General features: G+C 38.0%; 4 protein-coding genes across 17 annotated transcripts; 1 reads left to right on the top strand and 3 right to left on the bottom strand.

Annotated features, from left to right (window-relative positions):
- Positions 1-980: 980 nt before the first annotated feature.
- Positions 981-4,381, bottom strand: LOC140879464 (L-ascorbate oxidase homolog). The gene is made up of 8 exons (XM_073283557.1): positions 4,089-4,381; positions 3,613-3,722; positions 2,826-3,096; positions 2,619-2,721; positions 2,194-2,539; positions 1,722-2,087; positions 1,535-1,613; positions 981-1,428 (listed from the first exon to the last, which is right to left on the bottom strand). The coding sequence occupies exons 1-8, from the start codon at positions 4,233-4,235 to the stop codon at positions 1,216-1,218; spliced, it is 1,635 nt and encodes a 544-aa protein (XP_073139658.1). The 5' UTR covers positions 4,236-4,381; the 3' UTR covers positions 981-1,215.
- Positions 4,382-9,257: 4,876 nt separating this feature from the next.
- Positions 9,258-11,326, bottom strand: LOC140883647 (5'-adenylylsulfate reductase 3, chloroplastic-like). Its single transcript, XM_073290204.1, has 4 exons — positions 11,178-11,326; positions 10,906-11,061; positions 10,674-10,800; positions 9,258-10,475 (listed from the first exon to the last, which is right to left on the bottom strand). The coding sequence occupies exons 1-4, from the start codon at positions 11,245-11,247 to the stop codon at positions 9,452-9,454; spliced, it is 1,377 nt and encodes a 458-aa protein (XP_073146305.1). The 5' UTR covers positions 11,248-11,326; the 3' UTR covers positions 9,258-9,451.
- A 38,600-nt stretch (positions 11,327-49,926) lies between these two features.
- Positions 49,927-52,079, top strand: LOC140874287 (uncharacterized). The gene is made up of 2 exons (XM_073277561.1): positions 49,927-51,388; positions 51,621-52,079. The coding sequence occupies exons 1-2, from the start codon at positions 49,997-49,999 to the stop codon at positions 51,939-51,941; spliced, it is 1,713 nt and encodes a 570-aa protein (XP_073133662.1). The 5' UTR covers positions 49,927-49,996; the 3' UTR covers positions 51,942-52,079.
- Positions 52,080-52,215: 136 nt separating this feature from the next.
- Positions 52,216-57,720, bottom strand: LOC140874291 (uncharacterized). Of its 14 annotated transcripts, none has more exons than XM_073277565.1 (6): positions 57,585-57,717; positions 55,024-57,008; positions 54,287-54,353; positions 53,319-53,807; positions 52,908-53,144; positions 52,216-52,399 (listed from the first exon to the last, which is right to left on the bottom strand). In XM_073277565.1, the coding sequence occupies exon 2, from the start codon at positions 56,980-56,982 to the stop codon at positions 55,468-55,470; it is 1,515 nt and encodes a 504-aa protein (XP_073133666.1). In that variant the 5' UTR covers positions 56,983-57,008; positions 57,585-57,717; the 3' UTR covers positions 52,216-52,399; positions 52,908-53,144; positions 53,319-53,807; positions 54,287-54,353; positions 55,024-55,467. The 14 variants fall into 14 exon arrangements, with proteins under 14 accessions (XP_073133666.1, XP_073133675.1, XP_073133705.1 ...); XM_073277612.1 differs by lacking the exon at positions 52,216-52,399 and having other exon boundaries at positions 52,413-53,144; positions 55,024-56,835; positions 56,913-57,008; XM_073277586.1 differs by lacking the exon at positions 52,216-52,399 and having other exon boundaries at positions 52,414-53,144; positions 53,319-53,433; positions 53,526-53,807.
- Positions 57,721-72,089: the final 14,369 nt, after the last annotated feature.

Raw genomic sequence — 72,089 nt, 5'->3', positions numbered from 1 at the left:
ACCTTGGTTTAAAGGGTATCTTTGGGCGTCAGCTGAGCCGATAACCAACCGATAGTTTTAAATTTTTTTTAAAAAAAAATTTAAGATGTTCTCGTTAATGCTGATAGGATCATATATAAATGTAATATTCCACAAGATTTTTGTGCCAACAAATTTTTATTTTTTTTAAAAAAAAAAAAGAATAAACAAACTGCAAGGTGTGTAGGGTATCCAAACCTTATATATTTTACTTAGAGATATAATTTATTGAACCAATAAATTAATATATCTAATTTCATATTTTTCCTGTTGGTGTGGGGAGCCATAAGCAGATTCCCATTAATTTGAATAGAGAGGATATAAAGTAAACAGAATGTAAGAGAGAAAAGGGCCAAATTAGCTGAGGGCTCAACAAAGAATTTAAGGAAATGCATGCATGCATTTCAAGGAAGCATACGAAATTCCTAGAATTCAACACTGACACCTAAATATAGAATTTTTGTCGGAATTAAGGGACCGGACTTGTAGTGATTTTAAATAGGGAAGAAAAAAAAAGGATATATTTAAACGAATTTTTATACGTGCAGTACTTTGTTATTCATTTTTATTTTGGAAATGAATTTATATAACCAATATATCGTACAATGATATTTATCACAATTATGTCGTGATATTTTATTATTATCTCGTGAAATTCTGATATTATATCGTGAGATTTGATAAATTAAATTTTGTATTGAATTTTATATGATGTAAAAATTATTGTTCAAATTTCGTTTTAAATCTAGCATTAAATATTAGAAAATAGAAATTATTTATAAGATAAATCCATTTTAAATTGCAGCTGGCCTTTAACCGACTGCTGAAATTCAGGGAGCATATTTCAATGGGCCGATGATTAATTGCCGAAACCAAATTGAATGTCGGGATGTGGGCGCTGCTGACGTATTAAAACATGACTTCAAATTATATAGGACAAATTGATATATGAATCGAACCGATTGAGCCAAGTTGAAGCAAATTAAGCAAAAGATATCGAATCCAAGAATTAAACCTAAGTGTAGAAAATAGCAATTCCTTTTTTTTTTTAATGAAAACCAAGAATGAGAAAAATACAATATCAGAACTTATAAGCTCGCTCGAAAAACATAGCTTCATCTTTGCCGTCCTAGTTTAAGCTATGTATCAACACTCCAGTCACCCTCTCGTGACGAGGTTTGATCATGTTTTCCCCGCTCAAAAGGGTCGAGTGCGACGCCCACTTGCTCGGCCACATAGAAGAGCGTTTCTTGGAACCGGATACTCGTCTCTCAGTGATGTCGAACTGGTGTAGACTCTTAAATAAAATTGCTGTCCTAAATACTGCCTGGCCCAATTCTCAGACCTTATGTTCCACATCCCTACGTTGTCCAAAGCTAGATACACCGCCGTCCAAGATTTCGGGTACACCTGCATTGTTTTACACAGTTTAATTTATATACTCATATTGGTAGAGAAGCTTGGATGCTGTTTAGAAAAAAAGCCGTGATCTTAATGAATTTTCTGTAACTTAAACCTGAGTAGTGCTTCGAAACACTGCATCTCTCAAATTGTAGCCTGCTCTACTTGCTGGAGTCCACTGTCCACCATCCATTCTGTTTGATTTGCATCGTTAATTAGTTATAAATACTACGACGAAATCAAGATAGCATACTTCTTGCATGGGATTTAAGTGATATGTACATATGGTTATCCAAACTCACCCAACAACAAAGAAAGCGTTTCCATTCATGTGCCAAGATTGGACAGTATCCTCCCAATTTTGGAACACGATCTCTACAAAAGCTCGGTAATCAGAATTCATAACGGAGGTTGCTAGATAGGCATTTCCGTAGGTGGGTTTGTCAGGCATACTGCCAACGGTGAAAACACCTCCAATCTTAAAGTAGTCAGCCAGTTTCAAAGGTGTGTCAGGGGAAACATAGGATACACTATTCACTGCATATCGCTGTTTGCCGTCTATATATGGAGCGGAGTTGGCAAGGATAATGGTCCTAGATAGCTTGATCAATCCATAGTGATATGAGCCTTGAGGATTCGGTCTAGGCGCACTTGCTGTCAGATTGCGGCTGATTAAAGAATCACCGGAGTAAGAAATTTCAAATTGAGTGCTAGTTGATGAGTTCATATATATGAAAAGCCAAACTAGAATTTAGTCCAGAACAGGATATATACCGTATTGATCTAGCCTGATTCAGAGACCAATCGATCTGAACGGTAGGTCCACCAGGGAGAGATCCCGAAACTTTAGTGAATGAGTTGCTATAATGGAGAATGGCAGTGCTGGTAAGCACAGTAGAAGTAAAACGCGAAGATATTACGATATAATAGTCCTTTGGTGGCTGATCGGTTTTAACCAAAACCGAGTACGACTGCCCTAAATGGATATCGATAGATGAGTACGTGTTCTGGATCGTGTGTGATCCTTCTACCTCCACGAGTGTCATCATGTGGCCCTGGATTCTGAAATTAATCGAAGTACTGAGCCCAACATTCGATATCCTAAACCTGTATGTTTTGCCTGAAGCACAAAATTCAGCATCGGTCCATTCACAAGGATGGAAAACGACTGCAATTTTTTAAAATAATAATTCAGCTACCTGAGTCAACATTGAATGTAAATCCGTTCCATCCACGACCATTGATGAGAAGTCCATCTGGAAATGGAAGATTATGACCACTGTCCAGAATATACCTCAGTTGCTTCAAGAACAGAAAACAAAACAGAGATTAAGTACATTGGAAAAGATAACTAATGCTCCATTGAAAAACATAAATTATGTTCGTTGGCGGGGAAATGAACTTACTTTGTGGCTACTCTTGAACCAATCCCCAACAAGAATGGAGTGATCTCCAGCAGGAGGGGGGAACGGTACCGGAATTTGTGGACGGCTATACACTTTTATGCTCCCAAACCCACCGGCGGCCTTGTGGAGTCCCAGTGATGGAAAGTAGTAGTAGCTACCAATTTGATCCTTTACTTGAAGAATGTAAGTAAAGTTTTTTCCAGGTGGAATTGGGCACGTCGTGCCAGATACTCCATCCTGCCACGAGTTCTTCCTTTGCTGGATCCCATTCCTGAGAAATTGAAGTGTCAAAACTTCAATAGCAATAACATGTTCAAGCACATAAAAAAAAAATCAGGTTCAGCTTTAAAAAGAAAAGTATCAGATTCTGCTTTTTTACTCAAATCTGGCCATACATAAACATGGGACATTAACCTCTGTTTCAATGTATTGTTTTGAACATATCCTCATTGAAAAATGCGAAAATTAGATGTCACTAGTGAAATTGTTGTACAACCCCATCATATATTAAATGTGAAAAAACAACTTCAACATATTCTAACGCAATACCAACACAATGGACTGGAGGAGAGCCACACTTTCCATTAAAAAGTTTCTATTTTAGTATTCTAATCTAATGTTAGATAAAAGACGGATTCCTTGCAACAACATGACGAGAACTAAGCCAGACTACTCTAACTTTATCACAACTTACGTGGTTCATTTCATATGGAATAAATACCAAAGAAAATGTAAAGATCTGCTACAATCTTTTAAAATACTAGCATGGTATAAATACGCTGCTCACCAAGAAATGAGAAAGGGTTCGTCCAAGTAGTTGAAAACACTGATAATCAAGTTATCATTAGTCACACAGTCGATTTGAGGCCCTGGAAACTGCCCATTAATCAGAATTCCCTGCACCAAAATCACCATTTACTTCACATTCAAAATATCATTCGTTCAAGAAATCCAAGAAACTACACCAGAAGACAGATCCAGCAGTATAAGTGGGTACTATCTTCCTCAAATGAAAAAGAAACAAAAAATTCAAATTTTATAGCGCTGAATAATGATAATTTCAGCTTTAAACTGCATTAAACAGCTTCCCTCGAGAAAATTCCGCTCCTATTTTGACAGAACACACCCACGCAGACACGGGCAAAGAGCACAGAAACAACTCGACAAGCATCACTATTCCTTCCCGTCAACGACTTTTGATCCAAGAAAATCCAAGAAACTACACCACACACACACACCCAAAAAAAAAAAGGAAAAAGGTACCTGTTGCTTAACACCAAGGGGATAGATATCGCCATATGTGACCTTCCAAGTGTAAAATCTATAAGGGTTGTCGCCATTTGCGACATAGAATAGGAGCAGCAATGCAAAAATGTTGATGAAACAGGACACTATGGAACACCCTCTCATTAAGCCCTCTACTTCTTGTTTCTTGCTTGCTAGCCTTTTAGGAAATTACTTCTCTTTTCAGGCCTCTCTCTATATATATCGAAAGGGGAAGGGGAGATCTTGGTCGTGGCAAATATTAATTAAAACGAAATGGGAGACAGAATATGAATGGATTTTGCGAGTGAGTTGCCAATTAATGGAGTGATTTATGGCACCGCGTACTTTTACTGTGAAGTGTGAACTCTCTTAATAAATTAATTACATTATGATCTTATTCAGTTTTCATTCTCCAACTTCCAACACTTCTTCAAAGTGAATATATTTACTGAGAGACAATTTCATATATTTTTTTATAAAAATAATATTTTTTTTTATATAAGGGATCATCTGAGTTTTTGTGCAATCATTTTTATAGAAAAAAATTGAAGATATTTTTACGTATGGATCTCAAACAAAGCCGTTAATAAATTATATAAAGATAATTTAAAAAATGTCGTAATTTAATTCGAGCATAAGCTTTTTAATCATTTTCAAGGTGAAGCGATTGAATGTAATTAAATACTTAAATTTACTCTGATTACTTGAAATTGAAATTACCGACGCTGTTCATAGACATGTTGAGTTTATGTTATAGGTATATATATGTAGTATAATTATTGAATTTTTCATGATATTTATAATGTGCTAGACCCTGAACATTTTAAACAAATCGATTGTTTTTCTCCGATTTTTTTTTTTTGACACGTAAATTTTTCTCATAAATTATAATCGGTGGTTCTGTTTATAATAATAAATGAATATTATTGCGCATATTTTTACCCTTTTTTAAAAAAAAATCCAATTTAACAAGATGGAATTTTTTATTGATGGTGTGCACATGCATAATGTCAAGCCCGCGCGGTATCTGATAGCCTGTGATTATTATTTTATTATTTTAAAACTCACAGATCTGAAGAATATGTCCAAAATTAATGAGTATCGTCGGTGGAAATTCAATTGGTTTGATTTTTTTATTAAATTAATCATGTGATAGTAATTAATGATTATGTAAAAAAAATCACAAATTACATCCATACCAATGAGGGTTCAGTCTATACTGGCAGAGAAGATAAATATAAGATATTATATATAATTTATTCATTTACATTGAATTCCTACCTTCCACCATTTATACATGCTATGAATACATATAACAAATTGCGCTGCAATGGTACAAAGTAAATTAATTATGAAATTCAATGGCAATCTTCAAATTTTTGAAAAGTGTTTGGCTCGGTTTTACTAAACCGGTTCAATAGTAGAGTACTGCTTATTGTGGATATCCGGTCTGGAATAGTAGCTAATAAAATATTAATCATCTAAGGCTCCCTTTGGTACATGTGAAGGAATTTTTAAAATATTCGAAGAGCTATGTGGCAATATTTATAATTTGCATATCTTCAAATTAATTTACCTAGGAATGTGGCTAATTATATAGATGGGTTCGCTTCAAAGAAAGTTAGGCCATCCACATCATATCCAAAATTTAAAATTTAGGATAAAAAAACTATTTTATTAAATTTGGATATCCACTTTTTACTACGTAATATATCAGTTTCCTATAATTTAACATATCTTTATTTTTAATTGTTTTTCTCTCTCCTCCATATTTGGATCGAGTTTTATTAATTGAGTTGATTCTGGGTGTACGCAGTGTTTTGTACAAAGGATTAGGTAGATTTGTGTGTGATTTTTTATTTAATCTATTGTTTGGTAGGATTTTTATTAAACAAGCTAATCTAACCTAGAAAGGATAAAGTTGTTTTATAGTAGGTTAACTAAACTCTCCCTTCACCCTAGTATTACTCATCCTTGTTTTTATCTTACACATAAATTTCATAATTACTCTTTCCCACCAACCTAAAAATCACTCATCCAATAAAATATAAATGGTATTTTTGGCAAAAAAAATCTAAACAATTATTTAATCTTATTCCTAAAAATCAAACCAAACACAATATTATTTTCAACACAAATTACCAATCATTATTTATCATGTCTTTTATCATTCATTTAATAATCATTCAATAATCATATCAATTGAATCAAACATAATTGAAATTTATTATATGTGAATCCTACTACACTTAGTAGCATGTGTTTTTCGAGTTTGAGTTGAGTTTTTATATTGGATAATACCATGTGTACATAGAGTTTTACATAAAAGCTTACACATTCTATTAAATTAGGAAAGTATATATTTCAAAAAAATTTTAATTTTTTTTCAACCTACAATTCTTTGTCTTGCTCAAAAAAATTTAAAAGAAAGTATAATTATTTTTATCACTTACTTATAAAATTAGTTTTACTGAGTTCAACAAAAATAATTATTTTATAAAATTTTAAAATATAATTATTTACTGAATTAAAAATAATAATAATTGTTTATTTTTATACTAAATATATTTTAAAATTTTTAAAAATTAAAATTTCAGATTTAAATTATATATAAACGAATTTTTATTATTATATATTTAAATTAAAATATATTTAATATTATTATGTGTAGTAATTAATTATTTTGTTAAAAAATACAAAATAAAAAATCAAATCATGTAAATTTAGGTTGATCGGGTTAGTCGAGTTCGAGTCGGTCGCTATTGATTTATTGGATTTGTTTGAGAAATTTTTTAATACTTTTGTACTTGTTTATAGAATTAAAAAATATTTACTATATTTTTATATATTGTATATTTTAGAACAAATTATTGTTTATTGTATCATAGATTTTCAACATGTAATATTTTTTTTTTTAAAACATTGATTTTTCAAAATATTTTTATTTTGTGTAGTAAATATATTTTAAATTTTGTGCACTTAAACTTTCAAATTTAAATTATATAGAACTATATAAGTAAGATTTTGTTATTATGTATTTAAATCAAATATATTAATTATTATGTTTAATTATTTTGTTAAAACTTTTTTAAAAAATCAAATATTTCGGGTTGAACCTGAACCCCAAAACCTCAACTTTAATCCGATAATTATTTGATCAACTCGGGTCGGGTTCAATTTTGATACCCTTAAAATTGCACGATAAATAATAAAATAAAAAATAATAATATTTTCGTTAAAAAATTTTTTTGAACAAGACAAACAATTGTAGGTTGAAAATAAAGATTTTTTTGATATACTTTCATAATTTAATAAGACGTGTAACCCTCTATGTAAGACTCAATGTACACATAGCATTATATTTTTATATTTGAGAGTTTTATTAATTGAGTTCTGGGTGGAGTTAATTGAAATTTATTATATGCATGTGTTTTTCGAGTTTGAGTTGAATTTTTATATTTGAGTCTAGTTTTATTAATTGAGTTGAGTTGTGGGTGGAGTTTAATTGAAAGGGAAGAGGAAGAGGGAAAAAAAAGAAGAAGTGATCAATGAGATGGAGGAGAGAAAAATAATATTTTAATGTTTATGGAATGAATTTGACTTCCTAAATTTAAAGAAGCACTGTTCATGATATCTAAATTTAGGGAATGAGTAAGGTAGCTAATGCATAGGTTTTTTCGACGTAAAATGTAAAATTTGAGGTAAAATCTTGTTTTAGGGAATTTGATGTAAATGCTCTTATGATTAAAGAATTAGAGGATCCATGTATGTGTCTAGCATGCAATCATAAAGCCACGTTTGGATTTAGCTTTTAAAACAATAGCAAAATATAATAAAACTTGTTGAAATCTGGTATGAAATAAAGCAAAATGATAGGAATCAGACTAAAAAGACTTGGATTGAGATTAAAGATATTGGAATTTTGCATAGTGTGTGAGTTTTTAAGAGTGTCGAGTTGTGTTCTGCACTTCTGCTGATTATTTGTTCTCCTGTTGTCTGATTTCTGACTCTTAATCCTTATCTCAAGTTCTCAACTACTTCCACTTTCAAGTAATTAGATGGGCTTATTTACTGGGTTGCTATTGGACCTGGGCCTAAAATTATTTTTAGCTCAAACGCCAGAAATGCGACAACCTTTAGAACTGCTATTGAGCTTATGGACAAGCAAGAGACACCCCCCATGAACTGAAATATACAGGTGCGAGATGAACTGACTCATAATTTGCCGCAATCCACCATTATGTGAGGTAGGGCGAATTGGTAGGCTGAGAAAATACCAACCCAATCACCTGTTATCCACCATTATGTGAGGTAGGGCGAATTGGTAGGCAGAAAAAACACCAACCCAATCACCTGTTCAACGGGCGGGAGAATCCACGGATTGAGTTTGATTAGCTTGCTAAGCGAGACAAATTGTTTATCCTTCCTGCTTACCATAATTAGATATAGAAGATATACATCTTGAGTATTGTATCAAGAAATTGATCTGACATACATAATTACATGTAATCAATAACTCAACATTTCAGTCATAGAAAAGTAATTGAGCATGTTAGAAAAAAAAAATTTGAAACTAACGCAGGTGTTGGAAGTGTCGAATACTGTTAATATTGTGCAATTTTTATTTTTAAGAAATTGGGCAATTATGACAATTTTATTTGTATAAAAGTCCTAAAAATGAAGTTAATAGTTAATACTACCAAACCTTTTGTCTTTAAGGGCAGGCAAGCGGCAAGCCCTTGAAATTTTCCATCACAGCCAGCGTGTAAGATTCGATCTAGGCCGATCCATGGGGCTGGATGGGGCTCAAAGATTCGATCCATCACAAAGTATTCAAAATCAAGGTGAAAGTACTTGGACTTGGAATCCAATTCGATTTAATTTAAATCCTTGAAAATTATGGCATTTCCTTTTTGAGTTACCTGGCTCGACTCTTGAGAAAATTTACTAGACAATTTGCTTGCTCACACATGAACTTTTGAAATGACAACCGATTTTATCCCCATTTATCATTGTATGTACATCACCAATCATTGCTCTGATTGATGAACTACAGTTTAGTTCGCTGGTCCCATATGAAGAATGGAGCTTTCTGAGATGTTACCAGAGATGATTCCTAGGGACAAGGATTCTTTAAATAGCAGCAACACAAGGATTGTCACATAATTTGGCTAACGTTGATTGGCCTCAGATCAATTCTATCATACAAGGGTATTACACTCGTACCAAACAAGAGAAAGGGGAAGAGAGAAGGCACAAGAAGAAAATACAAATATTATACAAGCAAGGAAAGAAGGCAGCGAGACTTGGTCCAAACACTGATAAAACCGAGCTCCAAGTCTCCCCTTCAGCACTTCGAATCATCGGAGGGCATTGACGAAAGCTGTCAGAGATGCAACATCTCTATTTTCCGATGGATACTTTATGGGTCGTGAAGAATTCTTGGGGAAGAAAAGTATGGTAGGGAAGCTCCCCAACTGCAATTCTTGCTGTGCAAATGGCTTCTCCTCTCCATCTGCCCTGAACTTTGCGATCTTAACACCGGATCCTGTCAGTTTCTCTGCCAATTCAACGTAGGATTGCTCCATCCCCTGGCAAAATTGGCACCAAGGAGCGTAAAGAACAACTAGCCAAGGCTCATTCTTGCTTTTCAGTTTCAACAAGTTCTCAATTCCGGGCCTGTTCAAATTCACAACACAGTTGGTGTTGAAAAGGTCTGTTTCTTGGACTGTCCCATTGGCTTGAACTGCCTCGTGCGAGTTTGTCTCCTTAATATTTCCTTTGTGCAGCCCACACTCCTTGGCCTTCGCATCCTCCCACCACCATCGTCCTTCTCTCTCGTGTTGACCTGGTAGCACAGCTCTTGTGCAAGGTTCGCATCCAATCGATGTATACCCTTTGGCGTGCAAAGAGTTCACTGGGACATTCATGGCTCGAAGAAAACTCCAAACATCATTTCCTTTTACATTTGCAACGGGATTCCACTTCACCAAACTGCCAATCCCGCCATCCAAACCTTCGAAAACAGGGTCAACCTGAACAACTGGGACTTCAGATCGGGTACCAGGGGATTGATCCTTTCTTTGCCCGGTTATCCAGGCTCGCAGCCCTTTAAGGGCTTTCCTCAAAGGCTTCACTTTTCTCACACGGCAACATTCCTGGTGACCGTCTTCGTAAAAAGAGAAGAGCCCTTTGTTTCTTACCAAATCCTCGACTTCGGAAGCATCGGGGAACATGTATTCAATGCGAACGTTGTATCGTTTCTCAACTTCATCAAAGAATTTGTATGTCTCAGGATTCAATCTACCAGTGTCCAAGCTGAAAACCCTGAACGGTCGTCCGGTTAAGCTGGCGTATTCGATCAAAGCAACATCCTCTGCTCCACTGCAAATAATAAAAATTTAGTAAGTAAATAAAGTTTTAAAATAAATTTCAAAATTTCTTCTTTTCAAAAGCAGATTGCTGGTATGCTTCAAACTACAAAATTAACCATTGATTGTCACCTACATCTGTTAATTTCATTCAAAAGATACAATCTGGTATAAAAAAAAACAAGGAACGGTAAATTACTGCAGAATTTACCTGAAGGCAATAGCAATATCGTTTCCAAATTTCTCAAGGGCCTTATCCATAATCTCTAGCGGGGAAGCATTTTCAAGCTCCTTAGACAAGATTTCATAATCTTCCACCTCTATTTTCTCAACCAACTCTGCGAAAACGGAAGAAAATTATATCACAATAACGCTCGCGATCTGAACAGACCAAAAAACCAAATATCACGCATGTATCAAGATTGACCCAAATTTCCACATACCAGGAGCAAGGAAGGTTGTTGCGGAGGGGACAATTGAATCGTTCCTCTTTGGCTCAGCATTTAAAGGCTTCACGGCGCAACGCCGTCGTGAAAAATTAACGGCAGCCGGCGGGAGATGATGTCTATCAGAGGGCTGAAATGCACCCACCTGGGCAGCTGAAAAAAAAAATCAAAGACCACCCCGAGATTAGCACAACACATTTACATGCAACAACAACAACAACAACAAAAACCCAGAAACATAAGCAATAAAAACGTAAAAAAAATAGTACCTTTAGGCTGCTCGAGAGGAGAAGATAAAGAGCTACGAATAGCAGACGACGAAGTAACAGCAAAAGCCATTAATAACCCACAAAAAAAAAACCTAATGCAATATGCGAAGAAACTGTTTGATAATCAAGCTACAAGTTCCGTGCAAGAACTCTCTGTGAAAATACCTGGTTCCAGGAAGCGGTTTTAAAGGGAGGGTGGAGAGCAGCCTATCAAGGTTCATTGAACCTGGACGTGTTTTGGGATCGCGACGATATCTGACGTGGCGAGTGATGATTGGAGGAGCGCTATCTGTGGTTCGTGTCATGGCTTCCGTCATGTGGCGCACGGTAGAGCAAGTAGAGAGTCGTGGTGGGAAGGGCGTGCGACATCTAATTTTTCAATTGTCGCTATTTCATGCTAAATTTTTCTTGGATTTTATTATATTTCTATATAACATAAGTTTCGTCCCATTTTCTTTCCAAAAAAAAAAGAAAGAAGAGGACCACAATTTTTTTTTTAATATGAGTTGAAACTGACCACAATTATTTGGGAATAAAATCATTTCTTCCACCGTGGAATATGTTTTCTACTACATAAATTTGCACCCTATAAATTAAGGGGTAATTATTTTAAAATTCCTAAACCTAAACATAAATTTCTCCTAACTCCCTACATTCAAATTTTTTAGTTTGCACTCCCTAGTGGACCCCAATTTTGATTAAACAAGTATTTAACTAATCTTTTGTACTTTGACATTGTTTTACCTATCGAACCAGTTCATGTCGTGAAGAACTATTGGTTGCGCAAGGTTTCCAGCCTATATAGTTTAGATTAGGGTCCAACATGCTTCCGTAAAGTAAATCAAATTTAAATACCTCTTTGACCATAATGTCGTCGGGTCATACCTGCCGAGTTTTACGAAGTGCTCCTCACACTTCAACCACGCAGTCGCAACAGATGGTTTCTGCACAAGCTCCTTCAACGACACCCAACACATCCTTAATTCGTTTTCTACCTTAAGGCGTATGGTATATAAATTTAATTATAAAATATGAACATGAAAGAACAAGAGACTTTAGAAAAATTATTCAGACATAATATTATTACATAAATCAACTCATTTGAAGAGGAGAAGACAACTTGTTTAGCTACTCATAGTAGCCTCGTTCTTGAAATACATAAACGAAAACTTATTACAATAGAAAGAGAAATATTACAACAATTTTATTCGTAAGAAAACTGAAGGGAATGATCGATGTCTTCAGCTTTCTCAAATGCCTGTATTTATAGCTGTAGTTCCACTCGTTTCACCGAGAAACTTCAGGAAATCTTACAGCTGTCTTGTATTTCTTTATGCCATTATTGATGGCATCTTTTACTAGTGGAGGAGGCAGCTGTCTTGAATTTTTTATGCCATTATTGATGGCATCTTATACTTAGTGGAGGAATCACATGTCTGCCACTTTTTTTTGGCTTTATTCTCCTCATATGCCTGCTTTATTGTTGTCGGGGCATCTTTTGCTTTTGAAGTAGACCCCTGTGAAAACGCATCTTTGGTGGTCCTTGTCCACCTTTGCTTGTCTCGGAAAAATCCTTTCGATCCGTTCGGGGTCTAAAGGTTTTTCCAAATTCTGGCTCCTTCTGATTTGGGCATTCTGGGCAGATATTCTCTGACCATCGTCCAATATGAGCCATGTTACAAAATTTTCGGCGAGTTTATTTACTCCCCGGCAGCTTGTTGTTCCACAAAAGATTTCTCTTCTTTTCGAAGAGTTCTTCCGCAAATGCTGTAGTTTTTCCTGTCATTGTGTTCAACAGGAACGATCCGTTCACAGAATTCTGATAAAATTTGAATGGAAACTTGACTTTGTCCATCTCAGTAAGACAGACCCAAATACCCCATGTCCTTCTGGTTGAGATCTCATTTTCCCCGAAAGTGGACACCAAGGGTATTTCTTCAGTTTTAGGATCCTTGATAAATTTATGACTGTTTATATCAGGTCTCCTCAGCTTGATAAAATGAAAGGGTTCGTGTGATCCTTTCACTATTGGTTCTGGAGCTGCACTGAAAAAATATAACTCAAGCACATCTCCTCTGGTCAAATGATCATTATTTGCCCATGTTTCTTGGACTGCTTCCTGAATCCATTTTGGTAACTGTGATATCTCCAGAAAGCTTGGTGATGTTGTATAAACTGAGGCCAAGGCCCCAAATTCATACCAGAGTTTTACATCTTTAGGATTGACATTGTTTTTTAGCCAAACCCTTGGATATATTCTTGCCACATCAACCCTGCAAGTGTTCGGGTTGATTTCATTCCTTGTATTCAATTTCTCTCACTTCTGTTGATAAACCTGGAATGGAGAAATAATAGATGGATTAGTATCAATCTTAGATTTGCCCTTGTCAGTGTTGGGCCTAAGATTGATCTCTTCCTCTTTTACCCCAGAGGCGGAGGGTTGACTTGATGAGTTATCCTCATCAATTGTTGCTTCATCCAGATCATCAAAGGCTGATGATAGATTAGCTCTTGTTTCTTGAGTTTTAGATTCCTCAACATCTTGTTTCACAACCGGTGGTTGTATTTCTTGTTCTTGTAAAACCAATGGTTTTAGTATATCTTGTTTATGAGAAACCAATGGTTTCTCTATAGCCTTCACAATTGGCCCTTGAATAGCAGCCCATAGTTGTGTTTGAGCTTGCATACATCCTGTAATTCGATTAGATACTTTGATCCGATCAGCTTGTTGTAACCTGCCGGCCATTTCAGCATTAATGGCTAACTGGTTAAACTCGTTTTGAAGCAACCCAAGGTGTTCCCTGAGATGCCTCTGCATTTTTAGGATGGAATCCACGTCACTGCCTTCCATCTCTTGTTAAAAAATCTGCAAGAATATTTTCATGAGATTTAATAATAACAATATCAAAAATATAATTTTGACATAATGCTTGCCATCTTAATAACCTAGCTTTCTCAGGTTTAGATTCAATCTTATTCTTTAGGAAAGCTTTTACCTGGGTGTTATCAACCTTCAGAGTGAATTTTTTAGCAAGTAAAAATAATGGCCATTTTTCAAAAGCCCTTTTAACCGCATAAAATTCCTTCTCGTTGATATGCCATCTAATGGCCTCAGATTCTGAAAAAAGACCGCTACAGTATCTGCATGGTATTTCCCTATCTGGAGTGATTTTGGTAAGGACTGCCGCCCACCAATCGTCACTGGCATCCGTAAATAATACCAGATCATCTTCATCTACGGGTATAGCCATTTTTGGGAGATTCTTACATATCTCTTTTAATTGGTTTACCCCTTTAGTATGGTCATCGGTCCATATAAACCTAACATCCTTTTTTAACAGAGGACTGAACACCTTTTTGTACATTGCTAGATTGTTAATGAACATCCCTGCAAAATTAACTACTCCAAGAAAACTCTGGAGTTGTTTTACATCTTTGAGTTTATCTGGAAAATTCTTTACCTTTTTCACAATATGGGGTTGTAGAATTATTCCAGTTTCATCAATCTCAATACCGAGGAATTCAATTTTCCTTGTTGCTATGACTGCTTTCTTTTCAGATAACACCAGTCCTTCTTGTTTAAAAATTTTAGAGAAAATCTCTAAGTATTTAACGTGTTCGTCTATATTTTTTAATGCTATAAGAATATCATCAATATAAACAAACATAAAGTTGAAATAATCTTTAAAAAGGTTATCCATCTTTCTTTGAAATATCTGGGGTGCATTAGCCAATCCCATAGGCATAACTTCCCAAATATAGTGTCCTTGTGGAGTAGAGAAGGCTGTGAATTTCTTACTGCCTTCTTCCATTCTTATTTGGTAGAATCCAGACTTACAATCAAATTTTGAGAACACTCTAACATTTCGTACACAGCTAATTAGATGTTCTCTACTAGGTATGAAGTACCCATCAAACTCCAGGATTTTATTAATACCTTGGTAGTTAATAACTAACCTGGGTTTCCCTCTTTTTATTTCACCATGATTTCTGACCAGAAAACCTGGGCTACTATATGGTGAAACTCCTTTTTTGATTAGACCAAGGTCCAAATGTTCCTTGATAATCATTCTCATATCCCTTTGATCTATTATGTTCATCGGGATAGGCTTATATCTGACGAATTCATACTCTTTGTCTTCCTTTAGAGTAAGACTGACTTTGAGTTGATTTCTATCCCACCATGCCAAAGGATGCTCATTATAACTTTCTTTGAGCCTCTTTTTGACATCTTCAAGGGATATCTTATTTACTAACTCTATATCTCTATGATTTAGAGTTACCTTGAGAAGCTCCATATCCTCTGTTTGGAGTTCTTGTTATGTTGTTATTTTCAACATAGTTTCTCCAAACCTTCTTGGATCTTTCATTTTTGGGTGAAAAAGTTGTCCCTTATCATAACGCTGGCTGCGAAATATTATCAGCAATTGTCGATAAAAAGCAACTTTGAGACTTTGAACGATAATTTTATGATCACAAATTGTAGTGAACATAAGTCTTCTTGACTCATTGTCTTGTGTGTACTTCTTAAACATTTGTAAGAAGTTATTTCCTAACAGGATATCAGCTCCTGTATCATGGAAATAGATTGGTGGTGTCTTTACCTTGTACCAAGGTGTCTGACCTGCTCCTCCTATAAGGATCTTTGCTTGTTTTATTCCTTTGCAAAGAATTAAAATTCTGAGAGAGAAATCTCGTCCAGCAATTTTTGGCAAATCTTCTTCACATTTTTTAGGAAAGACTCCTCTTTTTGTTGTACAAATTTCTGCTCCCGAATCAATATAAGCTGCAAAGTATTCAGCCTTATATTGTTCATACAACATCCCTATCGGAATGTATATGGAGAAAGGACTTGTTGTCATTTTTTAAAGGGATTACTAAATGGCCCTGCCATTTTTAACAGACTGTGTTGTAACTCAGTAATCCGATTAAGACTATTCACCTTTAGTCTTCCTAAGGCTTCAGAAGGTAGAGTATGGTTACTCCTTTCTACCTCTTCAATGCGATCTAGTAAATCATGTTCATGACTTACTAATTTCAACAGCTGCTTCTTCCTCTGTTTGTAAACAGAGTTCTCGAATCTTATTAAGGGATTGTCCCTTATCCATTTCTCTTGGTTTTCCATCTCGTAGAATTCTTATTGAATCCTCCAAGTCTTTTCTTCTGTCATGAACTCTATTCCTTTTTCAAGGCGTTTCCATGGTTTATGGTCTTCCAGAAACTCTAGGCCAAGAATGAGCTGATCCACTTCTTTTCCTGGAATTCCACATATTTGAACTTCCAATTCTCCAATATTTATCAATCCTTGGTAAGTTCCTTTTTCATGTTGTTCCAAATAGTAAATCGAGTTACAAGGGAACTGGTTCCGATGACTTGTAATATCGAATATTATTTTCACTTCTTTCCATCCTTCTGGAGATCTAAGTTTTTCTATTATAGAAAACTCTTTTTCTTCTGGTGGAATATCTTGAATAGGAGATTTGTCCCATCTCCTACTTGTCATTCGGTTTTCTTGAAAAGATAACCTTCGAGGTTCTATTTTAAGGTCTCTGTATAGAACCGGTCTGTCTTGAATTTGAATGTCTGTTTCCTGAATTAAAGGAAACTCGATTCTTTCTGGGTATATTGCATGAGCAACTTTCCCAAAGATCTCTGGAATTTCAATGAACTCATTTCTAATAAATAATTCAGAATGATGAGTATTAAAAAGAGCATATGAAATTTGATATGTAATAGAATATGGTCTATTACCTTCCTTCATTAGTCTCTTTTCCTTGAAGTTTTGATGCAACGTCAAGGCTCGACTAAAGTCCCTGTCAGCTAAATTGTAGGCTATTCTTGGATAGATAACTCCTACAATTTTTCCTGCACAAAGATTTCCTGAGATAGTACCCAGGACAGCATCTTGAATATTCCCCATTCTTTTATCGCATACTACGATATCTATGGGTGAATCTATTCCTTCTTTAAAAGTTGCCTTGATCATTATTTGGATTGCTCCAATATGAATCCAAGACATCGTCCTTGCTACCTCACCTTTCAACTTTTGCAATTCCTCTCTTATTTCTTCAAAAGGAATTAACTGCATCTCTATTTGATTACTTGTTAACTCCATGGGGATTTCCATTTCCCTTCTGGATACTTTGTAAATCAAATTATGTCTTCTTTGTCTAAGCCCTAGGTTGCCTAAGACTCTTTCTACTTGTCCTGCCGAAAATCCCTGGTACTTTTGTAACGTTGGATTTTCTCTCATAATCCTTTGGACCATATTATGAGATATCGTGGTTTGGCTAAAGAATCCAGCCAAACTTTCATGTGTTTCATGCCGAAACACTTCTTCTTTATTCTGATTCTGATTCAGATCCATCCTCAGAATCTTCTTGACTAAACAATATCTCTTCTTCGTATATGCTTTCATCTGAGGGGATATCCTCAAATTGATATACTTGGACTAGATCTTGAAAGAAGACCGCATCATCCATATCTGGTGTTGCTTCAAAGAGTTTAACTCCTTTTTTCTCGTTTTCTGGACAATTTGTAGATATATGTCCTTTTGCTCTACATGTCTAGAAGTTGCAATTCTTGAAACTTTCACTTGCTCTTGTATGAGTTCTTCTGAAAGTTCTTCTTGATGGTGTTCTTTCCCTGCTTTGTGATGAGCTTGTTACTGGGGATGTTCTTGTAGGTCCACTTCTTTTTTCTGACCTATAAGATCTGGCCTTTTGTTTGGACCAAAATGTTCTTGGTTTCCAAGAACTTCTCATTCTTTTATTGTAGGGATTACTTCTGAATTTTTTTCTTTTAAATCCCTGTGATCTGTTTTCAATGATCGTTGGAAGATCATTATCTTTACAACATAAAGGTGTATGTTTATTTATACCCCTTATTTTCTTGTAGTTCTTCTGTAATGCTGCCATATGGCACCATTCTGCCAATTTTCCTTTCAAAAAGGACGCGCGTCTTGCCAAAGTGTCAAGATGACCTGGAACGTATTCTTTAATCAGCATTTCTCTCCAGGGACTTGGCATTTTTGCGAAAAATAGCTGAATAGCTACATTTTCCTCGACTCCTGAATTCCATCTGTATTTAGTGAATAACATAATGTATTCATCAACTAAACAGATATCATGTAACTCGAGGCTATACAGAGCTTGAGTATATCTTCTTTTTTTCTCTGTATCTTGATTGTTGAAATAGTCTACCCCTATGAATTGTGCTTTAAATAGGGTGGCCATTCTTTCTCCAATTTCGCTGAGGGATTCTCCTGCTAAGATTGATTTCTTCGTATCTGGCATAGTCATCTCCCAAGCAATCTTGACAGATCCCATTAGACTCATTTCTAGAAGTTTAATGAATCCTTCTTTATTGAGATCTAATGTCCCAGCTGCAATTCTCATAGCTGACGTCCAATCATCTATAAGATCTTCTCTGTTTTTGAAGTCCAAAACATCAAGGTTTAACATAACCCCATAAGGATGTATTGGATCTAAAACAGTTTTTCCGTAAGGAGTTTGATGGAGTGGGATTTTACTCCTTCTTGATCTGGTTCCTGCTGGATGTGAATTTTCTCCAACCTGAAACTCACTATGTGGTTCTTCTGTTTTAACCGCATATCTTGGGGGATTTCCTATGGGTTGTTCACCCTCAGGGGAGTTCATTTTTTAAAAATTCGATCAACGAGAATCTCATTATTGATCGAATCGGGGCGGATCCAATTCATTGGCAAATGAGAAATCTATCGTATTAACACTGAATGGAACCTAAGTACTGAACCGAACTACCGAACAAGGGCGGTGAAAGAGACCTCCCTCTCCTTTGTTCTCAGTTACTCATCAAATGGCACTCAGTTCATATCTTTAAGTTTTTTATAGGTTCTACGGACCGATGCCTGCTGCTTCATTTGGGAGAAAAGAATCATAGATATGCCGGTCATTAGAAGGAAGACCAGCCAAATCTATGAGCTGTAGTCGTATCATGCATCATGAAACTGGCATAGCGGACTTTACTTCATCTCTACTACTTTGAGATTCGCAAAAGAATCCGCGAGATCTTGTAGATCCTCGAGATTTAATCTCTCTAAAGTAGTCATCAGATAGTGTTTTTCTCTGATACTGCTTTTATAAGATTAATCATCCTTTCATCATCAGTTAAAGATTTTTGAACCATTTTGGTTTTACCTTTCTGATGTAACAACGGTTCGGTACCAAATGAGAGTGGTAACCTTCCTCCTGTATTTCCTTTTCTAGAACCTGAAGTTTGTTCTAGATTTGTGATTTTAGTTTGAAGTTTCTTTAGGGTTACAAGAATTTCTTCTTGTTTCTTAAGGATTCCTTCAATCTGCCGAGGTATTTCATACAGCTGATTGCTGTAATATTGTACCGTCTTTTGAATTTCTCTAAGATCTCCGGAGAGTTTAGAGGAATCTGGGGTAATTTCTAAAAATTGAGAGTTAGAAATCATCTTTCTGTCGTAAGTAATCTATTGTGAACAGATTAACTTGTTTATAGGATTTCATATAAATAAAATCCTCTTGATTCAAACCTTCGTTTGAAGTCATTTTTGTAAAAAATCTTCTCCTCAACAAAGAAAAGTATGAGTTAACGAATAATATTAAGTCTGAATATTTAACCTAAAGCTCTGATACCATTTTTTGCACATAATTCTTTGTTCCAAAATAAGCATTAAAACATGAGATATAAGCACAGAGATCTTTAGATATAAGTATAAAACCTTCAGATCTAAGCACAAAATAACTCATATTGAGTACAAGAATTAAATATTAAAATAATCAAGTTTTGTGGTCCTTAGGGAGTGCAAAGAAAGAATCTTTAAGGGAGGGAGTTGGGAGAAAGAAAGGTTTGGGTTTGGGGATTTATTCATAATTGACTCATAAATTAATCCTACCTTATATTATTATTATACATGTCATTTTTTTAATTAAAATTATTTATATCATATATGTTTGTACAGTAATTACAAATAAAGTAAATATTTCTTTCCCGATTATTTGGTCAATTCCTGTTTGTAAGTATGTGGATGATCTTGTGGCCTTGATACATTTTTTTTCCTGTAAACCACACTATATTTAGATAATTGTACGGAAGTGTAAATAGGTAGAATATACCCCTGATTAGAGGTTAATTAAGTATTCATCTACCTTACCATCGTTTACTTGACCACACGTACATATAGTAAATATAGATATACTTTTCTAAAGTCAAAATTTTCGAAATTTAACATTTGCTGTGTCTTCTACATTATTAAAAATCGTTTTAAAATGTATTCCCTATCATTTATTATATTTTTCAAACTCAATAAGTCAGTTAATTAATAGACATTGAATGAGAACGAGAATTCAAATTGTGGAATATACTCTTATCTGAATCACAAAATTCTAATTTTATAGACAAGAATTATACATATGTGAACACAATATTTTTTTTAAAAAAAAAAAAAAAGGAAGAAGAAGAAGAAAGAAATCACGCAAGTAAGGAAGTTAAGCCATCAAAATAAATGGGAGATTCTGTACATGTCCAAATACATTGAAAGGTGTAACTATCTTGATTTCTCCGAAAATGTACAAATTACAATAGCCCGACTATTTACGTAATTCCAAAATCATAAAGACATTTTGGGTTTAACATAGAAGACTCCTTTTTCATATCATTATTACAATTAGACTCCCTTTTGCAGGTAATAATAAGTAAATATTATGAATAATTGCGATCAGGATATCATTACCATGATTAATCACATGTAACCCCCTGACAATTGCAATAATTCCAATAACATCAAATTTTGCATTTTCATTGATGCATGTCCGTACCAATCTAACAGTATAACCTTTTAATTTTAAAAATTATATATACCTTTTGAATATGACGTTTATAATATATGTTGTAGTATGCTTCTATTAGATTGAATGAGAATAGAGAAGAGATCGGATCGAATAGTACAGATCAAATGAGCTCGGTGTTCAGATGAGTTCATGGTCCAGATCGAATACTGGGATCAGATCGATGTGATGGTCAGATGAGTCTTCGGATGAGTTCATGCAGATAGATTGCTCGAGTATTGTGACTTGGTTAGAAGTCAGATGAAGTTTCCGTAAAGCTGGAAGCTTGAAGGTAGATCGATGCAGATCGAAGTGCGAGAGCAGATCAGACTGATGAATGAAGGATTATCGGGTTGGACCATGTTGACTTTATAATTGGGCCGTAAGTTACTGTTGACCTAAAGCCCAAAATGAAAGTCGGTTTAATTCTCTATATAAGCAGATGAAAGATGGCCGCAACGAACATAACAGAAAATCAAATTCTTCAGAATATATTAAGAGAGAAGAATGAGAGATTTCGGAGAAGAAAACTTGGGCGGAGATTGTGACGGGAAGATTCAAGTATCAATAGCTTGAATCGTGTCTGTATCTAGCATTAAGATTTTTCTAGTCTATTTCTGTAATAAGCTTTGTTCTTGAGCTTGAATTGTTCTGTTGGTGATTAATAAAGTGGTTGTGTTGCTCTCCCGTGGACGTAGGCAAATTCATTGTCGAACCCGTAAATACTTGCGTTGTTTATTGCTTTCGCGTGAGTGTTTGAGTTTGATCTGTGTGCGTTGGTTTTGTCTGTGTTTCTGGGATTATTGTTCTTGTTTCCTTGCGTGGTGAATTCTCGGAATACCAAATTTTGGATTGATTCCTAACAAGTGACGCCGTCCATGGGAAAACTAAGCAAAGATGATGGGATTAATGAAATTTGATATTGAGAAGTTTACGGGCAAGAACGATTTCTCGCTCTGGAGAATTAATGTGCGGGCAATCCTGATACAACAAGGATTGGTGGAAGCTCATAAGAAGAAGGAGGAGATGTCTGATGATATAAAGAACAAGGATGAATTACTCGAAAAAGCACACGGTGCAATTATTCTCTATCTGGGTGATAAACCTCTTCGGGAGGTGGCCAGAGAAGAATCTACAGCGGGTGTGTGGCTTAAACTTGAGAATCTATACATGACGAAATCTCTGGCTAACCGTCTGTACATGAAACAGAGGTTGTACTCTTTTGTGATTAAGGATGAGAAGCACCTTGAAGACCAGATCGAAGAATTCACAAAAATATTGGATGACTTGAAGAATATTGAAGTAAAGCTTGAGTGAAGATAGGGCTTTGATACTTCTGAATGCTCTTCCAAAAGCATATGAAAATTTCAGAGATGCTTTGCTATATGAAAGAGAACAAACAATAACATTGAAGAAATTATGTCTGCTATTCAATCCAAGGAACTTCAAACACTGAATCATATGGAGAAGGTCTTACGGCGAGAGGCAGAAGTGATAAGAGGACATCCAGTGGGAAATACAGGCCAAAATCCAGATCGAAAAGTCAAGGAAAATACCAGAAAAAAAACTTGGGTAATATGAAGTGCTATGCTTGTCAGAAGGTTGGACATCTGCGAAGAGATTGTCCGAAAAAAAAAAGGGAAGCAACAGGAAAAACCCAAGGATGATGGTACTCTGGCCGTAGCTACAGATGGATATGACTCAGCAGAAGTATTAGTGGTTTCTAAAGGTGATCAAAACCACGAGTGGATACTGGATTCAGGATGCTCCTTTCACATGTGTCCTATAAGATCTTGGTTTGAAAAGCTGGAAGAAGCTGATCAGGGCATGGTACTGTTGGGGAATAATCAGTCATGCAGAATAAAAGGCTTTGGAAATATCAGAATAAGGATGCATGATGGGATCGACAGAGTACTCACCAAGGTGAGGTATGTGCCTGAGTTGAAGAGAAACTTGATATCATTGAGAACGCTTGATGCTCAGGGATATTCATTCAAATCAGGAGCAGGAAGTATCTCAGTGTCAAAAGGATCTCTGGTTGTTATGAAGGCTGTCAAAAGAAACCTCTTATATGTACTACAAGGTGAAACGATTATTGAAAGTACAGCAAGTATTCAGGAACAGCAAGACAGAACCAAGCTATGGCATCTGAGGCTTGGACATGTAAGTGAGAAGGGATTACATGAGCTATCTAAATAGGGTCTGTTAGGTGGAGATAAGATCGAATCACTGGAGTTATGTGATAGTTGTGCTCTTGGGATATCAAAAAGAGTATCGTTTGGTCAAGGAAGTCACACAACTGAGCAACCATTGGTCTACATTCATTCAGATCTATGGGGTCCTTCTCGGACAGAAACTCATGGTGGAGGCAGATACTTCATGTCTTTGATAGATGATTACTCAAGGAGAGTATGGATATTCATCTTAAAGACTAAGGATAAAGCTTATGACAAGTTCAGAGAATGGCTGTTGGCAGTTGAGAACAAGAGTGATCGAAGAGTTAAACACCTGAGAACAGATAATGGGCTGGAATACTTATCAGATAAGTTTGTCAAGCTATGTAAGGAGAAAGGCATTACCAGACACAGAACAGTGGCAGGAACGCCACAGCAAAATGGCCTGGCAGAGAGAATGAACAGAACTCTTCTGAAAAGGGTCAGATGTATGTTGATCAATGCTTCTCTACCTAAGTCCTTCTGGGGAGAAGCATTATCGACTGCATGCTATTTGGCCAACAGGTGTCCATCCAGCGCGATTGGTTGCAGACTACTCAAACTTGAGGGTATTCGGATGTCTAGCATATGCTCATCTGAAACAGGACAAGTTGGAAGCAAGGGCAATCAGAAGTATATTCATTGGGTATCCGGATGGTGTGAAGGGTTATAAGTTTGGAACCTGGAGTCAAGAGGTCCAAAGTGCTTCAACACCAGGGATGTGAAGTTTGATGAATCCAAACTTCGGTATAAAATGAATACAGATAGAAAGGAAAATCAGATCAGTGTGAATGACAAACTACCGATTGAGGTGGAGTCTTCTGTGCCAGATGAAGAGTCAGATGAGATACAAGATGATGATATGACAACGAGTGATCCAAAAGAGGACTTAAGCACTTATAATCTTGCAAGGGACAGAACCAGAAGGGAGATCAGAGCTCCTAAGAGGTTTGGTGAAGCTGATCTGGCTTGGTATGCGCTGACAGTAGCTGAGGAGGTGGAGTATTCATAGCCGAATACATATGATGAAGCTATGTCGAGTAAATAGAAAAACAAGTGGATTGAAGCTATGAATGAAGAGATGAACTCACTTGAGAAGAATCAAACCTGGAAGCTAGTAGACAGACCAAAGCATCAAAAGACATTGGGATGCAAGTGGATCTATAAACAGAAGGAAGGAACTTCTCGTACAGATCAGATCAAGTATAAAGCAAGATTGGTTGCACAGGGTTTTGTTCAAGTAGAAGGGATAGATTTTAATGAGGTCTATTCTCCAGTGGTCAAACATTGTTCCATCCGGATTATGTTAGCACTGGTGAACCAACTCAACTTGGAGCTTGAGCAGATGGATGTGAAAACTGCGTTTCTACAGGGTGACTTGGAAGAAACCATTTATATGGAACAACCAAAGAGCTTCATATATCAGAAAACCCAGAACAAAGTCTGCTTACTGATAAAATCATTGTATGGGCTAAAGCAGAGTCCGAGGCAGTGGAACAAGAGGTTTGATGAGTTCATGATTGATATTGGTTTTGTGAGAAGCCAATATGACAGATGTGTCTATCTGAAGAAGGATTGTAGTAGCCCGTAACCAAAATCAATAATTAAGGAATTAATTATAATTACTTGGATAGATTTCGGAAGCTCCGAAGCTAAGTTCGAAAGTTCCGAACAGGATCGAAAGCTCCGATGCAGGATCGAAAGCTCCGATGGTATTACGTCAGGCATGACGTGTGGCAAGATCGGAAGCTCCGATCAGGATCGGAAGCTCCGATCACCCCTATCCGAATTCAACCAGTGATATTTTGACACGTGAAAGATGAGGATCTTCGAAAGCTCCGATGGCAGGATCGGACGTTCCGATTGAGGATCGAAAGTTCCGATCGAAGATCGGAGGTTCCGATCGTTGTCTATAAATAGAAGGTCGAGGCTTCACTTTCATTTGCCAATTCCGAGAATCCCTCTCTATTCCAGGCATATTTGAGTAGTTCTAGTCTTCCTAGGCTTGACCCGGGGGTTGGCGAGGCGTTTGATAGTCGTAGCGGAGTTGTGCTCAAGTTTTGGAGGCATCGACATCAAAGGGCTAACGACGGACGAAGGTATAGCTTTTGCTTCCTATAAATATTTAGGAGTATGCTTTAGCTTAGTTAAGGCTTTTAGAGCGCTATAATGATAGTAGTATCATTTGGCAGTGTAGAGCAGACTATAGGCGTGGACCTAGAGTTGGTAGAGCTTGCACTGATTTGAGGTACGAAAGTACTGTTCGAGATATACTGACTGAGTATGCATGTATTATGTGACTGCATGGTTTATATGTCATTGATTTATGCTGCATTCATTTGCATACTGAGCTATCTTCTTCGAGATATCTGTTAGTAGGGTTGTACCCTATCCTGTTAGTGGATGGACTTCCATGGCTTTGGGTCCGGTAAATCCACTGGTATTATGGTATGGGAGCCACCTCCTGAAGCGACGGCACAGCGTGCTACATACCAGGGTCCGGTCTGTCTTTGTATCTGATCCTTGACCTCGAGTTCTAGGGAGTTCACTTTGCATGAATGTATACTCATACTCTCGTGCTGAGCGTTTTATGCTCACGTCTCATACTCTGTGTTTCTGGACACCCTATTCCATGGGGCAGGTTTGCGATTGGATGAGGCGGGTGGATCCAAGAGGGGCTAGGCAGTGGTTGGCCAGCTGAAGCTTCGCCTAGGTTTTATTCTGTTGTTATTGGATTGGTACAACTATTAGATTTGGTTGTATTATATTTGGGTATTTATAGATTTCTTTACTTGGGATTGTATAATGTCTATGGTTTCAGTTTTATTTTGATATTCGTTTAATTAAGTTAATTGCATGCCTAAGTTCTGTTAATAGGTGATCTGGGTAAGGATCACTACATTTATGGTATCAGAGCATGCAAAGTATTCTTGGGATTTAGTTTCTACATAAGATAACCGTTAGGTTAATTTTGTAGATGGCAGATCGTGATGACCAGAGTTCTCATGGCAGTATTGGTGGGCGTTGGGGTGATGCCGATCGGGAGCCTCGTCGGGAACGCCGCCATCGTCATCGAGATGAGGACCGTTTCAGTGTACGTCAATTCTTGCAGACAGGGCCTAAGCCCTTGGTTGGAGGTGAGTCTACGGAGGATGCGAAGAACTGGTTAGACCGCATGGAGATGACTTTTCAGACTTTCCAATGCACCGAGGAGCAGAAGATGGAGACCCTAGGTTATCTTCTGGATGGACGTGCGCGCAGGTGGTGGAGGTTTACTTCTGAACCTTTTGTTGCGGCGAGAGGAGTGGCCACCTGGGCCGAGTTCCGCACAGCTTTTCAGAAGCTGTATTTTCCTCCTGCACTCCGTCAGTCGAAGGCAGACGAGCTACTGAGTCTACGACAGGGAGCCATGTCTATCGATGAGTATCAGCAAAAGTTCTTTGATCTACTATCCTATTGCCCCGAGATTGCCGACAGCTCTGGGATGAAGTATAATCTATTCCTTCAGGGCCTTAACCCTGAGATCCATGACCATATGGCGGTTGGCGACGACATGTCCTACGAGGGTTTGGTTAGCCGTTGTCACCAGGCGGAGAACAGTATTTGGCGGAACAGGTCTTTCCCTCAGTCAAGGCCTGCTAGTTCTTTGGGTCCCCGTGCCCAATCTTTCAAGAAGTCTGGATCTACTTCTTCCTCTGGCTCTGCTGGTGTTGTCCGTTTTGGAAAGAAGGATAAGTGTGATCACTGTGAGAAGAACCATCTATCCGACAAGTGTCGTAAAGCTTCTGGAGCTTGTTTTCGTTGCGGTAAGGTGGGTCATATCCGGAGGGATTGTCCACTATCTGGGGAAGGCGGTTTTGGTTCTGGTTCAGGATCTGGTTCTCAGGCCACCGTTCAGCAGGGGTCGCAGGGACATCCTGCTGGGAGTTCTCATTTGAGGCCATGAGCTTCTGGCCAGGTGTTTGCCTTGAGGCATGATCAGGCTGTGGAGGAGAATGAGAAAGTCATCGCATGTACATTTCTGCTTTATGGTATACCTGCTCTTGTACTTATTGACACTGGTGCATCTCATTCCTTCATTTCTGCACGTTTTGTTAAGAGGAATAAGTTACCATGCATTGCACTAGACGTAGTGATGTCTGTTTCTACTCCAACGGGCCAATCTGCTTTGGCTAAACGTCTAGTGATGGGTTGCCCTTTAGATTTCGAGGGGAACATTCTGTTAGCGAATCTTATGGTTCTTACGATGGATGACTTTGATTGCATTCTGGGAATAGATATGTTGACTACCTATCGAGCTTCAGTGGACTACTACCAGAGATTAGTACGCTTTCATCCGGAGGGGAGTGATAGCTGGTTTTTCTATGGAGAAGGAGCGCGACCCCCGATGCCTTTGGTATCAGCTTTGAGAGCCTGTCGAGCTCTAGAGTCTGGCGGAGAAGGCTACCTTATCTATGCAGTTGATTTGTCCGCTGAGAGCATTGGGATAGAGAGTATTCCTGTTGTGGATGAATTCCCAGATGTTTTTCCTGATCAGATTCTGGGTTTTCCTCCTGTTAGGGAAGTCGAGTTTGACATAGAGTTAATGTATGGTACTTCTCCTATTTCTCGAGCACCGTATCGTCTGGCTCCGTCAGAGATGCATGAATTGAAGAATCAGCTACAGGATCTTTTGGACAAGGGGTACATTCGTCCTAGTGTATCTCCTTGGGGAGCTTCTGTTCTCTTTGTAAAGAAGAAGGATGGGTCGATGCGGTTGTGCATTGACTATCGGCAGCTGAATCGAGTCACTGTGAAGAACAAGTATCTATTGCCTCGTATTGATGACTTGTTTGATCAGCTGCAGGGCACGTCAGTTTACTCCAAGATTGACTTGAGATCTGGGTATCATCAGTTGAGAGTCCGTGATCAGGACGTAGCCAAGACTGCATTCCGTACTCGCTATGGGCATTACGAGTTCCTAGTGATGCCATTTGGTTTGACTAATGCGCCGACTATATTCATAGATTTGATGAACCGTGTCTTCAGGGAGTATTTGGACAAGTTTTTCGTGGTCTTCATTGATGACATCTTGGTGTATTCGCGTAATACGGAAGAGCATGTTTCTCACTTGCGATTGGTACTGCAGACTCTTCGAGATGAGCAGTTGTACGCCAAGCTGAGCAAGTGTGAGTTTTGGATGGATAGAGTGGTCTTTCTTGGACATATCATATCCAGGGAGGGGATTTCTGTTGATCCAAGCAAGATTGAAGCGGTACTTAATTGGTCGCGTCCAACGACAGTTGCTGAGATCCATAGTTTTCTGGGTCTAGCAGGGTATTATCGTCGCTTCATTCTGAACTTCTCTCAACTAGCTCGACCTTTGACGCAGCTTACCCGCAAGGGTGTGGATTTCGAGTGGTCCTCCGAGTGTGAGGAGAATTTCTGTGAGCTTCGACGGCGGTTAACTTCTGCGCCGGTGTTGGCATTACCGTCAGGATCTGGAGGGTATGTGGTTTACACTGATGCTTCTCTTCAGGGGTTAGGTTGTGTTCTGACTCAGAATGGGCATGTGATCGCATACGCTTCTAGACAGTTGAAGCTTCATGAGGACAACTATCCAGTCCATGATTTGGAGTTAGCAGCCATTGTGTTCGCTTTGAAGATCTGGCGTCATTATCTGTATGGCGAGAAATTTGAGATCTTCACCGACCATAAGAGTCTCAAGTATTTGTTCACTCAGGCGGAGTTGAACATGAGGCAGAGACATTGGATGAACTTGCTTAAGGACTATGATTGCGAGATAAAGTACCATCTGGGAGCTGCTAATCTCACCGCTGATGCCTTGAGTCGCAAGGTGCGACTATCCGCACTTCAGACTTGTTCGATGTCTAGTGCGATCAGTGACTGTTGTACTTCCGGTTATACCTTCAAGCATAAGAAAGGTATGCAGAGTATCCAGATGTTTGCGATATTATCTGAGCCAGCTTTGTATTCGCGGATCCAAGATGCTCAGATGTCTGATTTGAAGACCCAGCGTTTAGCTCGTCTAGCTAACGAGGGTAACTCGTCTGGATTTCATTATCAGTCAGATGGATTTTTGTGTTTGTCTGGTAGGCTTGTGATTCCGCAGGATGAAGAGTTGCGAGAGGAGATTTTGTCTCAGGCACATCGCACTAAGTTGAGTATTCATCCTTGGAGCAACAAGATGTACAAGGATCTACGTACTCGTTTCTGGTGGAAGGGAATGAAACGCAGTGTTTATCAGTTTGTTTCGAGATGTTGGTGTGTCAACAGGTCAAGGCAGAGCACCGACGACCTGGAGGATTGCTTCACAGTCTGCCTATTCCTGAATGAAAATGGGAGTTTATCACAATGGACTTTGTGACCCATTTTCCGGTATCCTCGAGGAACTGTGATGCTATCTGGGTTGTGGTGGACCGACTTACCAAGTCAGCGCATTTCATTGCCTATAGCCAAGAGTACTCTGTGGATCGCATGGCAAGGATGTACATTCAGGAGATCGTTCGACTTCATGGAGTGCCTGTGAGCATTGTCAGCGATCGGGACCCCAGGTTCACTTCTAGGTTCTGGTGGAGTGTTCAGCGTGCGATGGGTACTACTCTCAGTTTGAGTACTGCCTATCATCCGGAGACAGATGGTCAGTCAGAGCGCACTATCCGTACTTTGAAGGATATGCTTCGAGCGTGCGTTATGGATTTTGGTTCAGCCTGGCAGGATCATTTGCCATTGATCGAGTTCGCGTACAACAACAGCTATCATACTAGCATTGAGATGGCACCTTTTGAGGCGTTGTACGGACGACGTTGTCGTACTCCACTCTTTTGGGAAGAAGTGGGGAAGAGACAGGCTGAGGGACTGGAGATTATCCAGCAGGCGGTAGACATTGTTGATCAGATCAAGAAACGGATTAAGACTGCACAGGATCGTCAGGCCAGCTATGCTAACACCAAGCGTAGGCCTTTGCAGTTCGATGTCAGGGAGAAAGTATTTCTGAGAGTGTCACCTTTTCGCAAAATTCTTAGATTTGGCCTTAAGGGCAAGTTGTCTCCCAGGTTTATCGGTCCGTTTGAGATCTTGGAGATCATTGGCGATTTGGCTTATCAACTAGCTTTGACACCGCATCTTTCCAGTATTCACGACGTGTTCCACATATCTCTGTTGCGATGATATGTGGCGGATGAGTCTCATATTCTGCAGCGGTCTGAGGTTCAGGTGAGCAAGGATTTGACCTATGTTGAGAAACCTATTCGTATCCTGGATTATAAGGATAAGGTTTTACGGAACAAAGTCATTCCTTTGGTTTTAGTTCAGTGACAGCACCGAGGCACTGAAGAAGCTACTTGGGAGCTTGAGGACAGGATGCGTGAAGACCATCCTGAGTTGTTTTGATTTCATTCTTAAGTTGTATTCAGTTGCAAACTCTGTAAAAGTTTGATTTGAATAAAGAATGTTTCTAATTACTGTATTTCATTCAATACTTAAGATCTGATTTCGAGGACGAAATATCTTAAGTGGGGGAGAATGTAGTAGCCCGTAACCAAAATCAGTAATTAAGGAATTAATCATAATTACTTGGATAGAGTTCGGAAGCTCCGAAGGTAAGTTCGAAAGTTCCGAACAGGATCGGAAGCTCCGATGCAGGATCGGAAGCTCCGATGGTATTACGTCAGTCATGACGTGTGGCAAGATCGGAAGCTCCGATCAGGATCGGAAGCTCCGATCACCCCTATCCGAATTCAACCAGTGATATTTTGACACATGGCAGATGAGGATCTTTGGAAGCTCCGATGGCAGGATCGGACGTTCCGATCGAGGATCGAAAGTTCCGATCAAAGATCGGAGGTTCCGATCGTTGTCTATAAATAGAAGGTCGAGGCTTCACTTTCATTTGCCAATTCCGAGAATCCCTCTCTATTCTAGGCATATTTGAGTAGTTCTAGTCTTCCTAGGCTTGACCCGGGGGTTGGCGAGGTGTTTGATAGTCGTAGCAGAGTTGTGCTCAAGTTTTGGAGGCATCGACATCAAAGGGCTAACGACGGACGAAGGTATAGCTTTTGCTTCCTATAAATATTTAGGAGTATGCTTTAGCTTAGTTAAGGCTTTTAGAGCGCTATAATGATAGTAGTATCATTTGGCAGTGTAGAGCAGACTATAGGCGTGGACCTAGAGTTGGTAGAGCTTGCACTGATTTGAGGTACGAAAGTACTGTTCGAGATATCCTGACTGAGTATGCATGTATTATGTGACTGCATGGTTTATATGTCATTGATTTATGCTGCATTCATTTGCATACTGAGCTATCTCCTTCGAGATGTCTGTTAGTAGGGTTGTACCCTATCCTGTTAGTGGATGGACTTCCAAGGCTTTGGGTCCGGTAAATCCACTGATATTATGGTATGGGAGCCACCTCCTAAAGCGACGGCACAGCGTGCTACATACCAGGGTCCGGTCTGTCTTTGTATATGATCCTTGACCTCGAGTTCTAGGGAGTTCACTTTGCATGCATGTATACTCATACTCTCGTGTTGAGCGTTTTATGCTCACGTCTCGTACTCTGTGTTTCTGGACACCCTATTCCATGGGGCAGGTTTGCGATTGGATGAGGCGGGTGGATCTAAGAGGGGCTAGGCAGTGGTTGGCCAGCTGGAGCTTCGCCTAGGTTTTATTCTGTTGTTATTGGATTGGTACAACTATTAGATTTGGTTGTATTATATTTGGGTATTTATAGATTTCTTTACTTGGGATTGTATAATGTCTATGGTTTCCGCAGTTTTATTTTGATATCCGTTTAATTAAGTTAATTGCATGCCTAAGTTCTGTTAGTAGGTGATCTGGGTAAGGGTCACTACAAGGATGATGGACATGTTATCTTCTACCTACTGATTTACGTTGATGATATATTGATTGCAAGTAAAAGTAGGACATAGATATCATCATTGAAACAACAGCTCAACACAGAGTTTGAGATGAAAGATCTGGGTGAAGCGAAGAGAATTTTTTGCATGGACATAGTAAGAAACAGGAAAAGGCAGGAGATTCATCTGAGTCAGAAGAACTATTTGAAGAAAGTTGTTATGCGGTATAATATGAATCAAGCAAAATCTTTCTTGACCCCTTTGGGACAGCATTTGAAGCTATCTGCGAATCAGTCACCTGAAAGTGAGGAAGACAAGAGGAAGATGGCTGGTATTCCATATGCTAGTGGAGTGGGAAGTCTCATATATGGAATGGTGTGTAGTAGGCCTGATCTGGCATACGCAATCAGTGTTGTGTCAAAATTCATGGCTAATTCGGGTACATATCATTGGGAAGCTCTGAAGTGGATTCTCCGATATATCATAAACACAACTGGGCTGGGGTTGAAGTTTGAAAAACAGCAAGATGAGATTGATCCGGTAGTTGGATATGTGGATTCAGATTTTGATGGGAACTTAGACATGAGAAAGTCGTTGACTGGTTATGTGTTCACCTTTTATGGCATAATGATCACCTGGAAGTCAAATATACAGTCAGTGGTTGCCCTTTCTACCACTGAGGCAGAAATTATAGCTGTTACTGAAGCCATAAAGGAAGGATTGTTGTTAAAAGGAATGATAGCAGAGTTGGGTGTAAAACAAGATCAAGTAGTAGTACACTGTGACAATCAAAGTGCAATACACTTGACGAAACACCAAGTCTATCATGAACGATCGAAACACATAGATGTGAAGATGCATTTTGTCAAAGATGTAATTGAAAAAGGAGATGTGATCCTTGTGAAGATATCATCAGAAAAAAAACCCTGCAGATGCTATGACGAAGTCACTACCGTATGCTAAGTTCAAGAAATGTTTTGATTTAGTTAATGTGGTGATTGGAAATTAGCCAAGGGGGCTAGGATGAAAAGCAACATTCAACCTGAAAGAATCAAGGTGGAGATTGTTGAAGTATGCTTCTATCAGATTGAATGAGAATAGAGAAGAGATCGGATCGAATAGTACAGATCAGATGAGCTTGGTGTTCAGATGAGTTCATGGTCCAGATCGAATACTGGGATCAGATCGATGTGATGGTCATATGAGTCTTCGGATGAGTTCATGCAGATAGATTGCTCGAGTATTGTGACTTGGTTAGAAGTCAGATGAAGTTTCTGTAAAGCTGGAAGCTTGAAGGCAGATCGATGCAGATCGAAGTGCGAGAGCAGATCAGACTGATGAATGAAGGATTATCGGGTTGGACCATGTTGACTTTATAATTGGGCCGTAAGTTACTGTTGACCTAAAGCTCAAGATGAAAGTCGATTTAATTCTCTATATAAGCAGATGGAAGATGGCCGCAACGAACATAACAGAAAATCAAATTCTCCAGAATATATTAAGAGAGAAGAAGGAGAGATTTCGGAGGAGAAAACTTGGGCGGAGATTGTGACGGGAAGATTCAAGTATCAATAGCTTGAATCGTGTCTGTATCCTGCATTAAGAGTTTTCTGGTCTATCTCTGTAATAAGCTCTGTTCTTGAGCTTGGATTGTTCTGTTGGTGATTAATAAAGTGGTTGTGTAGCTCTCCCATGGACGTAGGCAAATTCATTGCCGAACCACGTAAATACTTGCGTTGTTTATTGCTTTTGTGTGAGTGTTTGAGTTTGATCTGTGTGCGTTGGTTTTGTCTGTGTTTCTGGGATTATTGTTCTTGTTTGCTTGCGTGGTGAATTTTCGGAATACCAAATTTTGGATTGATTCTGTAAGGCCCGGGATTATTTGATTTAATCCGAAATTAATTAATTTTAATTCGAGTATATTTAATTTGAGAATTTTGGAGTTTTGAATTAAATTCTAATATTCTTAAATTATTTAGGATTGAAATTAAATTAAAAAGATTTTTCGAGGACCGATTTGCAATTAAGCAAGACTTGAGGGGCCAAAGTGCAAATATGGAAAATTGACTTGGACACTTGTCTTTATATGAGTTTGTACGTGTATCTGAAGGAATTATTCATCACTTTCAGCTGCCAAAAACGTGAGAAGTCCAGAAATCCATTTCTAAGTTCAATCTTGATTTTCTAAATTCAATAACTTTTGCTCTGGTTGTCCGAATTCAATTCCGAAAAGAGTTCCGGACTCCTCGCAAGAAGGGCTATCTATTGATTTAAGTATTGCAGAGATTTATTGTGTTTCGAAATTGAGTGATGGGGTAGGAATTAGAGTTGAGCATGCTTATGAGTTCTTGAGCTTCTATGTTTGATTATATCGACGGTAGATTGAAGAACGAGCGTCGTTTGCTTTCTATATAAATGTCCAGCCATTATTTCGAAATTCTTACCATCTGATTATGTTGGTATATGTTATATTATTGCTGATATGGTATGGTGATGAAGTTGATATGAATGTTAGAATTGATAGAAGTTAGTTTCGGTTACCGAGTTTGTACCGTTACTCCGCCGGTTTGGAATTTGAAACTGTTTTGATGGCTTATGATGGAATTTTTGATGAAGCGAGTTATTGCTGATGTTATGAGTTATTTTTGCTGTGTTTCAGTTTTGAAAACAGGGGGATCGAACTCGAACCTTCAGCTTCGAACCGGGATCGAATGGGACCAACATTTATGAAGTTGAGCCTTAAAAATCAAGTAGTGTTTGAGCAGATTTTTTATACAAGGTTATGTTGTATGGCTTGACCAGATTTGGGAGCAGATTTTGATAGCCTTGAAGAGCTTGAAACCAAGACAAGAAAGGTATAAACCAACATCGAACCACGGGATATATAACTCAAGTTAGATTGACTTGAGTTTCCCTAAACCACATACTTATTTGTTTCTTGTTGGAATTGATTTATTTTCAAGTCCATAGATATATGTTCTTGATTGTTTAATTGATAGATGAATTGTATGAGATAGATGATGGCATAGATAGATAAGTCTATTGCCTTTCCTTGCTAGATTAGCTTGTCTCTTATAGGTGGCTTAGATTAATGCTTCTAGAATTGGTTGCATCTTGATAAGCCACTAGATCTTAAAGAGTTGAAGGCGGATGTGCCATGTCTTAGGAAGGCAGAAGTGCCAAATTACCGAATGTTTGGACTTGTATCGATATGCGTAGGAGTAGATCGACTCCTATGACCGAAGATCGATATAGTGGACCAAAGTTTGGGAATAAGAACGTACCGCCACCTCGAATGGGAGAGTAGGTGGGAGATTTGTTGCGTTCTTATTCAAACCGGGATCCCTAGATGAGAGTTGAGAAAATAGTCAAGTCTTGGTCTAGAGTTAAGACTAAGAGTCAAGATCAAGAAGTCATACAAAAACAAAAGTAGAGTCAAGACTAAGACACTACTTAGATTTGATAGATGACTTTGTGTGGCTGAATATGTTATGCTTTGAATATAGCATGTTTTTGTGCTACTCTTTGATTTATAGCATGCCTTTGTTATATGCTTTGAATTATAGCATGTATTGTGGTTCATGAATATCTTTATGAATTAATTATGATAGTAATTACACTTGAACTTAATAGCATGCTATATGTTGCTTATACTGGAAAATGTATTTCTCACCGGAGATATCCGGCTGTTGTTGTGTTTGTATGTGTGCATGACAACAGGTAGTTCGGGATCAGGACAGAGGCGAGCATGAAGAACAGAGATTGAGAGTTAGAGTGGAGATCCGAGTTTAGATGTTCATTGTACTGTCAATGTTTAGTGTAAACACTATAAGCATGATTATGTTGTAGCTACTATTACCAAGACTTATTGTCTATCATGTTGTTGTGTTGTTGATGTTCATAGGATATAAATGATGATTGTAAATTCTTAAGACAACATGTTGTAGCCTCATGATTCTTGTATGAGACTTTATTCTAGTATATGGTGATCTTGTTCCTCTTTAACTATATCATGTTATAATGCATGTTAGCCTATGATTATGTATAGATTATACATGAGATGATGCTAAATGGAAAGGAATGGAAGGGACTCACTTTTGACAGCAAAAGATCTTCTGTTTATTTTCTGCACATTGAGCCCGCTCGATCGATGAAGATTGACCGATCGAGCGAGGCCCTTATTTCTGAGGCAGCGAGTTGAGCATTTTGGGCTCGCTCGATCGGTGAAGATTAACCGATCGAGCGAGGCCAAAATATTTCCCAACCCGAGAAGTTGGCTTCAGGGCTCGCTCGATCGGATGTTTTTCACCGATCGAGCGAGGTGCTCTATTTAAAAAAAAAATTGTTTATTTTATTAGTCTTTGATGCTTGACTAATTATTATGATTATTTGGTTAATTGTATTGAAGTGAGAGATTAGTACTCGGATCCTCACAACAGGTGGTATCAGAGAAAGACAATTCTGGACTCAGATAGATAGTGAGTGGGGTAGATCGAGTCTTATTCCCTGCTTACTTATTTTATCATGCTGAGATTTATTTACATAATTGAATTATATGTTGTAAATTCCAGCATGGTTTACTTTCAAGTATTTACTTATATGATGTTGTATTTATTTTATTTGAAAGTATGATGTGATGGTTAAAGACACATGTTTCTTGGAATATCTGACATGATTCAAGCATGTGTTATGTGGTTTATGACATGTTACCCGACTATCTGAATTGATTGGAAGCATGTTTTGGTATTCTTACCTTGATTATTTATTTAAAATTGAATCAGAACTGATTCTTGATCAGAGGTAAGTTGATCAGAGAAGGACTGAGATAGATTTAATGATTATGGTATCCTAACCATGTTGATAATCAGATATGTCTCGACAACCAGGACGACCAGCTACTAGACAAACAGTGGTAGATCCTTAGCCTGAACAGGAAAATGAAACACAGACATTTCCAGAACAGGTGAATGTAGCCCCGACAGTGCCACAAACACCAGAAGCACCGAGAATAGAACAGGTCATTATATCCGATGATTTGATGAAAGTTACAGCTTCACCTATGGAAATACTGTTGAAACGGTTTCAGTCTTTTAAACCGCCGATTTTGAAGGGGACGGAAAATTCAGTAGCTTGTGAGAGTTGGCTTGATGATATAGAAATGCTGTTTGATTCTCTTGATTACAGTGATGAACGGAGATTCAGACTGATAGGCCATTAATTGCATGAAGTTGCAAAGAGTTGGTGGTTTACAACCAAGAGAGCCTTGGAGCATCGAGGTACAGTGATCACCTGGAAAGTCTTCAAAACTGAGTTTTACCAACGTTTCTTTTCAGTATCTTATCGCAAAGACAAGGGTGCTGAATTTGCCAATCTGAACCAGGGGAATTTAAATGTTGAAGAATATGTTGCAAAGTTTTCTACCTTGCTACGCTTTGCTCCACATGTTGTTGATAATGATGAGGCAATGGCTGATCAGCTCATTAATGGACTGAATTCTGATGTGTTTACTTTGGTGAACACGGGGAGACCGAATACTTTTGCTGATGCGATTGATCAAGCAAAGGGAGCAGAGGCTGGATTACTTAGACAGCGAAGAACATCGATTGTCTCACAGCCACCACTACAGCCACAACAATCAGCTCAGTTTCAATCTCCATTCCCCAGATATGAGAGCGGTAGCAGCAACAATGGGAGGAAAAAAATTTCTGAAAGCTCAAGGGAAACAGTTCAAGAAAACAGATAGTCGTTTCCCCAGTTCTAGTGGAAGACAGGTGAGTTCCAATTATACCGGTGTGTATTGTAATCGATGTGGAGGAAGACATCAGACTGAGCAATGCCAAGGAGTCTCTGGTAATTGCAACATATGTCGTCAGCCAGGCCATTTCGCAAGAGTGTGTCCCCAGCGAGACTCTCGAAGATCACAAGGTATGGAGTCTTCGAAATCTGAGACTCAGTCAGAAAGACAAACCTCAGATGATGTTTAGCAGGTAATTGTTCTATTGCCTAGTTTTATATTGCGAGATATCTATCCTTCTCATATGTTCTGTTTGAGCACTTTGTCATGTTGCCTGCATTACCTCTGAGCCATTATGTTCTGTAGTTGTGATCTCTTTACTTAGGAGGGAAGGTTTTATTTCTGTCAGAGTTGTCAGGAAAGGTATACTATAGTTTGAAGGTAATGTGAGAGATAGAGACTGTATTGTGCTTGATTTGTCAGATTATGACTGAATTATCGGTTTAGATATGTTAACCAAGTACAAGGATGTCGTAGATTGATTCAGAAAGTATGAGATTCAGAACTGAATTGATAAAAGGATGGGAATTCTACGATAAGAGTTTGAAATTTTGAATTTCTTTGATATCTATCTATCTATTTGTGAATCGATGATTGCAGAAAGAGCAAGGGAATTCTTTATCATGCAACAGATATGATGAAAGCTAGTCCAAAATTGACTAATCTGTCAATGGTTAGGTAATTACTGATATGTTCCAGATGAAATTCTTGTATTACTTTCAGTCTGTGAGATGGACATCGATATGTAACTGATGTCAGGTATCTTATTGACTTCGAAAGTACCTTTTAGAATGGCACCAACAAAACTATGAGAATTGAAAGAAATACAGACCAGTGAGATTTTGGGCTAATGATCAGAAATTGAATAAGGCCACAATATTGACTTGCTATTGTTTGCCTTGACTAGCTGATTGATTTGAGCAGTTACAAAATTTATCGATTCTAACAGATGAGAAATGAATGCAGATGTGATAGAATTCTTGGTTCTAAAGCTTAGACTGTCAATTAATTAGACTGAGCGAGATCAATTGAATGATTTATGAACATATTTGTAGTTCAGAATCGAAAGAAGATTAAATGCCGTTGAATTTTATTCTGAAAACTATCTATATCGGTATGAGATTGTGATATCATATTTGATAGTTCTTACAGATAGCATGATAGGTTGTATTTGATGATATACAATATGATGAAATAACTAGGATCTATACAAGAAATGTTATTCCTTGCTATGAAAAATTGCCAAAAGGGTTTGCTTCTGGAATTGATATGACTCGATGATGTTGCAAAGATGTTGAAATCTAATGTGTCAGAGTACTATTTTGAGTTGTATGGTACTGATGTGCTATTGATCGTTTTGAGTTTGCGATTTACCTAAGTAGATTTCGACAAATAAACGAATATGCAATATTGGTTATGCTACGGATAGGAGAAGATAGCTGTAAAAGAAGTTAATGATATGATGAGATGTCAGGAAGTATTAAAAATCTATTGTCGAGTTAGAGACTTTAGATTTATTTGATAGACTGTGGCATCGATTTTCAGATATTTTTGAGTAATTGGTTGTATGTGATTCCATTCTACCATCCTCTTATCGATGGATTGTCTGAATTGACTATCCAAAAGTTGAGGAGATGCTCAGAATCCTAATACCTGATTTGGTATTAGCTGACTAATATTGCCACTTGGAGATGGTAATTTCTGGAACAGCTATCAGATTTTTTTTTTATGTGTCGCAATGAAGGTAGAGAACGAGAAGCTTTTTCAGAACAGAATGAAGATAGTTGATGATCGAGAAGCAAAACATACGCAGATTAGACACCGATTTTGTGCTTTGAACAGGGAGATTGAGTATGTTTGAAAATTCTTTGATTTCGAATGTATTGTTGGATTTAACAAGCGACGACTATTATCTCCGAGAATTGTTGAATCCGATGACACTTTTGAAGAAGTAGGAAATCTTGTCTGTTGACTTTTATTTCCTCCATTTCTATCTGATATTCGCGACATATTAGAATGAGACTGCTTATGTACTTCAATCAGATGAAATTAAGTTTGACGAGACATTAATCTATGTCGAGCAAATGATATGACTATTTGATGAGGAAGAAAAGCAACTCAGATTTGAATCAGTGGATTCGTCGTAGAACTGAAGAAGTTATTGAGAAAATGAATCTGATATGAGACAGTGTTATTCTGAGTTATTCTCCTGATCTGAGTTCTTATTCAGTATTTCTCTTATTCCTTATCTTATGTGCGTATCGATTGCAAGAGATTTCTAGGACGAAATCCGATCTTAGAGGGGGAGAATTGTAAGGCCCAGGATTATTTGATTTAATTCGAAATTAATTAATTTTAATTCGAGTATATTTAATTTGAGAATTTTGAAGTTTTGAATTAAATTCTAATATTCTTAAATTATTTAGGATTGAAATTAAATTAAAAAGATTTGTCGAGGACCGATTTGCAATTAAGCAAGACTTAAGGGGTCAAAGTGTAAATATGGAAAATTGACTTGGACACTTGTCTTTATATGAGCTTGTACGTGTATCTGAAGGAATTATTCATCACTTTCAGCTGCCAAAAACGTGAGAAGTCCAGAAATCCATTTCCAAGTTCAATCTTGATTTTCTAAATTCAATAACTTTTGCTTCGGTTGTCCGAATTCAATTCCGAAAAGAGTTCCGGACTCCTCGAAAGAAGGGCTATCTATTGATGTAAGTATTGCTGAGATTTATTGTGTTTCAAAATTGAGTGATGGGGCAGGAATTAGAGTTGAGCATGATTATGAGTTCTTGAGCTTCTATGTTTGATTATATCGACGGTAGATTAAAGAACGAGCGTCGTTTGCTTTCTATATAAATGTCCAGACATTATTTTGAAATTCTTACCATCTGATTATGTTGGTATATGTTATATTATTGCTGATATGGTATGGTGATGAAGTTGATATGAATGTTAGAATTGATAGAAGTTAGTTTCGGTTACCGAGTTTGTACCGTTACTCCGCCGATTTGAAATTTGAAACTGTTTTGATGGCTTATGATGGAATTGTGGATGAAGCGAGTTCTTGCTGATGCTATGAGTTATTTTTGCTGTGTTTCAGTTTTGAAAACAGGGGGATCGAACTCGAACCTTCAGCTTCGAACCGGGATCGAATGGGGCCAAGATTTATGAAGTTGAGCCTTAAAAATCAAGTAGTGTTTGAGTAGATTTTTTATACAAGGTTATGTTGTATGGCTTGACCAGATTTGGGAGCAGATTTTGATAGCCTTGAAGAGCTTGAAACCAAGACAAGAAAGGTATAAACCAATATCGAACCACGGGATATATAACTCGAGTTAGATTGACTTGAGTTTCCCTAAACCACATACTTATTTGTTTCTTGTTGGAATTGATTTATTTTCAAGTCCATAGATATATGTTCTTGATTGTTTAATTGATAGATGAATTGTATGAGATAGATGATGACATAGATAGATAAGTCAATTGCCTTTCCTTGCTAGATTAGCTTGTCTCTTGTAGGTGGCTTAGATTAATGCTTCTAGAATTGGTTGCATCTTGATAAGCCACTAGATCTTAAAGAGTTGAAGGCGGATGTGTCATGTTTTAGGAAGGCAAAAGTGCCAAATTACCGAATGTTTGGACTTGTATCGATATGCGTAGGAGTAGATCGACTCCTATGACCGAAGATCGATATAGTGGACCAAAGTTTGGGAATAAGAACGTACCGCCACCTCGAATGGGAGAGTAGGTGGGAGATTTGTTGCGTTCTTATTCAAACCGGGATCCCTAGATGAGAGTTGAGAAAATAGTCAAGTCTTGGTCTAGAGTTAAGACTAAGAGTCAAGATCAAGAAATCATACAAAAACAAAAGTAGAGTCAAGACTAAGACACTACTTAGATTTGATAGATGACTTTGTGTGGCTGAATATGTTATGCTTTGAATATAGCATGTTTTTGTGCTACGCTTTGATTTATAGCATGCCTTTGTTATATGCTTTGAATTATAGCATGTATTGTGGTTCATGAATATCTTTATGAATTAATTATGATAGTAATTACACTTGAATTTAATAGCATGCTATATGTTGCTTATACTGGGAAATGTATTTCTCACCGGAGATATTCGGCTGTTGTTGTGTTTGTATGTGTGCATGACAACAGGTAGTTCGGGATCAGGACAGAGGCGAGCATGAAGAACAGAGATTGAGAGTTAGAGTGGAGATCCGAGTTTAGATGTTCATTGTGCTGTCAATGTTTAGTGTAAACACTAGAAGCATGATTATGTTGTAGCTACTATTACCAAGACTTATTGTCTATCATGTTGTTGTGTTGTTGATGTTCATAGGATATAATGATGATTGTAAATTCTTAAGATAACATGTTGTAGCCTCATAATTCTAGTATGAGACTTTATTCTAGTATATGGTGATCTTGTTCCTCTTTAACTATATCATGTTATAATGCATGTTAGCCTATGATTATGTATAGATTATACATGAGATGATGCTAAATGGAAAGGAATGGAAGGGACTCACTTTTGACAGCAAAAGATCTTCTGTTTATTTTCTGCACATTGAGCCCGCTCGATCGGTGAAGATTGACCGATCGAGCGAGGCCCTTATTTCTGAGGCAGCGAGTTGAGCATTTTGGGCTCGCTCGATCGGTGAAGATTAACCGATCGAGCGAGGCCAAAATATTTCCCAACCCGAGAAGTTGGCTTCAGGGCTCGCTCGATCGGGTGTTTTTCACCGATCGAGCGAGGTGCTCTATTTAAAAAAAAATGTTTATTTTATTAGTCTTTGATGCTTGACTAATTATTATGATTATTTGGTTAATTATATTAAAGTGAAAGATTAGTACTCGAATCCTCACAGATTCCTAACTATATAGATGTAAATATCAAAAATATAGAATGCAATTTTCAAAATCAACAAGAATCAATATAATTTTGGAAGTTGCAATATATCATTTCAACAAACATAAAAGATATCATATATCATATATATATATATATATATGTGATTAATTCTTATTCCTTATTGTTATAATCCTTATTATTTTGCTTTGACTAGTGGATAGATAAAACAATGGATTACCAACAAGAAATTGAGAAATTCATCTACCTAGCTAGCAATATCAAAGAAGAAACAACAGGATTAAGTAAGCTGAGACGATTATTAAAAACCCTCCTTCGGAGACGTGACCATGTCGCGGTGATCAGGAGAAGAGGGCGACGGCGGCGAAACTATAGGGTCTGGGCCACGGGGAACGAGCCTTTTAACATCAAAAGAAGGCGATGGTGGTGAAACTATGGGGTCTGGGCCACGGGGAATGAGTCTTTTAACATCAAAAGAGCGAATCCGAGGCGAGGGCAAAGATGGAACCAGCAGCCTCTTCATGTTAATTGGATCACTTTCTGAACAACCAAGGAAAATGGTCATCAACAAGAGGATGGCAAACACATGATGCAGACGAGGGAACGAAGCCATTCTCATTTGTTCCTTAAGCATTAATTTCAAGAATCGCTGTTATGTTTTTATAATAGGTTTTTTTTTTTCTTGTGGTCTCCTTCGCAGATTTGAGAAATCCATTGTATAACGAAAGATATTTGAATTTTAATTGAATTCATAAAACTGAAATTCTATTTTGGTGTTTGGTAAGAATTTTATATATGATTTGGAATTTGATTTGGTGATTAATTATAATCCATTTGTATAAAAAAATGAGATTTGAAATATTGGATTTGGATTTTAGATCCATTAAATTGAGATTCTATATATTTTGATGTTACAAAAATAATTTGGAATTTGATTTCACAATTAAAAATAATATTATTTATGTTTAAAAAAATAAATGCTTATTTTTTAAATTATATTCTAATAATAATATTTATAAAAAATTCTCTTATAATTTTTATCATGAAAAAATTATATGAGATGAAAAAAAAATTATTTTTGAATATGTCAAAAATAATTTTATTAAATATTTTTTTTAAGAAATGAAAATACGAAGTTTATCGAGATGCAATTAAAAATAAAGTTTCAAATTTTTTATAAATTAGGGTTTTACTATTAAAAATTTTCTTATTGCTTATTTTTGAAATTATTTTTTAATAATAATATTTATATAAATTATATTAAAAAACAAAAAAAATTAGAGAGAGAAATAATTTATAGAAAGTTTTTGATATAGAAATATTATTTATATGATCTCAAAATTTTATAAATAATATAATCGTTTGTTGTCAAACGTATTTGTAATAATTTCATCTAATTCCATACAACCAATTAGAGATTTCAAAACGAGCTTGCGGGCCGACCAACTCGCAACCTATTAAAACCCGCGGATTGGAGGGACGGGGTGAGCCGGCCTACTATTTAGGTGGATTGGAAAATTATCAACTCAACCCGCCTATTTGGCGGTGCGGAGCAGGTCAATCCGTCAATTTTTAGTTATATTTAGCGGGTTTTGGTGGTTTCGTCCGCAACCCACCACAACCCACCACTTGGTGGGGTTAGACGGCTCACTATTTAGACGAGTTGGAAATTTGTCAATCCACGGGACGAGCCAACCCAACCGGCCCAACTCACTTTGACAGCTCTACAACCAACCACATGCACTATCGCTATTACTGGAATTAGAAAATTGTGAAGCTTTAACAAAATGACTCTATATCAATCAACCTGAGATCTATTATAAATATATTGTTATTGTATCTTATTCTCTTTATTTATGTAGTTTTATGATCAAGATAAATATTTCAAAATAATATCTACAAAGATTTGTATTATAATATTTCCTCTTATAAATATGGGTGATTGGGTTCAATAAAAATTGCATTTGACTATTAACTCATATAAATTCTCTCATCTCATAAATTATCTCTACTCATCTTTCTATTTCTCTTAGATTTATAACATGTTATCAGCAGATACTGTAACCAATTGAGAATGAAAATAATTCTCGTTTTATTGATGTTATTGGAATATCACAACGTGTTGTCAAAACTTAATTTTATGAGAGATTTTCATAGGTGCTCTAAGAGTAGTACAATGAAAATAATTGATATACTGGTGCCCATTAAATATCTTGAATATGTTGATTACTACAAAGTAACACAAAATTGATTTACATTCAGAATTTGAAGACATTAATGATAATGATATAACATATTGAGAGTTTTGAGAAATTTATGATTATAATTTTGATATATCGAAATATATTCATGATTATGATATAATATATATAGAGAATCTTAGAGATTCATGATAAAATATATGATATTTGATTTCGTATATTACAAAATTGAAGAAATAATGATGGATATCTGATATGATATTCAAGATCTATAAATTATATTGAAAAATATATATCCATGTAAAAATATATCTATATTTATAAAGAAATATATATTGATCAAAAGATCAAATATATGTTGATATTCATGAAGAATATTTATATAAGATCCAATATTTGACAATATTCTTGAAGAATATAATTTCATATCATTTTGGTTGATTTTATGAATTGAGAAATTTAGTACAATTTTTCAAAAATATCTATATATGATCTAAAATTGTCAATATCCTTAAGAAAAGATTATTAAAGGTCTAATATATATCAAAAGATATTGATTTCATATCATTGAAATCATATATTTGTTGTGAATGCTCTAGAATAAACATGTTCTATTAGTTGTATGTATTTGTTCAAACTAAATTGTAGAGAACTCTAGCATGAGTTTTGTTTTGATTCACATAAATTATTTTGATATGATAACATAAAATAAGATCTACATAATATGTGATCCTATTGTATTGGACAATATATTGCATGAGATATTAATTATGTGATTTGATGATAATTTTTTCTAATTTAATAATTTTATAGTTCAAAGATGTATTGGTTTGTTAATTCTTTATTCCATAAATTTTGATTATGGATTTTAAATTCCTCAATTTTTTTTGTGGATATAAATTTTTTTTCAAAATCATTTGATTAAGCTATCAATTTTTTAATGAATGATAAAATATTTTTGTTACATGTTATTATCTTACATGTCTTGCAATTGAATGAATACAATATACGCATAATAAATCAACGCGAAATGACATTCGCGATATATTGAATGTCATTGATATAAAATATATACTTGGTGCATATATATAAGAATTTGAAAAGTACGACTGATTTCTCAATTTCAATTATTCAAATAGTTTATTTATAGTATTTTGTTCAAGAAAATTAAATACAATTATGAAAGTTGTCTAATTAACGTGGTCCATTTTTTTAAGTATATGTGATCAACACAATTGATACACTATGGTTAATTGATTCTTCCAAGATGAATATTATCTCATGTGAATTATAAATTTGGCACAAAATATTGAGATATACATCATAATCAAGTATTGTACTAAATGTATATTGTTATCTCGTATCATTGTTTTAATGATGTCGTACTTGAAATACGTAAAAGGATTTTATTGATATCTATCAAAAAGATATAAAAATATTTGGAGACCGTTGATGTCTATCTACCCGAAATTATTCATCGTATGTTGATAAGAATGTCTGAAAGATCTAGGAGATCGCTTGATTGACGATGGAAAAAAGATGATGTGCATATTATAAAATAGTGATTGACATTGACGTATATGGATGTTTGAATCTTGTAGTAGCCCATACCCGAAATCAGTGATTAAGAGATTAATCAACGCTAATTAAACAAATTGGGTACCGGACGGATCAGAAGCTCCGATGCAGGATCGGACGTTCCGATCGAGATCGGAAGCTCCGATGCAGGATCGGAAGCTCCGATGGTATTACGTCAGACATGACGTGTGGCAGGATCGGAAGCTCCGATCACCCCTATCTGAAGTCAACCAGTGATAGTTTGACACGTGGCAGATGAGGATCTTCGAAAGCTCCGATGGCAGGATCTGACATTCCGAGGCAGGATCGGAAGTTCCGATCGAAGATCGGAGGTTCCGATCGATGTCTATAAATAGAAGGCCGAGGATTCACTTTCATTTGCCAATTCCGAGAATTCCTCTCTATTCCAGGCATATTTGAGTAGTTCTAGTCTTCCTAGGCTTGACTCGGGGGTTGGCGAGGCGTTCGATAGTCGTAGCGGAGTTGTGCCCAAGTTCTGGAGGCATCGACATCAAAGGGCTAACGACGAATGAAGGTATAGCTTTTGCTTCCTATAAATATTTAGGAGTATGCTTTAGCTTAGTTAAAGCTTTTAGAGCACTATAATGATAGTAGTATTATTTGGCAGTGTAGAGCAGACTATAGGCGTGGACCTAGAGTTGGTAGAGCTTGCACTGATTTGAGGTACGAAAGTACTGTTCGAGATATCCTGACTGAGTATGCATGTATTATGTGACTGCATGGTTTATATATCATTGATTTATGCTGCATTCATTTGCATACTGAGCTATCTCCTTCGAGATGTCTATTAGTAGGGTTGTACCCTATCCTGTTAGTGGATGGACTTTCATGGCTTTGGGTCCGGTAAATCCACTGGTATTATGGTATGGGAGCCACCTCCTGAAGAGACGGCACAACGTGCTACATACCAGGGCCCGGTCTGTCTCTGTTATCTGATCCTTGACCTCGAGTTTATAGGGAGTTCACTTTGCATGCATGTATACTCATACTCTCGTGCTGAGCGTTTTATGCTCACGTCTCGTACTTTGTGTTTCTGGACACCCTATTCCATGGGGCAAGTTTGCGTTTGGACGAGGCGGGTGGATCGAAGAGGGGCTAGTCAGTGGTTGATCAGCTGGAGCTTCGTTTAGGTTTTTATTCTGTTGTTATTGGATTGATACAAACTATTCGATTTGGTTGTATTATATTTGGGTATTTACAGATTCTTTTTCTTGGGATTGTATTAATGTTATGGTTTCCGCATCTTAATTCTGATTACTGTTTTGATTAAGTTAATTGCATGCCTAAGTTCTGTTTAGTAGGTGATCCGGGTAAGGGTCACTACAAATCTAGTAGATATTGATTTGGTTTAAATAGTATATTACAAACCAATATTTCTAGAAGAGCTAAAAAGAGCTCCAAAAATATAATTGATACAAATACTCTAAGATTTTGGCATAATTGATTTGATTGAGTATTCCAATTATATAAATAGTTGTAAAACTATTGATAGTGCACAAAGTTGATAGTGTAAGCCAAATGGATCGATAAATATGAAGATCTTTGATTCGATTTTATGAATTCTTATTGACTTATCAAATTTGATATCACTATCATTAGCTCAAATTGGTATAAAATTCTCATATTATCTTGAATGAATAAATAACGTCGGCCCACGAAGCGCAACACGATATTTGCAAAAATATGCATTGATAAAAACTTACAGAATATATAATCAAGACAATTTTGATCAAAAGATATGATATATATATATATATATATATATATATATCAATTATAAATATATTGTTTTAGTTGATTTATTTGTTTCCAATTAACTATTAAGACGCAATTGATTTTAAAAATAAATGCGTCATATTTGGGGATATCTACAACATATTAAAATATTATGCCAACTGATTATGTGTTACGTGCAGCAAGAAAATGCTCTTAAATCTCTTGAAAAGATTGTAAATATGTTGAAAATACTCTATGATCAAGTATCTTGAGCAATGAGATCGAAATAATATAATAATTATTGTGTGTTTTGCTATTATGCAAAATAATGATTATTTTGAACTATATTTTGTAGAGATTTTCAATAACAATAATATGTGGCAATATGAGCAAATTTTAGTAAAGTTTCTCAAAATATTTCAAGTCGATTATGAGAAAAATATTTGCATTTATCGTGGATGTAGTACTGATTTGATGGTGATACATATAGAAATATTTTCGAAGGATTAGATGCTTAAAATATTGTTTTACCAATTTGAATAAGAAAAAAATATATTTAATTTTGAAGTATCATATTTATGACAAAATCAGTATCTGTATCAATTTTTGGCAGATCATGCATAAAATTGGAATATTAAAAATTAATAATTGCAAGTGATGTTTGTAAGATGGGGATCAATTAAATTGGATTTCTTTTATCTTGTTTATGATTTTTTTTTCATAACAAAATTTTTAACGAGTTAATTAAGAAGGACATAGAGATGTCGTACTCTTTTTTTTTTCATTAAGTTATATATATATATTATAAAAAGGATTCAAGTTTGGTCTATCTTTTCTTTTGATGTAACGAAAACAAAAATGATATTGTTAGATTTATGTCCGGGTTGACCCAGGACCGTTGGGCCAAAAGTGGGCCCACTGTATCTCCGCAAACGACTGTCCAAAGCAAAGGATACTTCAATTTCACCTTTTGCTTTAGGACTAGACATTCCAACATGCTTACCCTTTATTTCTTTTGCGTGCACAATTATTATATCGGACACCAAATTACATTATATTCTTCTAAATATCTACTTTCTTGCTCCTATATTCGTTTTCGATTCCTTGATTCATATAAACCCAATTCTATTTTTACTTTGATTTAATATATTGATTATTTACACCAAATCAAAAGAAACAAGAAAAGGACAAAAGGGGAAAACATGGTAGCAGAGGAAATATTGGGGGGTTAATTTAATTTAAAAAAAAAAGGACTTGGCAATAAATACTAAATTAAATAGTTGCCAAAAGTCGTGCCCCATAGGGAGGACCATAGTACACCAGCTACAGAGTATCCCAGTTTGTGACCAATTTGCCCCCCAACATTTCACTATACACCCTCACATTCCTTTTGGTAACGCTCCCCTTATTAAGTACCCTCTCGTACCTTCCTTCTTTTTCCGCCTTTTGGTTTAAAATTTGTTTTTGTGGAATTCTTGAAAATTTAAAGAGCTTATATTAGTACATTAATATTCTATGTTTTTTGAAAAGCATTAATTAATTTTATTTACTAATATGAATGATTTGAATGAAAAAACTGAAAATGGGAAAATAGTAAAGAAAGGATAGTCAAAAGGCAAATTAGTCTCCATTTAAACAAACAAAACTCAGTGTTGGAAGCAAGCACAACAAATTTTTCACATAACAAAACGGCTGATATTAGCCGTCGGCAAATTCTTGAAATGTCCAAGTCTCCGGCGACGGCCGCCGTCATACGGCCTCAAGATTACGCCGGAAGCCCCGTCCATTACGCCGTGGCGGTAGGCGATCACGCCACCCTCAACAAACTCCTCTCTTCGATTCCCCGGCTGCCTGATCCAACCACCATCCGGACCGAGCCCGATTCCGTCTCCCAAGAACGTCTTGCTGATAAAATATCCTCCGCCATCGACCGCCGCGACAACCGCTTGAGAGAAACCCCACTCCACCTTGCCGTCCGCTTAAACGACGTCATCGCCGCTCGAGCGCTGGCCACTGCCGGAGCTGACATTTCGCTTCAGAATGCGGCGGGGTGGAACCCTCTTCAGGAGGCCCTCCTCCACCGATCTACGGAGATTGTCTCGGTTCTAGTTCAGAGGCACCACTTCGCCGCCTGGTCCAAGTGGCGCCGTCGTCTACCCAGTGTCGTCGCCGCTCTCCGCCGCATGCGTGATTTCTACATGGAAATTTCATTCCACTTCGAGAGTTCCATCGTTCCCTTCGTCGGGAAAATTGCTCCATCCGACACGTACAAAATCTGGAAGCGGGAAGGAAATTTACGGGCCGATACTTCACTTGCGGGGTACGACGGTCTGAAAATCCAACGAGCTAATCAAAGCTTTCTTTTCCTCAACGATAGTTACGACGGTGCACACGATATCCCACAAGGCTCCCTCTTCATCCTCAATCACGACGATAAGAAAATCTACGACGCTTTTGAGAACGCCGGGAACCCATTATCTGACTCCGACATTTCTAATTTCTGTAATCAGACCAGCGTCTATCGTCCCGGAATGGACGTTACGAAAGCCGAATTAATCGCCCGAACGAATTGGAGACGCCAAGAAAAGACTGAAAACGTAGGAGAGTGGAAGGCAAGGGTCTACGAAATGCACAACGTCATTTTCACTTTCCGGTCACGTAAAGTATATCCGGGAGAAATTAGAGAAGACCCGTTCGGGCCCACGTGCGTTTTGCCATTGGAGATCGACGAGGAGTCCGACGATGGTTTCATCGTCGCCGAGAATCCAAGATTCAGTGTATCGAACGACAGGCAGCGGAGACACAGCAGTTTCGTGAGAGAGGAAAGAGAATTCGTAACGGTGTCGAGAAAAAGCGTGGACATAATCCCTATCGATTCGAGGAGGAGAGCTCCTCCGCCTTCAGCGGTTGACAGGGTGGTGGTGCCGCCAGACACCAAGGAGAAGGAGTACGCGAAGAATCTCCGGCCGACGTTCTGGCTGACGGAGCAGTTCCCACTGAAGACGGAGGAGCTGCTGCCGTTGCTGGACATCTTGGCCCATAAAGTGAAGGCCGTACGGCGGATGAGGGAGGTCCTAACGGCGACGTTTCCTCCTGGGACGTTTCCAGTAAAGGTAAGGGGCAGAATGGGTAATTCGCTTTTTCAAATTCCGTGAAACGCTTTTGTTTGATCGATGTTTGCTACTTTGCTTTGCTTTAATTCCATCTTTTAATGCATTCAAATTCACAAGAAACATTTTTTACTTTTGCATTAGACGTGGAAGTATCCCATCGGGCCCAGTTTAATTACACTTTAGGCCCCCCAAGCTTCAATCTAGATTATCTCATCTAATTTCACATGAACAGGTAGCAATCCCTGTGGTTCCCACAGTGAAGGTGGTGATCACATTCACAAAATTCGTTGAGCTACAGCCAATAGAGCATTTCTACACCCCTCCTTCGAGTCCTAGGCAGTTTTCCGTTGCTGGTCGTGGAGGAGGCGGGGAGGCGGAGAGAACGAGTAGCCACTTCTCATCATGGCTATCGAGGAGTGGGAGCCGTCAGCAAGCCAGCGGGGGCGAGCACGTGATCAATCCGTTTGCTATTCCGAGTGGATACAGTTGGAGTAGCTTTGATGAGAAGAATAGGAAGATGAAGAAGTCCAAGTCCAGCAGGAGAACTAAATGATTATATTAAGCAATGCATTTTCAAGAAACCAACTCTTAATGAGTTAATATTACCATGAGGTTGATTTTGATGGTTTTATTGTTTGTCAGCATGCTAATTTTGGAGGCCAGTTTTCCTACTCTCCAACTAGTTTAAAGCTATATGATGTCGTGGTAGCAGAAAAAAGATCTTGAGAGAGTTTACCCTTTAGAGTAAATTGTTGATTTTTGTAAAAATACTGGGCTACATCTGAAGTTCTGATTTTTATTCAATATTGAAATTAGGAAATCCATATATGGAACAACAAGAACCATTGGGAGACTTGGCCATACCACAATCTTGGAATATTTATGACATAGATAGAATAAAAGTACATTGAGCAATCACATCTAGATGAATTGTGGAGCTTGAATCTCCAATTTTTCCTTGTGGCAGATATTGAAGCTTCGAATGATGGCAGAATCAATCCGAAATCCGACCTGAAAACATTATTATAATTTGAAAAAAGAGATGCAAATTACATAATATATATTTCGTGCATTTAAAAGCTGTGTCATTACAAATTTGCAATACACGTGTCTCCAACCATTTAAGTAGTGGGTTGGGCGGCTGAAGTGGGTGAGGAGCTGGTGTACCACATTGGATAAAAGAAATTATCACTTGGTTGTAAATCTTTTCTCAACACTTATTAAACAAACTCAACAACATTCTGATGTGTTCTAAATAAACAAGAGCCAAGAGAGTGACCTAAGCAAATTATTAAAATCAAGTAAGTCCAAAAACACCACTTGAAAAGAGTCCCAACTCAGTTACTGCACAACAAAGTTGATTATGTAAGCGGGCTGAACATCCATCAATTAAAGAAATAGAAGTAAGAACCAAACATTGCTTCCAGGGACAGCAATGAGTTGGCATATGTTTTTTTTATTACAAAATGAAAAATAAAAAAAAAACAAGGTATTAGTCATGGTTAAAGGGACAGCCTACCCACATGCAGCAACCCATTCTTTCTTGATTCAGCATAGAGATCAAATAATCCTCTGTTTCTTCATTGACAGCCTCAAATATCTCTCTCTCTCTACTTAACAGGAACAAGGTACTGTACTCCATCTCCTCTTTTATCTTGCGTGTTTTCAAGTTATTGATGCTTCGAGTTTCATGTTGATTTCACAATTTTGAATTTTCCAACGTATTTCTTTCGGTTTTTATCATTCTCTCCAGGCTCTAACATCATGTTTAACATATTATCAAATCAAATCAAATATAAGTCTCTAAAAACTTTAAGAATATCAAATTTTACAATGTTTGATCAGTTAGATTTGATCGCTTTTCAAAATGAAAACAGACCAATATAAACGACATTTTCCGGGAAAAAATAAACCAAATCACTGAACATACCGAACAGAATCTGAATTAAATCGGTTGGGAGGCTTGTTTCTGTGTAGCCGAGCTTTTGCTCATCCTTGAAGGTGTGTGTGGGGGGGAGCTTCTCCTCGATCCATGCTCTGAATTTCTGTATCATCAGGACATCTATGTTACTTTGCTATCAATATTAACCAAGAAGCAAAACGTACAAGGTGTGTATACAGATGCGTAAGTCACAACATTTATTGATTAACTTTATATGCACAACAGTTTAAACCAGACAACAAAAATGGCTGCCGATGGGCCAAGCTGGGCAGATCAATGGGGAGCGGGCGGAATTGGTGCCATTGGAGAAGATGACAAATCCAAGGAGGACGTGGAAAACGAGAAAAAAGAGGCCTCCTCCAACGGGTTAGGTAAAGCCAAAGCCGCAGCCATGGCAGGTGCCCAGAAGGTCAAGAGTGGAACTTCAATGAGTTTGAAGTGGGTCAAAAATAAGTTCCAAAAGAAACCTTCTTCCACCTGACGTTTAGCAAAAAGAAGATAGTGTATTATCATTGATTCCTTCTCTATGATTTTGGTGAGAATGTTAAATATGGACATATTGGTAACTACTGCTCAGATATCCTAGATCAGATTTGTTTACTGTTTAAATAAAATTATTATTTTTAAAAAAAATTTGGAAAGTAACAACATAGATTTTGACATGGTCTATATTAAGAATCCTGGGAAAAAAACACAGACAAACCACAAACTTATAGAAAAACATTCAGAAGCAGTTCACAAGGTAGTAGTAACTTAAAACACAAGAAGTTCAAGAATCAATCATCAATGCACTTCGTATAACGGAAATTAGTTTTTCTCAATCTAGAAAGTAGAGAAAACCATCTTCACCCTTGGATTCCTCATAAATCGCAGTTGTAAATGCAGCTGTAGCGACATGGAATAGATAATAACAATTAAGATAATGTTCTATTTCAACATTAGAAAGAAAATTTTACCAGAACTCAAGCCTGATCCTCTTTTGGAAAAGGTAAACAAGTATTCCCACAGTCAAATCCACGGGAACTAGGTACATGCAAATCAAAGAAATGAGATGAAGATCCATTACACAAGCCTCTAACATTTCATAGAAGATATTTTGTCAGTCAGATGTTCTAAAAGTTTTTTGAATAAAATAAAAGACTATCGATGGACTCTTCTATGCGTGATGTGTTGGCATATGATAACTTCATCAATAACCTGTAGCCCTCTAAAATATTACATACACACTCTTTTGAAATTTGGTATATACATAACTCATGAATCTTGATATCATATGCATTACAAATAGAGACAGCCTAAAAGGTCAAAAACCAAAGCATTGGTCACGTGAGGCAGGGTTTTACAATTCCATGATTTATTTATATGATGGTTTGTAGCATATTCACAACATAAGATACAAAAACCATGTGGTACAATTCTGATAATCCCAAGACAGAGAATGAGACATATAATGTGCTTATAGTTCTTCCTTTCCTTTAAGATAGGTGATATGCCCTATGACAAATTAATCATAAGCAATAATGTGTCCTGTTAAACAGAAATAATAAATATTAAAATCATTGTTGTGTTCACAATTAACAAAACCAAACGATCTATTTAGACAGACAAATGACATGATTTTGAGGAGAACTTACAACTCCATCGACAATAAACAGCATGCAAAACCATAAAAGGTAAAACATATTTTGCTTACCAGCATTATCCTCAGTCAGCATCTCTTCAACGAGTAGATTTAAAATGATGTCATAAGCTTGACAAGCCAGGATGACTCCCTTGGGCCCCATGTATTCACAAAATTTGGTAATATCCTCAGCATGCTAACCTCATCAAGGTTTGGCAGCAAGGTTGTGTAGGTGAAAAAATCCAAATTCATAACCTCAGCAACCATAATTCTCAGAAGTTCCATTGATTGATGACACAACCCAATATTGTTCACGAAGCCTATCCTGATGTTAAAAGTAATCTTGTTAATCAATAATCAAGAAGTCTCTCTTTATCATGCTTGTAGGCACGCTAAACAACTCTATGTCTTTCTGTAGTATCTGTTCAAAAACAATGAAACTCATCACATCAAGCTTATTCATCCTTCAACATTTATCAACCAAAAATCTTGCAACATCTACAATCCTTCTTTACATTAATCATCTGAATCCTTCTCCCTTTCTACCATGTCAGGAAATTTGTTAACAGCAATTCCCATGCAACCTGCCTTACAGTATCCATCAATCATGGTAGCATATGTCACAAGGTTGGGGATGAATCCCCGAACAAACATGGAGCATAGAAGCTGTTTGGCTCCTGATATATCGTTGCTTCCGCAAAGATAATTGATGAGAATATTGTAGGGGAAGCTATCTTTCACAAGGTTCTTGTCTAGAGCCCAGCCATGAAATTTCAGAGCCTCGGTAACATGACCATTCCGGCAAAGTTCTTTTGCAACGATAGAATGGGTGAAATGATCAGGAGATATGTAACTTTCCATCATATTGGATAACAAAAGAGAAGCTACACTGGTATAACCTTGTACATATATCCAATGTATTAGTGAATTATATATCACTGAATCAAGCATCAGACCTCTTTCGACCATAATATCACACATACTGAAAGCCGCCTCCAAATACCCGTGCCTCGCGTACCCATCGACCATGGTAGCATAGGTCCTAACATTAGGAGTCACTTCCATCTTGACCATTTCAACTAGAATTTCTTTGGCGCAATCCATCTTACCCAACTTGCAATAACCATTGATGAGACAATTGTAACTAACTACATTAGGGCATACACAACCGCTGGACATATCACTCATTTTCTTTACAAGTTCATGTGCTAAAGTGAGGTCAGAAGACCTACAAGCCCCATCAATTAGCATATTAAAACTGATGACATTTGGCAAAATCCCACTTTTCAACATCCTATATAACACTGCGAACGCGTTAGAAATTTCACCTTCTATACAATAAGCATAGATTATAAGATTCAATGTATTCAAATTTTCACAATATCCATATGACATCATTTCATTGTATACTATCCAAAATCTACCAACTTCGTCAATCTTCAGGAGATGGTTCAAAAAATTGTTCCATGCATGGATTGAAATCCAATAGCCTCTTGTTCTCAATTTCTCAATCACAACATATGCATCCTCTGTCGACCCAATTTCTGTACAAGTCCTAACCAATGCATCAAAAACTGCACCACTTGAAAAACAAGAATCATAACTATTGACCAATGCTTCCGCAATCTCCAAAGGCGAATAACCTTTTGATATCATCAATTTTTTCATCAAACATAATGCATCATCAAAGTTCCTACGATCCACCATCGCATGAATCAGAACACAACAAGAGCCTAAGGAATCCAGAAGGCATTCACCTACTCTTATTCTCTGGTGGAACTCTAAAACTAGATTTGGAGATCTCTGAAACTTTCGGAAAACGCGGTAGATCAAGGAATTTGTTAGTGTTGAAGACAACTGGTCCACAAAATTCCATTTCTTCCGCTGTACATTCACACAAACAGCTTTAAAAATAATATCTTCAGCAACTGGACTAGTGAAATGGTTGCCCAAGTGAGAACCTCTGACAAAAATATCCCTCTTTTTTGCTGAAATAGACTTCAGAGACATGGAACGGAAGACCCAGTACATAACATGACCTTTTCCACCTCAAAAAACTTAAATATTGAAGAACAAAGATACATTAAGGCAATGAAAAAATAAAACTAGAGCAAAATATGCCAAGCAAGCTGGCCACTTAAAAAACAGAAAAAAAAAACCCTTGCAACAGCGACCAATAAGATTCTGTTCAGAACTGAATGCAGAGCTCATCAGTTCAAGTTCAGCCAAAGGCGCACCCTTCGATCAAATCATTTAGTACAAATCCCATTCCGATTCTCATTTAATACTTAGTACTGGTTCAAGATTGAACGTTCAAAAATGGTTTAGTACAAATCTCATTCTGATTATCATTTAACACTTAGCATTGGTTCAAGGTTGAACGTTCAAATTTGGTTTAGTACAAATCCCAGTACGAGATTCGGGAACTTTTCTAGGGAGTTGTCTTTAGGACCATTCATCAACTTGGTGCTAACTATCTCATTTGTTGCCATCCAAGAAAGGGTTAAGAAAAACGTTTTTGTCGTCAACCCAAATCCATAAATTCATATTTTCCCTTCAAATAACCTTCCATCATTTCTGGGATAATAGTACTAATGATAAAAACAATTCAAAATAAAATAGAGTGTACATACCGCCGAGGAAATGATTGATAAACTCTCCCGGAGGTGCAAGCGGCAAGCCGGCGGCGTGTGGTGACTGGTGCGCTGTGGTGCAGAGACCGACAGAGAGGCAAAAGCGGGCGACGGCTAGTCGCATAGAAGGGACAAATAATCATCAGGGCTTTGAGAGAAAAGAAAATCAAGGCCCGTCTAATTTCGGCCTTTTTGGGTTTTCGATAATTTTTAATTTATGGAATTTTACCTGCGGCCCAATCTGGGCCCATCTCCCCCGGCAATTCGCACGAGCTGACCCATTTTAGACACATTTTCAAACAAGAAGTTAAAATTCAATCCACCCCCTAAGCACAGTGACATTGATGAAATTTTGTGATGAAAAAAGTTCAAATATTTTTCTCAGAAGCAATCTCAAACACTATATTATTATTTTTTGAGATGTTTTTGTTTGTGTATTTAGTTTAAAAATTATCCATTATAATATAAAGTACGTATATGGCACGATATTAATTCTCTTATCAATGAAACTTTTTTTCTCTTTTTTTTAACAAGTAAAAACTCAGTAGTTTTATCATTGAAGAACAATATTCTTAATTACAACACTTGATTACGGGAAAACTGCAATTTTGGTCTTATATGTTTGTCACTTTGCGATTTCGGTCATCTATGTTTTTATATTTCAGTTTTAGTCCTATATGTTCTTATTTTTTGCAATTTCAGTCTGTTTTCTTCGAAAATGCTTACGTGGCACTGTACACGTCAGCCCCACATCAGCACTGCATTTGTGACACATCAGCGTCACATCGGAAAAATGACTAAAATTGCAACAAAAAAAAGATAGCGGACTAAAACTGAAATCTAAAAATATAAAGGATCGAAATCGCAAGGTGACAAATATACAGGACCAAAAAAACAATTTTCCCCTTGATTACTAACCAGAAAAAAAATCCCTCTACATCCAAACAAAGAGAGAGGAGAAAGAAATAACAAAAAGCCTAAGTGAATGCACCACCATATTCGATGTTCGCATATACTCAACGATATGTTGATGTGTTGATCCAAGAATCGTTTGATTGCTGCCACAATGGTTCCAATAAGGGTAAATGATTTAAATTTTATCTTAACTCCCTAACCACAATTTTCTTTATTTCAACTCCCTAGTGGTCCCCATTTTTGAATTAAATATTATTTAGCAACTAATCCTTTGTACGTGGCATTGTTAACCTATCGAACCAGTCCCGGCCATGCAAGACTATCAGTTACGCAAGGTTTCCAGCCGATATACTCCGAATTAGGGTCCAACATGCTTCCGTAAGATGAAATAAATTTAAATACCTCTTTGACCAAAATGTCGTCGGGTCATACCTGCCGAGTTTTACGAAGTGCTCCTCACACTCCAACCATGCAGTCGCAACAGATGGTTTCTGCACAAGCTCCTTCAACGACACCCAGCACAGCCTTAATTCATTTTCTACCTTAAGGCGTATGGTATATAAATTTAATTATAAAATATGAGCATTAAAGAACAAGAGGCTTTAAAGAAATTATTCTGACATGATATTATTACATAAATCAACTCCTTTGAAGAGGAGAAGACAACTTGTTTAGCTACTCATAGTAGTCTTGTTCTTGTAATACATAAAGAAAACTTAATACAGTAGAGAGAGAAATATTACAACAATTTATTTGTAAGAAAACTGAAGGGAATGATCGATATCTTCAACTTCCTTGAACGCTTGTATTTATAGCTGAGGTTCCACTCGTTTCACCGAGAAACTTCAGGAAATCTTACAGCTATCTTCTATTTCTTTATGTCATTATTGATGGCATCTTTTACTAGTGGAGGAGGCAGCTGTCTTGTATTTTTTTATGCCATTATTGATGGTATCTTTTACTAGTGGAGGAATCACATGCCTGCCACTTTCTTTTGGTTTTATTCTCCTCACATGCCTGCTTTATTGTTGTCGGAGCATTTTTTGTTTTGAAGTAGGCCCCTGTGAAAACGCATCTTTGGTGGTCCTTGTCCACCTTTGCTTGTCTCAAAAAAATCTTTTCGATCCGTTCGGGGTCTGAAGTTTTTTTCGAATTCTGGCTCCTTCTGGTTGGGACACTCCGGGCAGATGTTCTCTGACCATCTTCCGATATGAGCCATGTTACAAAATTTTCGGCGAGTCTCTTTACTCCCTGGCAGCTTGTTGTTCCATAAAAATTTTCTCTTCTTTTCGAAGAGTTCTTCCGCAAAAGCCGTAGTTTTTCCTGTCATTGTGTTTAACAGGAATGATCCGTTCACAGAATTCTGATAAAATTTGAACGAAAACTTGACCTTGTTCATCTCGGTAAGACAAACCCAAATACCCCATGCCCTTCTGGTTGAGATTTTATTTTCTCCAAAAGTGGACACTAATGGTATTTTCTCAGGAATAGGGTCCTTAATGAATCATTGATTATTCATGTCAGGTCTCCTTAGCTTGATAGAATGAAAGGGTTCGTGTGATCCTTTCCCTGTTGGTTCTGGAGTTGAACTAAAGAAATATAATTCAAGCACATCTCCTCTGGACAAATGGTCGTTATTTGCCCATGTTTCTTGGACTGCTTCCTGAATCCATTTGGATAACTGTGATATCTCCGGGAAGCTTGGTGACGTTGTATAAACTGAGGCCAAGGCTCCAAATTCATACCAAAGCTTTACATCCTTAGGATTGACATTGTTATGTAGTGACCCTGCATGGAATCACCTACTAACTGACAACTAATAGTATGCATTAAACTTAATACAGCAAAATTCTTAACAGAGTAAAAACGTGCGGAAACATAATCCATAATTTACATAACAGCTTAGGAAAACATATCCAGGCTTAAATCTGTAGTGATACAACCATATCGAAGAACTTAAAAGTAACCATTATACAGCTAAGCAAATCCTGTTGTATAAAATCCCCTGAAAAGCTCCGGCTCCTTAGTTCTGCCTCGAACTATCGGCTCCGTCCATCCTGCGACCTGCCCTGTGGAATGGGTGTCCAAGATAACAAGTAGGACGTGAGCGCTAACGCCCAGTACATAGACATGAGTAAACATATATGTATGATGCATGCAACATGATGACTGGTAAAGGGTCATCTGAAAACATGCTCAGTACCGGCGCCACATGAGTGTTGCCACCGCACGGATCAACCTCTGGGTGCAACCAAACTCGTCTAGTACACCAGAGTAGTTAGACATACATGTTCCCGCCGTCGCGGTACTCTCAATGACAGACTATCGAGTATAGAGCTGAGCGGCTCTATAATCAGGTATAACAAGGTATAAGCTCAACGTGTATGTGCACATGATATATGAATATAGAAAGCGGTAAAACATACATAATGCCACATAATAATTTCAAATAAATGCAACATATAAACATGTATACTCGCTGGCAATCTCAGTCAATGTGTATGTACCTAACACCGAAGTCTGAACTAAGCTGGAAAAAGACAACCCCTAGTTGTCCTAGGTCAACTCCCGACCCGACCTGGTCTCAAGCCCGACCCGACCTGCTCTCTTGGTCTGACCCCGAAGCTCTTCCTTCCCAAGCTCCCGAGCTACTCTTTCTCGAGCAAAAATATGAAGTGAGATAGAAGTGGTATGAAAATAACTGAACCTCCAGCTCCTATTTATAGACAAACATCTGGGGTGTTCGGGATTCTCAAGCTGAGGTCGAGATGTCCGAGCTCCTATATGCACGCCACATATTAAATGCTTGAGCTGAGTCACTACCATTTTTGACAGCTCATGCTTAGGCACCAGCAGTCACATATGCAAGCGTCCACACACCTGCCTGCCTGTCCTTGAGGGTTCAGGCTTGTACATGCTCTGATTTTGATTGACAAGTGTTCATTCCCGACCTGAACACAATGTGCTCTTCCCATGACCGAACACTACCTTGGCCTTGCACAACACTTTCTTGAACTCCTAGACCCGACCCGAGCTACACATTCTCTTGGCCGAGATCTTAAGTCCAAGCCCTCCATTTTCTTGAGCACCCAAGTCCCGACCCGAGCCATGTCATTTCTTGGATGAACCCCTAATAGCCGAACCCTCCTTTGGTTCCCATCATGCCCGACTGAGCCCATAAAGGAAGACCCGAGGTCAATCCAAGCTCCATACCCGAGCCAAATACATACACATGACTGAGCCCTAACCACTCAATCATGACCGACCCGAGCCACTCATGACCGACCCGAGCCCATGGTCAAATCCATCAACCCTAGCTCATTCTCATGTCATGTGTTTTTGATCCTGACTTGTGCTCTGATTTGTTTAATTAGTAACCTTTAATCATGTTTAACATATTATTATCTTAAAATAAACTCTGGGTTACTACATTCTCCCCACCTTTAGATATTTCGTCCGTGAAATAAAATCTAAAGACCAATCAAGATAACAATATGAAACATTAAACCATGTTTTATTACAACAACTGTAATTACATCTTTACATGGCAATCAAAAGTATAAAGCAAACAACTCAGGATATTTTGCTTGCATACGGCTCTCGGTTTCCCAAGTTGCTTCTTCAATGCCTCGGCGCTGCCACTGTACCATCACAAGTGGTATAGTCTTGTTCCGAAGAATTTTCTCCTTCATGTCTAGGATATGGAGTGGTCGTTCAACAAAAGACAGATTTGGTTCTAGCTGAATATCAGTATGCTGGATAATATGAGATTCATCAGCTATGTACTGTCGAAGTAACGACACATGAAAAACATTATGTATACTGGAAAGAGATGGCGGTAACACCAAACGATAAGCAACATCTCCAATCTTCTCCAGTATCTGGAAAGGTCCAATGAAACGAGGTGACAACTTGCCTTTCACACCGAATCTCATCACCTTCCTGAAAGGTGATACTCGCAAGAACACATATTCACCAGGCTCAAACTGCAATGACCTGCGATGAATATTAGCACAACTGGCTTGTCTATCTTGAGTAGTTTTGATCCTCTGCTTGATCAAATCTACCTTGTCTACAATCTGCTGCACCAACTCAGGACCCTCGACTTGTCGTTCTCCTATTTCATCCCAGAATAATGGAGTACGACACCGTCGATCATACAATGTCTCGAAAGGTGCCATATCAATACTACGATGATAACTGTTATTGTAGAAAAATTCGATCAAAGGTAACTGATCCTGCCAAGATAAGCCAAAGTCCATGACAGAAGAACGTAGCATATCCTCCAATGTACGAATCGTCCGTTCTGACTGCCCGTCAGTCTTCGGATGATATGTAGTACTTAAACTCAGAGTGGTACCCAACGCCTGCTGAAAACTACCCCAGAAACGTGAGGTAAATCGCGGGTCTCTATCACTGACTATGCTCACTGGAATTCCATGCAATCGCACTATCTCCTGGACATATAAGTGTGTCATGCGATCATAAGAATACTCCCGGTTGTAAGAAATAAAATGTGCTGATTTCGTCAAACGGTTAACAACGACCCAGATAGCATCACACTGACGTGAAGTCATAGGAAAGTGGGTGACAAAATTCATAGTTACGTGCTCCCACTTCCATTCAGGAATCTCAAGATTCTGCAGTAATCCACCTGGTCGTCGGTGTTCAGCCTTGACCTGTTGACAAATCAAACATCTTGAAACAAATTGATATACACTCCGCTTCATCCCTTTTCACCAGAATCTAGTTCGCAAGTCCTTATATATTTTCATACTTCCAGGATGAATAGATAATCGACTCATGTGAGCTTGAGAAAAAATATTGTTCCTGAGCTCCGCAACATCAGGTACAACCACTCGATTCGATAAGCATAATAAACCATCTGCCTAATAATGGAATCGAGATGTATTAACTCCATTGGCTAGACGTGCCAAATGCTGAGTCTTAACATCAGATATCTGAGCATCTCTGATCCGAGAATACAATGTTGGCTCAGATAGAATAGTATACAATCGAATCTCATTTCTCCCTTTCTTGTGCTTGAGCGTAAAACTCAATGAACAGTACTCTTGAATCATATGAGATACTTCACTAGTCTGAAGTGCAGAAAATCTCACCTGCCGACTCAAGGCATCAGCAGTAAGATTAGCAGAACCTGGATGATATTTGATTTCACAATCATAATCCTTCAAAAGATCCATCCAGCGTCTCTGTCGCATATTCAACTCCGCCTGAGTGAATAAATACTTCAAACTCTTGTGATCCGTGAATATCTCAAATTTCTCGCCATAAAGATAATGCCTCCAAATCTTGAGTGCAAATACAATGGCGGCTAACTCGAGATCATGTACTGGATAATTATTCTCATGTGTCTTCAACTGTCGAGAAGCATAGGCAATAATATGTCCATGCTGTGTCAGAACACATCCCAACCCCTGACCAGAGGCATCAGTATAGACAACATAACCTCCTGATCCAGAAGGTAGAGCTAGCACAGGTGCAGTAGTAAGACATCTACGCAGCTCGTGAAATGACTCCTCACAATCCGAGGACCATATGAAGGCAACATCTTTTCGTGTAAGCTGTGTCAAAGGCCTGGCCAACTGTGAAAAATTCTCGATGAACCGACGGTAATAACCCGCTAGACCCAAGAAACTACGAATCTTAGCAACCGTCGTCGGACGAGACCAGTTCAGCACTGCTTCTATCTTACTTGGATCAACAAATATTCCTTCACTGGAAATCACATGACCAAGAAATACTACCCGATCAAGCCAGAATTCACATTTGCTCAATTTCGCATACAATTTCTTATCTCGTAACGTCTGTAAAACAATTCTCAGATGTTGTGCATGCTCATCCTTGTCATGAGAATAGACAAAAATATCATCAATGAAGACGATGACAAATCTATCCAGATATTCTCAAAATATCTGATTCATCAGATTCATAAAGACTGCTGGTGCATTCGTCAAACCAAATGGCATAACCAAAAATTCATAATGTCCGTATCTGGTCCTAAAAGAATTCGTAGAAATATCTGAGTCTCGTACCCGCATCTGGTGGTATCCAGATCTCAGATCTATCTTGGAGTAAACAGAAGTACCCTGTAATTGATCGAACAGATCATCAATTCGTGGAAAAGGATACTTATTCTTGACGGTGACACGATTAAGCTGCCTGTAATCAATACATAATGGCATCGATCCATCCTTCTTCTTGACAAATAACACAGGTGCTCCCCACGGAGAAACACTCGGACGAATATTGAAACGACCCTAACTCTATAATAAATAAATATGCGGAAATTTTTTTTTTTTTTATACTACTAATTAAAAAAATGTACATATATGCCCATACATATATGCACTGAATAAAATACTTAAAATAAATTCATGACCAAATAAATAAACAATTTAAATACTTAAATAGAATGCATTCTTTAAAATAATTAAACATCTGAGTCAACCCTAGAATTAAAAATATACTGCATAAATAAAATAGTTAAAATGTGTGCATGCACTAAAACATTTAATAAAATATTCCCATAAATCTCAACCACTAAAAATATAATAAAATGTATCACATGACATCATGCACGGTGACTCAGAAGCTGTCACGGTCACGGGGCTACTGCAGCGCTGCTCATACGTCCTCACCACCGGTAGGAGTAACCTGCCCCTCTACGTACTCACCTGCACCATATCAGTGTAGTGAGCCTAGAGGCCCAACATGCATACTAACAAGGGTTTAAAATAATTTAAATCAATTTAATACTAATACATACATATACATGAATGAGCATGCTTAAAAATTTACATAACATAAATTACATAAATAAACATACATAACATACATAATATCATACATACATAAGTTGTTGAGCATTTATTTTCTGAACATCGAATGGTCCTATCCGTAATTGTGACCCATAGTGCGACTGATCAGTCTAAGAAACCATCGTACGAGGCTGGTGGCGAACCACCCATACATAAATGGCAGAAAACTGCCCATACATAAATGGCAGAAACTGCCCATACATAAATGGCCACACTACTTCAATTTTCACCTAAAATATTTTATTTTGCTCAACCATAGAAATTAAATCATAGCATAAAAATGGATTTCATGAATGCATGTACTTAAATAGATCGTGTGTCCCTCATATATATTTAATTTAATTTTCTTACTAACATATAAATATTAAAATAACTTAAATGCATAAAAATAATTAAATATATAATCAGGACACATGCCATTTTTCTCATGGTTGGTTCTGGACTGCTGGCCCTACACTCAAGCCCATTAACTTAAATCTGGCCCATTAACATACTTAAGCTCAGTAACTTAAACTTTAAGCCCAATTAATTAATCTAAGCCCAATTAAATTTACACTAAGCCCAATAACACTTAAACTGGCCCATTGGGCCCAAAAACCCAAAGACTGGCCCATTAACTTTTATGGGTCCAAAAGCCCATAAAATTAATGGACTAACTTAATTAAAATTTAAAAGACCAAATAAAATTATTTGGGAGTCCAAATAATTTTATTTTAATTTAATTGACTCAAAAACCCATAAATTCTTAAAATGTTTTAAAAATAAAAAGACTCGAGCCCGGCCCACCAAACCCGGACCCGGACCCACCCGACTTGACCCACTACTTCCTAGACCCGACCCAGGCCCTTGACCCGACCCGGATCAGCCCCCAAAGCCCCAACTCGATCACCCTCTTCCCTGCACTGCTGCGGCCACGAGCAGTTGCAAAGAACGCCGGCGGCCGCCATGCTCCGGCCACCCACCGGCCAGAGAACCACCCCTAGGACCTAGCCCACATCTAGATCTTTCTAACAAGCCAAGAATCAGCCCAAACCGTCGACTATGGAGTGAGAACGAAGCCCTGCAACCCGGCCCTTCTGCACTGTCGCGCAGACCCGAGCAGCTGCGGGAAAACCCTTCGTCCTCGAAGCTCCGACCACGAAAGCCCATGCAACCTTCTGCAAAAACTTAGAAAACTCAAATGAGGTTCTAACCCAACCGACCTTACCCTAAATAGTGGCCTGAGGAAAAAGATCTCAGTCTTCTTCCCCAGAACCCTAAACCTGCGCGACAGGAGCATCAGAAGTGAAGCACTTCGTTTCCTGCCTTCCTTAGCCTCAGCCCCGACCTGACTCGACCCAAGGGACCTCAAGGGACCCCTCTAACCGTGGACCAGCAGCCCACCTAGCCATGGACATGAAAACGTGAGCATGCAAACACCAAAGTCCAAACCAAGAGCAATTTAGGAGGAAAAATCGAAAAGCTTGTTGTCAAATATATCGATTCTGATGTTACACACCCACATGCATACATATACTGATATAGGTTTGAAAAGTGGAGAAAAAACATGCCTTTCACCGTAGGTAAGGATTTAACACGCGTAGGACGGACTTCGGGACGCCGGGACGACGATGGCTTGCTTGGAACCTTAAAGGCTATGGTGTTCTTGGAGCTTGCTATCTGATGAAGAAGGTGAGGAAGAAGATGAAGGTGACGGCTGATGCTAGGGGAGAAGGAATGGATCGGCTAGGGTAGGGATTGGAATATAATATTTTAGGTTAATTAGAATATAGGTTAACTAATTAAATAAAAAGGTTTTAAAATAATTAAAATACAACCTAACTCTTAAATAAACATTTAAAAATCTGAACACCTAAATAAAATCTCGAAATAATAATTTAGGGGAATTTTAAAAATACTAAAAAGTCAATATTTTGACTAATTTTGGATAAAAATGACCCCTAAAATTAAATAAAATTAAATACTTAAAATTTTGGGATAATAAAATTCAAAATAATATTTTAAGGCTCCAAAAAGGCTCATAAAATAAATTGGCTAGAAAGTTGTCATCTCGTCCGTCCACGGTCCCGTCTACGCGATTAAATAATAAAAATACTAAAAATCATAAAAATCACTAATTATGGGTTAAATGCTTAAAAATAACTTAAATCATGCATAAATAATTCACATAATTATTTAACCCATAAATCATAAATTTAAATAATTAAATATCCTAATTATGCAGGCGGATTTATGTAATTAAAAATACCGGGTGTTACAATTCTCCCCCCCTTAAATTAAATTTTGTCCTCGAAATTAAAGTACTTACCCGAACATCTCCGGGTAGCGAGTCCTCATATCCTCTTCGGTCTCCCAAGTAGCTTCCTCCTCCGAGTGATTCAGCCACTGGACTCTGACCATCGGTATGACCCGTGTCCTAAGCCTCCGCTTCTCTCTAGCCAAGATCCGCACTGGTCTCTCCTCGTATACAAGATCTGGTGGCAACTGTAAGGGCTCGAAATCCAACACATGCGACGGATTGGAGACATATCTCCGAAGCATGGATACATGAAAAACGTTGTGCACTGCCGCTAGCCCTGGAGGTAGAGCTAACCGATAGGCCAACGTGCCAACTCGCTCCAAGATCTCGAATGGCCCTATATATCTCGGATTAAGCTTGCCTCTCCGTCCAAAACGCGCTACTCCCTTCATAGGTGACACCTTCAGAAATACGTGATCACCGACTGCGAACTCCAAATCGCGTCGTCTGGCATCTGCATAACTCTTCTGCCGACTCTGCGCAGTCCTCATCCTATCTCGAATCTGCGCCACGATGTCAGCTGTCTGCTGCACAATCTCTGGACCCAACAAAATCCTCTCACCAACCTCATCCCAATGCACAGGAGATCTGCATCTCCTTCCATAAAGTGCTGCATAAGGAGCCATACCTATAGACAACTGAAAGCTGTTGTTATAGGTAAACTCCACTAATGGCAGTCTAGTCTCCCAAGATCCTCGAAAATCGATGACACAAGCTCTCAAAAGATCCTCGAGAACCTGGATCACTCTCTCGGACTGAACATCTGTCTGGGGATGAAATGCTGTACTGAACAAAAGTCTAGTCCCCAAAGCTGTGTGCAGACTCTTCCAAAACGCTGAGGTGAACCTCGGATCCCTGTCTGACACGATAGACACTGGTATGCCATGCAGTCTAACAATCTCTCTGACGTAAAGCTCTGCATACTGTGTCAAAGTGTAAGTAGTTCTTACCGGCAAGAAATGAGCTGACTTGGTGAGTCTATCCACAATCACCCAAATCGCTGTACACCCTCTGGTACTCCTCGGTAAGCCAACCACAAAGTCCATCGTAATATTCTCCCACTTCCATTCCGGAATAGGGAGAGGTCTAAGAAGTCCTGCTGGACGCTGATGCTCTGCTTTGACTTGCTGACAAGTCAAGCACTCTGACACCACTCTCCCGATGTCACTCTTCATCCCGGGCCACCAATATGATAACTGTAAGTCTCGGTACATCTTCGTACTTCCGGGGTGAATGGAGTACGGAGATGCATGAGCCTCTGCTAGAATCTCGGCTCTCAACTGATCAACGTTCGGTACCCACATCCTCCCACGGTACTGAACGATGCCATCCTCCACTGTATACAAGAGACTACCTCTGGCCTCATCTCTCTGTCTCCATCGTTGTAGCTCCTCATCAGTCGACTGTCCCTCTCTAATCCGATCTCGCAAAACTGGCTGCACCGTCAACACTTACAAGCTCGGTGCATGGCCGCTCGGATAGCACTCCAAACCAAATCTCTGAATCTCGGTCTGTAGTGGTAACTGCACAGTCAAACATGATACCACTGACGACTTCCGACTCAAAGCATCTGCCACTACATTAGCCTTACCCGGATGGTAGCTAATGTCACAATCATAATCCTTAACAAGCTCAAGCCATCTGCGCTGCCTCATGTTCAACTCCTTCTGGGTGAAGAAGTACTTGAGGCTCTTGTGGTCGGTGAAAATCTTGCACTTCTCGCCGTAAAGATAGTGCCTCCAGATTTTCAACGCAAATACCACTGCTGCAAGCTCCAAATCATGCGTCGGATAGTTCTGCTCATGAATCTTCAACTGTCGCGACGCATATGCGATAACTCTGCCACACTGCATAAGTACTGCGCCCAACCCAAGTTTGGACGCGTCGGTGTACACCACTAACTCCTCATGTGGCACTGTCATAGCTAACACAGGTGCTGAAGTAAGTGCATCCTTCAACTGATCAAAGCTCCTCTGACAATCTGGACTCCAACTATACTTCGCGTTCTTCTTGGTCAAGGAAGTCAAGGGTACTGCAATAGAGGAAAAACCCTTGATGAACTTCCTATAGTATCCTGCTAAACCCAAGAAGCTACGAATCTCCGAAGCATTCTTTGGAATCCCCCAATCTCTCACTGCCTGCACCTTGGACTGATCCACTGCAATCCCATCCCTAGAAATAATGTGGCCTAGAAACGCCATCTGCTCCAACCAAAACTCACACTTACTGAACTTTGCAAACAGTCGATGCTCCCTCAAAGTCTGCAAGGCTGTATGCAAATGCTGTGTATGCTCCTCAATGCTCCTCGAGTAGATCAATATGTCATCAATAAATACAATGACAAACTGATCTAGATACGGCTGGAAGACACGATGCATGAGATCCATAAAAACTGCTGGAGCATTGGTCAACCCAAAGGGCATCACCAAAAACTCATAGTGTCCATACCGTGTCCTAAAGGCAGTCTTAGACACATCTGAATCTCTGACTCTCAGCTGATGGTAACCTGATCGCAGATCGATCTTGGAGAATACCGAAGCTTCCTGCAACTGATCGAATAAATCCTCTATCCTCGGTAGCGGATACTTATTCTTCACTGTGACTCTGTTGAGCTCTCGGTAGTCAATGCACAATCTCATGCTGCCGTCCTTCTTCTTCACAAACAACACTGGAGCTCCCCATGGAGAAAAGCTAGGGCGAACAAATCCCTTCTCCAACAGCTCCTGAATCTGCTCCTTCAACTCTCTCATCTCTGTAAGAGCAAGTCGATACGGTGCCTTAGAGATAGGCACAGTATCCGGCAACAACTCAATACTGACCTCCACCTCCCTCACTGGTGGAACTCCTGCAACATCGTCAGGAAAAACATCTGGATAGTCACGTACCACCTCTATATCTGATAAAGATCTGCTAGAAACATCTGAGGTAGTGACCACACTAGCCAGAAAACCCTGACATCCACTGCGCAACAGTTTCCTCGCACGAACAAGTGATATCATCTGAGGAATACTGCTAGACTGAGATGCAAAGAAAGTAAACATCTCACCTCCTGCTGGCTTCACTGACACTGTCCTACGTCGGAAATCAATCGAAGCTCCATTAACTGATAGCCAGTACATACCCAAAATCAAGTCAAACCCAGTCAATGGAAGAACCACTAGATCTGCTCGAATGGAGTGTCCCTGCAACTCCAATGCCAGATCCCTGATGACACTAGTGGTAGTGATAATCTGTCTGGATGGCATGGTAACATCGTAACCACTGTCTACAACCTCTGGTGTAATGCCTATCCGTCTGATAAAATCCCGGGAGATAAACGAATGCGTGGCTCCTGAATCTAGCAACGCAAACGTGGAATTTCCTCCTACTAGAATTCTCCCTGCACGCAGAAAATATTTCCAAGTAGCTGCACCAAAATCTTAATTTACCCAATTTCACACCTAAGGACTACTCGTCTCCGAGGCATATTGCATCACCCCATATTTCTTTACGTAAATCGCCATGCATAACTAAGTGTTTAAAATTAAGGCTAACTTAAATTCTAGAAATTTAAATCATACTAATAACATTAAAACTTACAGACCGGTAGCGTGGATTTCTGAGCTCGCATAGCAGTAGTGACCCCTCCAAGGACCGTGCTTTGATACCAACTGAAACGACCCTAACTCTATAATAAATAAATATGCGGAAAATTTTTTTTTTTTTTATACTACTAATTAAAAAAATGTACATATATGCCCATACATATATGCACTGAATAAAATACTTAAAATAAATTCATGACCAAATAAATAAACAATTTAAATACTTAAATAGAATGCATTCTTTAAAATAATTAAACATCTGAGTCAACCCTAGAATTAAAAATATACTGCATAAATAAAATAGTTAAAATGTGTGCATGCACTAAAACATTTAATAAAATATTCCCATAAATCTCAACCACTAAAAATATAATAAAATGTATCACATGACATCATGCACGGTGACTCAGAAGCTGTCACGGTCACGGGGCTACTGCAGCGCTGCTCATACGTCCTCACCACCGGTAGGAGTAACCTGCCCCTCTACGTACTCACCTGCACCATATCAGTGTAGTGAGCCTAGAGGCCCAACATGCATACTAACAAGGGTTTAAAATAATTTAAATCAATTTAATACTAATACATACATATACATGAATGAGCATGCTTAAAAATTTACATAACATAAATTACATAAATAAACATACATAACATACATAATATCATACATACATAAGTTGTTGAGCATTTATTTTCTGAACATCGAATGGTCCTATCCGTAAGTGTGACCCATAGTGCGACTGATCAGTCTAAGAAACCATCGTACGAGGCTGGTGGCGAACCACCCATACATAAATGGCAGAAAACTGCCCATACATAAATGGCAGAAACTGCCCATACATAAATGGCCACACTACTTCAATTT

This window comes from Henckelia pumila, chromosome 1 (assembly GCF_033568475.1).
Source record: "Henckelia pumila isolate YLH828 chromosome 1, ASM3356847v2, whole genome shotgun sequence".
NCBI lineage: Eukaryota > Viridiplantae > Streptophyta > Magnoliopsida > Lamiales > Gesneriaceae > Henckelia > Henckelia pumila.
Note: the sequence above shows the minus strand (reverse complement) of the source record. Positions and strands in the feature narration are given on the sequence as shown.

Bases quoted from the DNA above. Each gene is read 5' to 3' on its own strand.
- LOC140883647 (XM_073290204.1), bottom strand. From the start codon at position 11,247: ATGGCTTTTGCTGTTACTTCGTCGTCTGCTATTCGTAGCTCTTTATCT. The intron at 10,801-10,905 runs GTATGTGGAAAT...CCGTTTTCGCAG, and splicing joins AACAACCTTCCTTGCTCCTG to AGTTGGTTGAGAAAATAGAG. The intron at 10,476-10,673 runs GTAAATTCTGCA...TATTATTTGCAG, and splicing joins GATATTGCTATTGCCTTCAG to TGGAGCAGAGGATGTTGCTT.
- LOC140874287 (XM_073277561.1), top strand. From the start codon at position 49,997: ATGTCCAAGTCTCCGGCGACGGCCGCCGTCATACGGCCTCAAGATTAC. The intron at 51,389-51,620 runs GTAAGGGGCAGA...TCACATGAACAG, and splicing joins CTGGGACGTTTCCAGTAAAG to GTAGCAATCCCTGTGGTTCC.
- LOC140879464 (XM_073283557.1), bottom strand. From the start codon at position 4,235: ATGAGAGGGTGTTCCATAGTGTCCTGTTTCATCAACATTTTTGCATTG. The intron at 3,097-3,612 runs GTGAGCAGCGTA...TCAATTTCTCAG, and splicing joins GAACCCTTTCTCATTTCTTG to GAATGGGATCCAGCAAAGGA. The intron at 2,722-2,825 runs GTAAGTTCATTT...CTGTTCTTGAAG, and splicing joins GGTTCAAGAGTAGCCACAAA to CAACTGAGGTATATTCTGGA.
- LOC140874291 (XM_073277565.1), bottom strand. From the start codon at position 56,982: ATGTACTGGGTCTTCCGTTCCATGTCTCTGAAGTCTATTTCAGCAAAA.